Below are 71571 nucleotides of genomic sequence, written 5' to 3' on the forward strand. Positions count from 1 at the left end.
GGTGGCTGGGGCGGCGGTGGGGAGACGAGAGGAGGAGAGAGGAGAGAGAAAATGAGAGAGAGAGAGAGAGAGAGAGAGAGAGAGAGAGAGAGAGAGGGTGTCAGGGGTGCGCGAAAAAGAAGAAGGAAAAAGAAAATGGGCCTGTCTGATTTGACCGGTCTGATTCGATTCGGTCGGTTCGATTCAAGATACCCGAAATTAAATTTTTACTCTGCCCTGAGACTAAAAACGAGGCTCAAAAATTTCGAAAAAAATTCTAGAAAACTCAGAAAATTTATAGAATCCAAATATATCTTTAGTTTTGCCACGTCGTCTTTAAATTAATTTTTAAAAATCATCAAAGTTTTATATTTTCGGAAAATCAAACCCAATTTTTAAAATCTAAAAAATTTCAAATAATTTTTCAAAATTTTAATATAACAAAATATTAATATTTATCCATAAAATAATATATTTAAAAATTAGGAGTGTTACATTCTTCCCTCCTTACAAAAAATTTATTCTCGAATTTTTACACAAGGTAGAATAAAAAGAACAAAATTACACATTGAATAAATAAGAGTACTTACTACGCATGTCCCGCTCTGACTCCTAGGTGTACTCTTCCACTGACTAGCTTTTCCACAAAATCTTAACCATAGGGATCTATTTTGATCTTAGCTACATCACTTGGTAGTTCACTATGGCTACAGGTTGCTCCTTAAATGTCAAGTCTTCTTTCAGCTCTACTATATCCAGCTGTAACACATGAGAATGATCATTTATGTATTTCCTGAGCATGGAAATGTGAAATGCATAATGAACATGAGAAAGGTTGGATGGTAACTCCAACCGATAGGTAACTGCTCCAACTCTATCTGTAACTTCAAAAGGTCTAATATACCGAGGTGCCAACTTGCCCTTCTTTTCAAATCTCATGACTCCCTTTATCAAAGAAACCTTCAGGAATACGTAATCGCCTACTATAAACTCTACATCCCTTCGTCTAGGATCTATATAACTCTTCTGCCTACTGAAAGCTGTTTTCAATCGTTCCCTGATTAAAGGAACTATCTCTGAAGTATACTGCACTAAGTCTACATCATGCACCTTTGCTTCTCCCATTTCCATCTAACACAGAGGAGACCTACACTTTCTACCATATAGCACCTCATAGGGTGCCATCCTGATGCTGGAATGATAATTGTTATTGTAAGTAAACTCCACCAAGGGTAGCTGATCATCCCATTGACCTCCAAAATCCAAAACACACATGTGAAGCATGTCTTCCAGTGTTTGGATTGTCTTTTCGGACTGCCTGTCTATCTGAGGGTGGAAGGCAGTACTAAAGCTTAATTGCATGCCTAGTGCCACTTGCAACTTTTTATAAAACCTAGAAGTGAATTGGGGCCCTCTGTCAGATATTATGAAAGCAGGAACTCCATGCAATCTGACTATTTCTTGAACATAGAGCCGGGCGTACTGTGCAACAGAATATGTGATTTTTACAGGCAAAAAATGAGCTGATTTAGTCAGACGATCTACAATTATCCATATCAAATCATATCCCCGTGTGGTACAAGGCAACCAGTCACAAAATCCATAGTGATCATTTCCCACTTCCATTCTAGGATAGGGAGCTCTTGCAACTTTCCTGACAGCCTCTGGTGTTTAAACTTCACCTTTTGACAAGTCAAGCACTTGGACACAAAGTCTACTATGTCTCTTTTCATGCCATTCCACCAATAGCTATCTCTCACATTATGGTACATCTTGATGGAGCTTAGGTGGACATTGTATAGTGTATAGTGTGCCTCTCACATGATTTCATTTCTGAGATTATCTACACCAGGCACACATATCCTGAAACCTTGCATAAGGGTGCCATCATTGCCAAATCCAAGCTCAGCACCTTCACCCTACTGTACTCTTTCGATAATCTTCATCAATTGCAGGTCTCTGTGTTGGAAAACTCTGATTCTGTCTCGCAAGTCTGGTCTCACATAAAAATGGGCCAATAATAGCCCCTCATCTGAAATATCTAAGATCAGACCTTGATCCATCAACTCATGTATTTCCTGAATCAATGGTCTCTTCTCCACTGATATGTGCATCAAGCTGCCAAATGATTTTCTGCTCAAAGCATCTGCTACTACATTGGCCTTCCCAAGGTGGTACTGGATGGTATAATCATAGTCCTTCAGAAGCTCCATCCATCTCCTCTGTCTCAAATTTAAATCCCTTTGTTGGAAGATGTACTTCAAACTCTTGTGGTCAGTGTATATCTCGCATACTACACCATACAGGTAGTGTCTCCAGATCTTTAGTGCAAAGACTATAGCCGACATTTCCAAATCATGGGTGGGGTAGTTCTGCTCATGTCTCTTTAGCTGCCTTGAAGCATAAGCCACTACTTTTTCATTCTACATCAAAACACACCCTAAGCCAACTTTGGAGGCATCACAGTACATGGTATATCCTTCACCACTCATCGGTAATGTCAACACAGGGGCGGTAGTTAGACATTCCTTAAGCTTCTGGAAGCTCTCCTCAAAATCATCTGTCCAAATGAATGGAACATTCTTCCGTGTTAACTTAGTTAGGCGAGCTACTATCCTGAAGAAATTCTGCACAAAATGCCTATAGTAGCCAGCTAGGCCCAGAAAACTTCGTACCTCAGTGACTGTTGCAGGCCTAAGCCAATCAGTTACCGCCTCAATTTTCTTGGGATCCACTTGAATGCCTTCACTGGAAACTATGTGTCCCAAGAATGAGATGCTTTCTAGCCAAAATTCATATTTTGAAAATTTGGCATATAGTTGGTGCTCCCTCAAAGTTTGCAACACCATCCTCAAATGCCACACATGTTCTTCCTCGGTCTGAGAGTATATCAAAATGTCATCTATGAATACAATGACAAAACGGTCCAGGAATGGCCTGAACACCCTTTTCATCAAGTCCATGAAGGCCGCTGGTGCATTAGTGAGTCCAAAAAATATCACCAAGAACTCATAATGACCATATCTTGTCCTGAATGCTGTCTTGGACACATCCTCATTCCTAATTCTCGACTGATGGCAGCCTGATCGTAGGTCTATTTTGGAAAAGAATCTAGCCCATTGGAGCTGATCAAACAGATTATCGATTCGAGGAAGTGGATATTTGTTCTTCACAGTCACCTTATTTAGCTGTCTATAATCAATACACAACCTCAAGGACCCATCTTTCTTTCTCACAAATAAAACAGGAGTGCCCGAAGATGAAGTGTTCGGACGTATGAAACCCTTGTCTAAAAGCTTCTATAGTTGCTCTTTTAGCTCTATCAATTTTACTGGTGCCATCCTGTAAGGTGGCATTGATAGGGGGTTTATACCCGGCACAACATCATTGCAGAACTCTATTTTCCTTTCGGGTGGCAACCCTAGAAGCTCCTCAAGGAAGACATCCATGAATTCTCTAACAACAGGAACATTTTTCATGTTAGCACCTTCTACAAATATATCTCTCACCAATGCCAAATACCCTTGACATCCACGTCTCAATATTTTTCTAGCACTAATTGCTGACACCAAGTTATATGGAGCCACGCTCCTATCACCATCAAAGCTAAACTCTTCCACACCAGGTATGTGGAAATACACATTTTTATTCTTGCAGTCTAAAGTGGCATAATGAGTTGCCAACCAATCCATTTCCAAAATCACATCAAAATCCATTATCGGTAAAGGAACCAAGTCTGCTGGGAGGATTCTTCCATTCACTACCACTGGGCTAACCAGAAAAACCATATCCATATCTATGTTGTCACTAAGTGGGATGGGCATTCTAAAGTTGTAGGGTTCCTACTCAATCTCATGGCAAAAACAGGGGAGACAAATGAGTGTATAGCACCTGGATCTATCAAAACACAAGCCTCATAGGAATAGACTAGAAGAATACCTACCACAACTGCGTTGGAAGCCTGAGCATCCTGGTGGGTCAAGGTGAAAACCCGAACTTGAACCCTACCTTGCATTGCAGAACCCTGAAAATGACTTCTACCTCCTTACCTGTCTCCAAGTCCACATCCTCCTTGTCTTCGGCCCTGTTGGCCACTGAACTGACTACTTGCCATGCTGGAAGCACCAGGATACAATTGACGAGGAACATTTGTAACAGAACCCTATGAACCCATCTGTGGCTCGTTGAACACTGGACATTCTCTAGCAAAATGACCTTGCTGGCCACATAGGAAACATACTCCTGAACCCTTCATACAAGGTCCTGAATGTCCTCTTCCACACTGCATGCGAGGTGCCAAGGAGGATCTTGAACTAGACCCAAAACTGTTGTAACCCGAACTGTGACCACTGCTGGATCCATACCCTGGCCTGAATCCTAGAGATTTGTGTTTAAAACTACCCTTCTTATTGTTTCTCCCCTTTTCTCTGTAGTGACTTTAGCCTTCGCTATCTGTGGTACCCATGTAGGGAACACCTGAAGAACCTTCTACTCTATTCTTTTTTGTCCTTCCACTATCAACTCCTGTATAGCTAATCTTAATCTGTCGAGTTCGATCAACTACCATATCAAAAGACTGATCAGACATCATGGCCAGGTTTGCATACCCTCTGTCCAGGCCCTTTAGAAACCTCTTTACCTTCATACTTTCTGTAACCATTGCTGTGGGGGCATATCTACTTAGTTTCAAAAATTCTGTAGCATATTTATCTACGGATCTGCCATTCTGCCTTAAAGCCTCAAAGGCCCACTGCTTTTGATCTCTGAAGCTTTCTAGCACAAACCTGTTGATAAATAGTTTCACAAACTGGGTTCATGATAATCCCTCAATACGAGGTAGTACATAGTCTGTCATGCACTACCTTGGCACTAGCCCTAACACATGCTGTACACACTCTATCAATCTCCTATCAGTCAACTGCAACTCCATTCCTGCCTGTCTACACGAGTCTAAAAACCGATATGCATCATCTGACACATCATAAGTACCAGGCACTAACTTCTTGAAATTAATTATTTGTTTGTAAGGTTCCCCTCTTGGTGCGGTGGGCTGCTACTGTTATGGAGGGTGGACCATATATTGTGCCATCATATTGATGGTTCTCTACAATCCGGCTAAGGTAGCCGCCATTGGGTCCATGGGACCCTGGGCCATAAAAGACTGTTCCTGAACTGGTGGCGGCTGCTCTTCTACTTGAGCAGCTCTAGGTCTCCTGCCCCGCTTCCTTGTGGCAGGCGCTTCATCCTGTGCCGATACCTCGTCTGGCATATCTTGTTCTAGTGTAGTGGTAACTCTTCTGCTTCTATGCATTTTTCTAAAATTCAGCAGCATTAGCCCACAAAAATTCAAAACGGCATGTTACACAGCTCTATAAACTCATATTTACACACAATTATGTAAAGCAGAAACTAGAAACAAAGATGACAATGCAAGAATGAATGTTGACCTTATTCTCCGCATGTGACTCCTATTAGACTCTTTCCAACATTTTAAACATATATTTCCTATGAATCTTGAGCCTAAGCTCTGATACCACATTTGTCACGACCCAACTTATGGGCCGGACTGGCACTAGGACCTGGGCCAGCCTAAAGCCCCCGAAACCCATAGTAAGCCTAACTATTCCTCAACCCAATCCTAAGGCCCATTTGGGCCTAATTTTAAGAATTCAACCGGACAGAATCTGGCCATAAAATGGACCATTGAACGAGAAGTTTTTAACTCACCGGACCTGTAAACACAATATATAATAAATTGAGGAGCTCAGCTCACCCTCCACATAATCAAAATATCATAACTCAAAAGGGAGCTCAGCTTCCTCATTCGATACCATCATGCATACATTTAATAATTTTATAGGTGCAATATAACTTTTATAATACAAGCCCAAAATAAAAATAGGCACTTCTAATACATGTGAAGTCTAAAATTTAACTCAATTATACAAAATACATTAAATACTATTAATGGACCAGTGAAAAAGAAGAGCAGGTTAGCTACAATAAATAATCCTCCTGTAGCCTGAAAAAATAGATGAACAGGAGTGAGAGTTTGACTCAAAGGGAAAAATACTAATTTTAACCACAATTTCTATAACTAACTAAAGCTAATACACCCTAAGGAATGAAATGCAACATTATCATTATTTTCATACAAACCACATCATAGTAGTAAAAAGGCAATTTGAAGTACTCACACACCCAACACTGTTCAAACAGTACATATATGGGAGTTGATTCCCTATACAGCTCTCTTAATCCAACCTCTGCCAGCAAGTGTCTCTCAAGCCGGACTTTCGCTTAATAAACCAAGTGCGGGGTCTCAGCGAGTGTCTCTCAAGCCGTGTCTAGCCCGACTTATCCATAAAGGACCGGGTCCCAGCGAGTGTTTCTTAAGCCGTGTCTACCCATCCTATCCATATTTAATACCATACCACACGCACGCTAACGCACGCACATTGCTCCAAATTACCACAAACAACATCTATGGCACTTCATCAATTATGAATGCAATATAAAACGTGTCTAGTATTTAACTACATAGATACATATTTATAAGTGATGCATGGGCATATTTGGAAATATAATAATATCGAAATTATAATTAAAATTAATATTTTACTCACAGACTTAACTGCAGTCACTGCGGCCGCTGAACAGAGGAGGAAGGCTGTCTCGACTCACCTGACAAATTCAATTGCAATTATTTAATATATTTAACTTGATACAAGCTTGGAAAAGACCAATGACATCCTAAGTTGTGCTGAAAATCCGGTAGAGTCTCTCCTATACTTAGGACCTATCCAACCTGAAAAATGATTCAAAATGCACTTCTATATCCACAAACCACACATTCACAACTCAATCACATCACATGGCCCCTCCTGAGCTCATCCAAATAGTTAACAACCACAATTTGAAAAATTATAATTTAGTCCCTACATTTACATTTTTTGCAAAAATTACCCAAATAAGCTCTAAAAATTTTAAAACTTTGTCCCGCAGTCCTTAGCAATATTATAGAGCTAACACAAAATGAATTATATTTTTCTAACCTACCACGAATATTTTATAGATTTTTAATCGAAATCAAGCAATAGATAATTAAGAAAAAATGAGGGTTCGGGTTTGCTTATGCCAATTCCGACCCTGGAGACGCGTCCGAGACGTCTGAAAACGGTGGGATAGCCTATAATCTCGACCCAATTCGGAAACTTTTTTGGTAGCCTATCTGCCTGGCCCGAAATTGCAAACCTGAGCAATTATTGAATTTCTATGAATTGAAGGTACTTACACGAAGCCCACAACACGGGGGTTAGTATATAATTTTTATGGAATTTTCTAATCTTATTTAATGCTAGGAAAAACACTATGAAGTCTCGCAGGACCTACCGAAAAACGGTGTCGGAAAAATTTGAAATAGGTATTGCCGCGAAGCTCTTAACGAGTGGAGCACTCTGGTACTCTCGGATTTTTTGTGGTGTTTACGGTTTTCGATAAATCTAGCCTGAAAGTGAAAATGGGCTAAAATTTTCCAGACAAAAATTGGACAAACCGCTCGATGGATTTTGGTGTTCTTGGTGTCTATGGAAAGCTCTCGAGGTGTAGAAGTGTTTTGGGATAAGACCTGATCAGATTGGTGGCCGAATTGGCCGGAATCAGCTTGGGAAGGTAGAGCGGCGCGCTGCGCACGTAGGTGCCTTTGGGCGAGTTTTTTCGAAGCTACAGGCGGTAGCCGGTGAGGGGGAAGGGTTGAGGTGGTGCGCCGACAAGCAGGGGTGGCTAGGGCGGCGGTGGGACGGCGAGAGGAGGAGAGAGGAGAGAGCAAACAAGAGAGAGAGGGAGGGTGTCGAGGGTGCACGAAGAAGAAGATGGAAAAAGAAAATGGATCGGTCCGATTTGACCGGTCCGATTCGGTCTGATTTGATTTGCCGTTCGATTCAAGATACCCGAAATTGAATTTTTACGCTGCTCTGGGACTAAAAATGAGGCCCAAAAATTTTGAAAAAAATTCTAGAAAACTCAGAAAAATTAGTAGAGTCCAAATATATTTTTAGTTATGCCACGTGGTCTTTAAATTAATTTTTAAAAATTATCAAAGTTTTATAATTTTTAGAAAATCGAACCTGATTTCTAAAATCTGAAAAATTTTAAATAATTTTTTAAAATTTAAATATAACAAAATATTAATATTTATCTATAAAATAATATATTTAAAATTCAGGGGTGTTAAAATCACAATAAAATTTTTGCTAAAAAAGGGATTAGTTGCAGGCAACCCCCATGGACAAGTTGCTAATTTGGAAGAATGTGTTGTGCAAATTGAGCATACAAGTTCATTGTTTTAATTATCCTATCGTATCACCTGCAACTGGAAATGGCTGGTGGCCTTAGGGCAGAAAGAAGGGAACCCTACTTTCTCTTTCATTTTATCCTTGCATATTGGGAAGTGACATATCTGTTATTGGCTGTTGCATGTGTCAGCTGCACATTTGGACAGCAATTTCAACCAGGGGAACTCATTGGGGCCTTAGGCCTAATCCAATACCCACTTGAATGGTCAAGTCAGCATCAGAATATTAATGGGAAAACCAAATACTGTTTTCTATTTTAAGGTAAGCTGAAGAAAAAATAAACGAATAAGAAGATGTTTGTCATAGAAGCATTTTTCTGTCATATAAGCATTTTTCTCTTTCAAAGGCTTTCATAACGTTGGTATGAAAATTATTATCAAAGAGATTAATTAATAAGAGGTTTCCTCAAATCAAATTTTCCATATTAAGGCTCTGATTATTTTGCAGAAATATTTTTTTTCCAAATTTTTTAACATTTAAATACTTAGAAAAAATTAATAAAAATATTTTTTTAATTAAAGAAAAAATTAAATTATTTTTAAAAAATATATATAAATTATTTTTTAAATTTTAATAATTTTATTAAAATATGAAAATATAATATAAATACATACTATTAATTTGATATTGTGATCAAATAATAGGAAACATTTTTAAGAAATTTTTTTTTAAAACATATTTTTTATATACAAATTTTTCGTCAAATAAATACATTCTAAATTAAATTTCTTTCAAGATAAACTTACAATATTATTTATCATAATTAAAAAAATAATGATATTGGTATGTAAATCATTCACATTTTGAGGTTTTCTATAGATAAATCACATGTTTGCCAACTAAGAAAATCCCATGTTTTCCTTGACAATCTTGGAAAATAATTAATAAAAATAGAAGAGTCAAAAGTCCAGTTGGCAATATACAATACCCAATTTAATGCCAGCTCTGGCGTGACGATCTCAGGTGGCTTTAGGAAATAGTCAATTTTGCCCGCAAGATTCTTGCCAGCCAATAGTCCATTTCCTTGTTATGACTTTGCAGTTATGGCATGAACTTGTTAACTTTTTCTCTGCATGCATTTTCCTTTTACCACATTTATTATCTGTTCTGCTCTTTCAATATTTTTCTTTTGACTGCTTCCTCCTTTTCCAAAACCCATTTTAGCCTGTTGATTCAATCAAATCATGTGACCCAACACATTTATTAATGTTTGATCCAATGAATCATGTAATGGAATTTTGCTTCAAACTATAAGAATTAATTATTGTAGAAATTATCTAGTAATCATATAGAATAATCTACATGAAATTTACATTAGTTTCTTGAAGAAATGGGTTAATGGTAAATTTCTTTTATTTTTTTAATTGATTGATGTGGAAATAAATTTAAAAATATTTGATTTAACTTATAAGTTAATAAAATTTACTTATAAGTAAAAAATTATAAGTACATTACTATTTACTTTAATTTATAAATTAAATAAATTATTTAAAATAAATCAGAAGTTATCAGTAAGATATTTCTTATTAATAATTTTTTTATTTATTTTAAAATTATTTTTTAACAAAGCAAAAGATGATATATGCTAATAATTTTTAAAAATATTAACATTATTCTCATTTTAATCACTACAATACTCAATTATATATTTTTTTGTCATTATTATAAATTAAATTATTTTTAAGTATATTTTAATTAAACACTTAAATAATTTAAAATTAAACTTTAAATAATTTTATATAATAATTATTTATTTATTTTTAAATCCACTTATAAATTAAAAAATAAATTTTAAGTTAAAAATTAAAAGTGAATAGCTAAATCAAATACTATTTTAACTCAATAGAGTTTAGAGATAGCAACGAGTCAGGTTTTGCGGGTACCCGATCCCACCGAACCATAATATAACGAGTTTAAATATTATATAATCGAGTTTTGAATAGATTCGGGTTTGAAAAATAATACTTGTGACGGGTTCGGGTCGGGCTCGTATTTTAAAATATTGGGTATCTGTTACTCGAACTCGTTTACATAAATATTTAATTAAATATAAAATATATATTTTTATAATAATATTTATAAATTTTTATATATTTTATTTTATATAAAATAGAATTTAAATATTTTATGAACTTATTAAAATTTTAAAATATAAATTATTAATTAAAATAATTTTTTATATAAAATATTAATTAAAATATATAAAATTAAAAGAATTTAGATTTTTTTCGAATAATAGTAATCGGATTTGGGACGGATTTAGGTAATTGAGAATAAATTTTAAACGGATTTAGAACAGGTTCAAGTTTTAATAATATTAATCTGATTCGAGTTTTTGTAGGATGATTTTCGTGGATATCTTACCCCGTTGCCATCTCTAATAGAGTTCTATTAAAAAAGGAAAGGAGGTTGAGGGTTGAGTAAATTTGGATGTCGTTTTATATGCGGCAAATCTTATCCACTCCGCCGTTTCCATGCATCCAATTGTCTATTTTTCTACTTTTGGGCAGCTTGCTACATACTAGATTTGCTAGGGAGATGAACCTAATATACAGTCCGAATCTTCACTTCAATCCCAAAATGGAACTTCAATTATCCAAGTGGATAAGTTTTTCCTTAAAACAAAAATAAATAAAAATAAAAATTATTTTTTAAAAAATTAATTCCAATAACCAACAATCCTCACAAAAAAAAAAAAAAAGATAATTCTCCTTTTGTTTCCTTGTGAAATTATAATAATTTTCTCCTATACTTAGTATTATATTTAAATACTAAATAGGATAAATTAACGAATTCAGCGATATTCAAGTAATCTTAAGAATTTTGAGATATTAAATTTAAATTTAAATTTAATTAATTAAAAAAATAAAATAAAGGTTAATATTTGTTTAAATTATAAAAGGATGGTGACTCTCCAAACATGGCTTAGACAATTAAAAACGAAAATAAATGCCAAAAAGGTAAGGTCAATCCAAAAGCCAAATCACTTGCCTCTTCTTAGTAGTAAATGGCCATAATCCCTATTTAATAATCCGTCTGTTAATATATATATACGTGTGTGTGTTTTGGGGTGGGGGGGGGGGGGGTTGATTTCTTTGAAGCTAATTAAAAATATAAATTGGGTTACTTTTATATTTTGTATTAACGCATATAAAATAATTCAAATCTAAATATTTTTAAACTATATAATTTATTTTTAAAATTTTTTTTAATCTTTTAAATATTATATAAAAATTTGAGATATTTTATATTTAAATTCTATTAAGTAGCATAGATAAAAAGATTATTTTTTAATGTGTAATTATTATTTTCATAATTTAATTTATTAAAATAATTATAAAATTTGTTGATTTTTAAAAAGAAGTTAATGATCAATTTTTACCGAAAAATTAAAATAGTTAAACATGAATTTTTGACCTATTTTAAAGATTTTGTTTGAACTAAATGATGTGTAATAAAAAAATTAAATTAAATTTTCACATAATCAATTTATATTTATTTTAAAATAAATTTTTATTTAAATTAAAAAAATTAAAAATTTTCATCTCTTCTCTTGTTTAAAAATTAAAATTTTACAAGAATTAAATTAAATTAAATTTAATTTTTTAACTTAAATAATTTAAAAAATAATATAATTACATAATAATAGAATTAATTTTTTTAATTGTAAATGATTTTTTTAATGAAAAGATTATATTTTAAGACTTATTAGATAAATAAAGTTAAATAATTTTAATAATTGATAATTATACTTAAACGTTTTAATTGATAATTATTTTTAAAATTTTTATTATAATTACTTTTAATTTTAAAGATTTTAAAATTAATATATATAGAGTTTAAAATTAAAACGGCTGTATATATAATATTTTGACTTTTCTATTAAATTGGCCTATTTTTAAATATGAAAAAATAATTGAATTTTCCAAATTTTTAAATTTCAAACAGGCTGGGGGAGCAATTAAAAAAAAAAAAAAAAAGGTTTTTGAGCGATACAGTGTACAGTGTGTGCGCATTGGAGGGAGTGGATGGGTGAGCGGTTAATTTGAGCCTGTCAAGTGGCGGAAGCTTGACAAAAAAGAGTGCGCAGGTTAAGCGAATCTTCCTTCTACTAGGGGGCGCAGGTTAAGTCAGTAGATACAGAGAAAGGAAAGATACAAACCTAAGAAACTTGCATAGAAAGAAATAATATAGAAGAAGAAGAGAATACAAAAAGAGAACATAATTTTCAATTTCTTGTTAATGATCCATGTCGAAGATGAAGCATCTACTCAGAAAGCTCCATATCGGCGGTGCCATCAATGACCACCAGCGATTGCCTGATACCCAACCTGTGGGCAACCCCAGCGCCACCGCAAACCCTTTGTCTTCATCGTCTTCGTCTTCGTCTTCTAATGGTAGAATTGCAGCAGTTGAATCGCCGGGAGGGGATCGGATTGCAGCGGGAGATGCTAGTGGCATGGATTTTAATTTATTGGAGGAGGAGTTTCAGGTTCAATTGGCTCTGGCAATAAGCGCCTCGGATCCGGATACGCGTGAGGATCCGGAGTCGGCTCAGATCGATGCTGCTAAGCGGATTAGCCTCGGCTGCCCTGTAGCTCGAGTTACCGTCACCGATTCTCCCGTCGAGTCTCTCTCGCTTCGCTATTGGGTATGTGTTGACTGGCCATATGTATATACCTGTATCTGTATATAACCTTTTCTCATTTTAGGTTTTTTATTTCAGTGAATGGGAATTAATGAGATAGGTTTTTGGCTTCTGGATCTTACACCGACACGATTTTAATTTCCATTTCCTGTTCTGGATCAGTTTGATTTTGAACTTTAATTGGTTTGTCTTTTGAGGATCGCTTGGGATGTCAATTACATTGGTTTTTCAACACCAGATGATATCATTTTTTAGTGGGTTTTCTTATTCTCATTATAAGTTTTTAATCGTTTTCTAGTGCATTAGGTTATGTTCTCTTTTCTACTGTCTTCGTGTCCAATTATGAAGCTGTTTACACTTGGCTTGATTGTTAAAGTGATTCCAGAAGAACAATCTTCTTGATCTACTCCTTAAGTGTAACATGTTTTTGTGAGTCGAACTTATGTATGCGAGTAGATGGAGCTCTTTGTGAGGTCATTGTCTCATTGATGCTTGTTTTCCTGAAATGACTCCATGCCTCCATCTATGTGTGAAGGTTTCCCTTGCAATGTGTCTTAGTGTCTTACTTGAAAAACGTTTTCCTCAATGGTTTTCCTTTCAAAGAGGAATGGGAAATAATCAATTCCTAGTTTAGTCTTATTTGTTGTTGACTTCTTGTAGCCTAGAATTTAAAATCTTAGGGGTCCATTGAGATGATTAGTTATATCTGTAGTAAGCAGAGTTTGTTTACAGCTAAGTGGAATGGTTGTGTTATAGAGCTTATGGAAAGAAATTAATTACAAAGCAGTTGAGGGGGTAGCCTTTGCATCTCTTGTGAACATATATTCCTCACATTTTTGTATTGTTTACTGGTGGGCTCTGGTTGGACTTTGTTCAGAGTAGTTTTATGTGGTAATCGAGCACTTGACACAATGAGAGGGAATTCCATAGATGCATGTGGAAAAGTTTATGCAATCTCCTCACATCCTTCAATTGTAGCTGCTAAATTTATTTAGAGAAGTCTTTGAATTTTTTCCTAACAAAAGGCTTCAATCTTGTATTCCCTTACTCTGAAAGGGAATGGAATGCTGAGTTTTTTATTACATGGTGAGATAGAATTCTAATACAAGGGAAAGTATACATTTTCTATATATTTTGCTCTTATTTCTAAAGTCAGTTAGGAGGTGATGCACGTGTTATGCCATAAATTTTTATCCAACGACACACAAAAAAGAGTTGAATAGAGGTTTTTCATTTTTCCAGGAGATGAATTTTTAAAAAATCTGGGACCCCAACTTTGAGTTTCTTCATTGCCCTAGCAGTCCTTAGATTGTTAAATAGAGCGTAATTTGACATCTTTTCTTAAAAATTTTCCTGATCAATTATATTTTTTGTTGGGTGCAGATATCTTAAGTTATCTATTGAATTTCCTTCTTAATTTTTTGCACATGTTTCATGCAGAGCTATAATGTTGTAAATTATAATGATAAAGTGATGGATGGCTTTTATGATGTATATGGCATTACCTCAAATTCGGCCGTTCAAGTTCAAGGGAAGATGCCATTATTAACGGATCTGCAAGCAATATCAATTTTAGATAACGTTGATTATGAAGTGGTGTTGGTAAATCGCTTTGTTGACCCTGAACTTCGAGAACTTGAGAGAAAAGCTTATATGATGTCCCTGGAAAGCCGAGTCTCTGATGGCATGCTTTTAAGTGGCATGATTCAGAAACTTGCTGATCTTGTTGTTGATAGAATGGGTGGTCCAGTTGGTGATGCTGATGAGATATCAACAAGGTGGACCAGGAGAAGCTATGAGTTACGGAATGCTCTGAACTCTATCATTATTCCCCTTGGACGTCTTGATGTAGGACTTTCACGCCATAGGGCCTTGCTCTTTAAGGTTGTGAAATCTCTTTTTAACTCGTGGTAGTTAGTGAACTGGCTTATTAATAAAACATGCCTTCTCTTTGACTTAAAAAGGGAATCCTTTTTCCTTCAACTTTTCAATCATCTCTTAATGTGTTTTTTCAATTTGCAAGAAATATTTTTCATTTGATCTTGTATGGTTGCTTTGAGTCCTTTTGAAGAAGGTTCAACTCCCTCACATTAATTATCACAATATTCTGCTGTTAGGTGCTAGCAGATAGAATTAACCTTCCATGTATGCTGGTTAAGGGGAGCTACTACACTGGCACTGATGATGGAGCTATAAATTTGATTAAGATTAATAATGAAAGGTGACATTTTTACCTTTTTTCTTTTAATTAGGTATCATGCTGGCCCAGTGGCCTTGAAAATGAATATATATTTTGAATTGGTGTATATTATGTATGTTCTACATATGCACATAAATTTATATGGTGTCTTATTGATATATTGTGATGATAGCTAGATTCTATGTGGTAACTCTACCAATATTTCCATATTTTATGGCATGAACTTTCTCTGAAAGATTTGAAAAATAAAATTGGTAAATATTGGAAATTACTTTTGAGGACTTTTTGGTTGGTTCAAATTATGATACTAGTTACAAATGTCAATTCATCTATTATTGCGTGCTCATATATCATTTGCAGCAGTTAATTTGTTTTTCTTTGTCACAGTTCTTAAGTAATTGGATCTATGTTTCCCTTTCTGCACGAGTACACATAATTTTAAAGCTAGGGTTTACAATGCTAGTTATTTTTTTCTTTCTTTTTTCAAAAGGTTTTATTAGAATGTTCTTGTTCATATTGTGTTTGATGCATTGACATGATGCAGTGAATACATTATTGATCTTATGGGTGCTCCTGGAATTCTAATTCCTGCTGAGGTGCCCAGCAGTCTTCTTGCAAGCACTGGATTTGATGTAAGGGGCTTTGCTGATCTTACTGGGATCCCCAAAGGTTCATTGTTGGCTGGTGAAGAACTCAGGGATGTAGCAATTTCATCTAATCTAGATAGGGCTTCCCATGTTGGCAGCTCAAGGACAGAGGAGGCATTGTTTGTAGGCAATAAGTCAAATGAGCCTAACATAGGCTGGGTTGGAAAAAACCAAGCTGAGACATTTGGACATGAGTTTGGAAAGGGTTTTCCATCATCTTGCATATCACATGAAAACTCATCAGGGACTGGAAGGCCATCAGCAGCAGAAAACATTAAAGTAAAAAATGTCTCGAAGTATGTTATCACCGCAGCTAAAAATCCTGATTTTGCACAGAAATTACACACTGTTTTGTCAGAGAGTGGTGCAACACCTCCTCCAGATTTGTTTTCAGATATGAATCAGCAAGATTTGGGTGAGCAGAAGGTACTTGAACTAGTTCATCTAGAAAATGGAGTAAATCTAGATGTTCAACTTCAATGTTGTTCTGATAAGCTCTTGTCAAGGCATGCGCAGTCTCTTATATCGTTGACTACAGAGGATCCTTTGAACAATCTTAGGTATGATAGTAAGCAAGGATGGCCTGCTGAGGGGCCAGCTAAACAAAAAAGAGAAACAGAAATGGATTTCTTCAAGTCTGATGCTTCTTTTCCCTCTGATAATACAAGTGAGGGGTTTGTAGTTGTTAAAAATAGAACCAACGAAAAATTACAGATGGGTGCTACAGGTATAAATAATTTCCCTGATAATCCACCAGGAATGCTTGGAAGGACAATGCATGGAAATCAAATCCATGAATCATTCTTGTCCTCAGCAGTGAACTCTTGTCAACTACAACCTGAAGACGCCTTAGTCCGTGATGATAAACAGAGTGTGAAGTTGGTTGAAACATTCAATGGTGGTCTGCATATGTCTTGTAATGGTTACAGTGAGAGAATTCATCCAGTGCTGGGGGAGGTTGCTGAATGGGAAATCCCATGGGAGGATCTTCAAATTGGTGAACGTATTGGTATAGGTAAGAATTCAATTTTTTAATGAAGTTATTCAACTCTATAGTTAAAAAAAAAAAAATTGATGACAATTCATGCTAAAATATCGTTTTTGAGTTTGATGTTAAGGTTGGGAGTTCTTTTTGTCATCCAACTTTTTGTGTATCATGCTTTGGAGTATTGGTTACATTCATGTGTTTTGGGCTTGAAAGCTGACTGACATATAAAGTGTGAAGACTTTTACATTTTTATGAAAAGGATAATTAAGATAAATGCATGAAAGTTGCAATTGATGGCAATATTATCAAGCAGCAGGTGGGCTACCATTAACACCACCAATCTCATGGTCCATCTTGGCTAGTCTTAGAATTTTAGAAGAGAATCAAAATTTTGTATGAATCTTTGATTAAAAATTCAGTTCATTCCACTTGTCTTTATTTCTTAAGCACTATATCTGAAGGGTTTTAATTTTTCTACAGGGAAGGAAACTAAATAGTAGCTCTAATTTCATTTATATTAAAATTATTCATCTTAAATTGACTTTTACTTTTGGAGAGATTGTTGTGCCTTCCTGTTATGGTATTTGCACTAGCGAAACATTCGATGCTGGGTTGACAGTCCACTAAACGTGACTGGACAAAAAGAACTAAGATGAAGAAAGTCAAACCTGCTTCTCCATACATGGATTTCTCAATAGGGGACTGCACTTGTCCAAGCTTCTGTTTTGTCTCCTATATCACCTAGTAAGCTTAAGCTATTAAGTATTATGTCTTTGGATGGTCTTGAATACTTGGCTCAGAAGACTTGGCAATCTAGGCAACAGAGTAATTAAGGGCATGCCTCATTATTTCTTATTGGTTGGAGATTTGATTTGATTTTTGTAGGTGCATGTAGTGTTAGAAATATGATGCATGTCTTACCACCATATGCATGTTTAATAACTGTCTCATTTGATATCCTGTCGTGCAGGTTCATATGGTGAGGTGTACCATGCAGATTGGAATGGCACTGTAAGTTTTATCCTTTTACACAATAGTGGTTATTCAGTCATAGGTTATTATAGTGGATTGGGCACAATGAAGATATAATTATATGTACAGGAATTTTGGTGATATGGTCATGCTCTTTATATCAGAGGATAGATTGGTTTTGAAATTATCACCTTTGATATTTCATTCACTGATGCTATGATGGTGATCTGTTTATCCTTTATAAGTCTATAACACTTTAGGGGAAATCTTTTGCAATAAATTTCATATGGAATTATTGGTTTATTCATTAGTAACAGCAAGGGGCTTACTGCTAGAATTTTTAGGTTATGATATGACTCCTAATGGTTTAACTATTTTATTTGAAAAGCATGTTGGTTTATCTTGGTGGCATATAATTGGTTCTGCATCACAGGAAGTTGCTGTGAAGAAATTTTTGGACCAAGATTTATCTGGAGATGCATTGGTTCAGTTCAAATGTGAAGTGAGTACCAGTTATTAAGTTCTACATCATATACTTACTTTTTATGGCAGAAATTTTCTCATATAATTGAGTGTTTTTTTTCCCTTTGATAATATTTAAACTAACTTACACTGATTGCTTTATGCAGGCTGAAATCATGTTAAGATTAAGACATCCTAATGTTGTTTTGTTCATGGGGGCAGTTGCTTGCCCTCCACATCTGTCAATACTGACAGAATTCCTGCCCAGGTTTTCCCCCCTTCTCTCTCTCTTCTCTCTACATCCAGAGTTCCAGACTACCTTTTGATCTGTCATGTTTTCATGTTGTCTTCTTCCAGAAATCTTTAAATTAAAGCTACATCTGTCAAATATTTGAGTCCTTGTTCATAATGATCCATATTAAACTGAATTAACAATATGATGTAAATTAAATGTTCACTTGAATACCTGAATTTTTCTAAAGATTGCTCTCTCTCTCTCTCTCTACCTGCAGCCGTGCACTGCAAGGTTTTTGTTATTGGCATTGTAAATTTTAACTTCATTGTCCTCAGATGCTTGCATGTTTATTTGTAGCCTGATATTTTGTTTAATCAGTGTGAACAGTCAAATCTGAGTCATGATAATCCTAGCTTTGTGAATACAAGAGTGAAGTCTTATCTTTTAGACATTAGATTAAAAAAGATTGTTGTCAGGGAATTTTCACATTGTCATCATTGTCCTAGTTTTCTGCCAACTAGTTTTTCAACGAGAAATAGTTGCTACTGAGTCAGTTATTATTATTATTATTATTATTTTGGTCTTGTTCGCATCTTATTCTTCCTTATTGGTGTGCAGGGGGAGTTTGTATAGGCTACTACATCGTCCCAATCCTCAACTTGATGAAAAGAGGCGAATGCGAATGGCTCTTGATGTGGTATTAGTTGGATCATCTCTTTTTTTTTTTTCTTGGTTACTTTGGTTCTTTTTATTTTCTTTTCCCTACTTTTTGTTTAGTAAAGCTGTTTCTCACAGGCCAAGGGAATGAATTACTTGCACACAAGCCATCCTCCCATAGTGCATCGAGATTTAAAGTCTCCAAATCTCCTTGTTGACAAAAACTGGGTTGTTAAGGTTGATGAAACTAATTTCTGCCTCTTAAATCATGAGCTGTTTATGTGCTTACATTAAATGGAATCAGATTTGACTGCTTTTTCTTTGCTGGAAGAAATAATTAATATTTTTTAACAACGTGTTGTGTAATTCTATCTGCAGGTCTGTGATTTTGGATTGTCACGCATGAAGCACCATACTTTTCTGTCTTCAAAGTCTACTGCTGGAACGGTAAGATTTTGTCAAACGTATTGCATGGGTTTTCCCTCATAATTCTTTTCTTTTATTCTTCAACCAAATAACAAACTAGAAGTTTGATTTTGCACTGTAGCCTGAATGGATGGCACCTGAAGTCCTAAGGAATGAACCAGCAAACGAGAAGTAAGTGAACTTACACAGAATGTAGGAGGTGGCATTTGATTGGAAAGTTTTCTCTAAGCGTGTTTCTTATACAATTCGATGGGCTTCCTTTCAGATGTGATGTATACAGTTTTGGTGTGATATTATGGGAGTTGGCCACCTGTCAAATCCCTTGGAAAGGCTTGAATCCAATGCAGGTTGTGGGAGCTGTTGGATTCCAAAATAAGCGTCTTGAGATTCCAGAGGATGTTGATCCAGCCATTGCACAGACAATACATGATTGTTGGCAAAGGTGAGTTCTAGACTAGTCCAAAATTTCTATGGAGTTTCGGTTATGATAACCAACTTCTCATTGTGTTTGCAGGGAGCCACACTTGCGACCCTCTTTTTCACAACTTATATCCCGTCTGCGTCACATTCAAAATTTACATGTTGAAAGAACATAACATACATATCAAACAATAGAATGACCGGAACATTACTACTGTAGTTTAGGTTGTTTCTCGTCTCAAAGAGCCGGAGCAGCCTTTTTTTTTTTCCCGTTTCTTTTATTTGATGCCAAGAAAGATACTACTTGACAGGGAAGTGTTGGTTCATTCAAAGTGGGGACTCAGCGCAAGCCTGTTGATTCGACACAGAGTGGACATTCTCCCAATTAAACTGCATAAGTGCAGAGGAGAATGCCATCGGAAAGTTGCTTTTAGTAGCATAAATAGTTATTGTCATTAATCTTACATGTAAGAAAAAAAAAATCCTGAAATGGGAAAAAGAAAAAATAATCTTTCAATTTTTCTTTCTTTCTCTGTGGAGGTCTCGTTTGGGTAAGCAATCCCAACTCCAGAATTGTAAACATGGGATCTCTGCGGTCATTGTGGAAAAGAAAAAGAAAAGGAAAAACAATTGAAGAAGAATTTTCTTTATGAAGTGTTTATATTTATTTACAGTTCTTTCCTCTGTCAGAATTCTGGTTCCGATGTTTGTTCTGAAATTTGTAGTGATTTAACAGCGATTTTCAATGTGAATCTTTGAAGTTGTATATTTTTTTACCTTTAAATTTTATAGGCAAAAGGCTTTTTTAAGCCTGTGAAATAATCTAATAGTGACTTAATTCTTGGTTAATTCATTTGGGCCATTTAAACCTTGAAATTGAAAGAAGACATAAAAGGTCCAAATCCTGTGAAAAATATATCAAATAAGCCGAAAATTGATCACGTGTTTTTTACATGATCACGGACATTAAAATTGTGTCTATTTTTGTTAAATGCATATTCTACTCTCTTATTGTTTGCATTTTCTTTCATTTTTCCTTTTTAGAACATAATATTGCCTCTCCAATTGTTGCTGCCCCACTCATATTTCAATTTCCCTCATAATTTTAGGTAATTTCATTTAACTTCACTTTCTGATTTTTTGTTCGTAGAAATTTTCTTGAACTCAAGAATTACGGTATTCGTTTTTCGGTGACGAGGGTCATTTTCAAAAGCTTCACTTTTCTCTCTAATGAAACAGCATTTTGCAATTTATTTTCCTATGTTATTGTGTTTTGAAGTTGGCTTCATTGTTTTAGATGTTGAATAAAGGTAGTGTTGGACTTGGATTTGTGGTTCGAAGGACTAGTTCATTAGTAGAGGAGAAGACATTAGCGGTGGCTGAGTTTTGGGGTAGTTGGTGATGTTGATAGTGGAGGGAGGAGGAGATGGTAATGATAAAAGAGGAAGTGGCATGGAGGGCGATTGTAGAATTAATATTCCTACGGTGATTGTGGCAGTGGCAGAGACAAAGGTGGAGGTCTTGTACCCTTCCTGTGGACAGGACATCATGTCTTCACTATTGGGTCGCTAATCAGAGTATAAATTGATATTATTAGACGAATAAAGACCAATTTTCCAATTTAGAAGGCTCTCTAGCAATGAAGTTAATGGCAGCCCTTTGAGGACCTTTAAGAGAGTGAAATTCAGCTGGAAAATGACTGATTTTCAATGATTGCCAAGATTAGGAAAGCACAAAAGCAAGAATATCCTTGGCCTAAAAATCCCAACCCAAATGTGCCGAGTCCTCTGAGCCTTTAAAAGATCAGCCAATGTCACGACCCAACCTATGAGCCGGACCGGCACTAGGACCTGGGCCAGCCTAAAGCCCCCGAGGCCCGTAGTAAGCCTAACTATTCATTTAATCCAACTCTAAGGCCCATTTGGGCCCAATTTCAAGAAATCACCCGGACAGAGTCCGACCATAAAATGGACCTTTCAACGGGGAGTTTTTGACTCACCCGACCTATAAACACAATAAATACTCAATTGGGGAGCTCAGCTCACCCTCCACATACTCATCAGCATAAAAATAAATGGGAGCTCAGCTCCCTCATCCAATCCATCAAACATGCATATAGAATATTAAGTTTACAGGTCCAAAATAATAATTTAGTTTACAGACCCATATCAAATAAACATTTCTAACACATGCGGAAATTCTAAGATTTAACAAGTTTATACAAACGTTAATAATCGACCTGCGAGGAAGAAAGCAGGTTAATCTCAAAAATATCCTCCTGTGGCCTGAAAAAAATATTGAACAGGAGTGAGCGTTCGACTCAGAGAGTAAAATATCAATTTTAACCATAATCTCTATAACTATCTAGAACTAGTGCACCCTGTAGATTGAAATGCAGCATCAGCAATAAATTCACATCATAACATCAAAAAGGTAATTTGGAGCACTCACACAACCTGTAATATCAATCATAATATATGGGAGCTGATCCCCTATACAGCTCTCTTAAATCCAACCTGGTGCCAGCGAAGAACTCAAGCCGGACTTTCGCTTAATAAACCAAATCGGGGTCCCAGCGAAGAACTCAAGCCGTGACTACCCCGAAGGATCGGGTCCCAGCGAAGATCTCAAGCCGTGACTACTCGTCCTATCCATAGTCCACACCACATCACACGCACGCCAACGCACACACTTTGCTCCAAATTACCACAGCAACATACATGGCACTTTCACAGTTATGAATGCAACATAAATCGTGCCTAAAGTTTATCTACATAGATATATGCATATAAGTGATGCATGGGCATGCTTGAACATATAATAATAGTGAAATTACAATTAAAATTAATATTTTACTCACAGACTTGACAACGGTCACTGTGGCGGCTGGGCGGAGGAAGAAGGCTGTCCCGGCTCACCTGACAATTACATTACAATTATTTAATACAAATAATTTCCAGATTTTTAGTGCAAAGACTACAGCCACCATTTCCAAATCATGGGTGGGGTAGTTCTGCTCATGCCTCTTCAACTGCCTTGAAGCATAAGCCACTACTTTTCCATTCTGCATCAAAACACACCCTAGGCCAACTCTGGAGGCGTCACAGTACACTGTGTATCCTTCACCACTCATAGGTAGTGTCAACACAGGGGCGGTGGTTAGACACTCCTTAAGCTTCTGGAAGCTCTTCTCACAGTCATCTGTCCAAATGAATGGAACATTCTTCCAAGTTAACTTAGTTAGGGGAGCCGCTATCCTGGAAAAATCTTGCACAAAATGCCTATAGTAGCCAGCTAAACCCAGAAAACTTCGCACCTCAGTGACTGTTGTAAGCCTAAGCCAATCAGTTACAGCTTCAATTTTCTTGGGATCCACTTGAATGCCGTCACTAGAAACCACGTGTCCCAAGAATGAGATGCTTTCTAGCCAAAATTCACATTTCAAAAATTTGGCATATAGCTGGTTCTCCCTCAAAGTCTGCAACACCATTCTCAAGTGCCACACGTGTTCTTCCTTGGTCCGAAAGTATACCAAAATGTCATCTATGAATACGATGACAAAATGGTCCAAAAATGGCTTAAACACCCTGTTCATCAAGTCCATGAAGGCTGCTGGTGCATTAGTGAGTCCAAAAGACATCACCAAGAACTCATAATGACCATATCTTGTCCTGAATGTCATTTTGGACACGTCCTCATTCCTGATTCTCAACTGATGGTAGCCTGATCGTAGGTCTATCTTGGAAAAGAATCTAGCCCCTTGGAGCTGATCAAATAGATCGTCGATCCGAGGGAGTGGATACTTGTTCTTTACAGTCACCTTGTTCAGCTGTCTATAGTCAATGCACAACCTCAATGACCCATCCTTCTTTCTCACAAATAGAACAAGAGCACCCCAGGGTGAAGTGCTCGGACTTATGAAAACTTTGTCCAACAGCTCCTGTAGTTGCTCTTTTAACTCTTTCAATTCTGCTGGGGCCATCCTGTAAGGTGGCATTGATATGGGGTTTGTACCCGGAACAACATCAATGCAGAACTCTATTCCCCTTTCTGGTGGCAACCCTGGAAGCTCTTTAGGGAAGACATCCATGAATTCTCTGACAACAGGAATATTTTCCATGTTAACACCTTCACAGATGTATCACTTACCAATGCCAAATATCCTTGACATCCACGCCTCAACATTTTTCTAGCACTAATTGCTGACACCAAGTTATATGGAGCCACGCTCCTGTCACCATCAAAGCTAAACTCTTCCACACCGGGTATGTGGAAATACACCTTTTTGTTCCTGCAGTCTAAGGTGGCATAATGAGTTGCCAACCAGTCCATTCCCAAAATTACATCAAAATCAATCACTGGTAGAGGAACCAAGTCTGCTGGGAGGATCTTTCCATCCACCACTACTGGGCTACCCGGAAAAACCATATCTACATCTATGTTGTCACTAAGTGGGGTAGCTACCGACAAAGGACATTCTAAGGTTGTAGGGTTTCTACCCATCCTCATGGCAAACACAGGGGAGACAAATGAGTGCGTAGCACCCGGATCTATCAAAACACAAGCCTCATAGGAGCAGACCAGAAGAATACCTGCCACAACTGCATTTGAAGCTTGAGCATCCTGGTGGGTCAGGGTGAAAACCCGAGCTTGACCCCTACCCTGAGTGGCAGAACCCTGATACTGACTTCTACCTCCTGATCTGCCTCCAAATCCACGTCCCCGTTCTCCTCGGCCCTGTTGGCCACATAACTAACTGCCTGCCATGCTGGAAGCACCCGGATACAACTGACGAGGAACATTTGCAACAGAACCCTGTGACCCCATCTGTGGCTCGCTGAACACGAGGCATTCCCTAGCAAAGTGACCTCGTTGGCCACACCTAAAGCATACTCCTGAACCCATCATACAAGGTCCTAAATGTCCTCTTCCACACTATGCACAAGGTGCCAAGGAGGATCCTGAATCAAACCCAGAACTGCTGTACACTGAACTGTGACCACTGCTAGATCCGTACCCTGGTCTGAATCCTCGGGATTTGTGTCTAAAACCATTATTCTTGTTCCTACTTCTTCCTCTGAAATTACTCTGGCCACCACTATCTGGAGCACCCATATGGGGAGAACCTAAAGAACCATCTGCTCTGTTTTTCTTTGCTCTTCCGCTGTCATCCGCAGCATAGCTAATCTCTATCTGTCTGGCTCGATCAACTATCACATCAAACGACTGATCAGACATCATGGCCAGGTTTGCATACCTCCTGTCAAGCCCCTTTAGGAACCTCTTCACCTTCATAGTTTCTGTAGATACTACTGTAGGGGCATACCTGCTCAATTCCAGAAATTCTGTAGCATACTCATCTACAGACCTGCCATTCTGTCTTAAGGCCTCAAAGGCCCACTGCTTTTGATCCCTGAAGCTTTCTGGCACAAACCGATTGATGAACAGTTCCACAAACTGAGTCCACGACAAACCCTCCATCCGAGGTAATATGCAGTCATTCATCCATTGTCTAGGCATAGGTCCCATGACATGCTGCATACACTCTATTAGTCTTCTATCACCAATCGCACTTCTGCCTGCATGAATCCAAAAACCGATATGCATCGTCTGACACATCATAAGTACCAGGCACCAACTTCTTGAAATTGATGATCTGTTTGTAAGGTTCTCCTCTTGGTGCAGTGGACTGCTGCTGCTGTGGAGGGTGGACCATATACTGCGCCATCATATCGATGGTCCTCTGTAACCCAGCTAGAGTAGCTGCCATGGGGTCCATGGGACCCTGAGCCATAAACGACTGATCCTGAACTGGTGGCAGCTACTCTTCTACTTGAGCAGCTCTAGGCCTCCTACCCCACCTCCTCGGGGCAGGCGCCTCATCTCGTGCTGACACCTCGTCAGGCACATTTGGTTACAGTGCGATGGCGGCTCTCTCACCTTCTATGCATTTTCCTGAAATTCAGCAGCATTAGCCCACAAAATTCAAAATTACTCATTACACAGCTCTATAGACTCATATTTACACACAATATATGAAGCAGAAACTAGAAGCAAAGATGACAATGCAAGACAAATGTGGACCCTATTTTCCGCATGTGACTCCTATTAGACTCTTTCCAACATTTTAGACAAGCATTCCCTAAGAATCTAGAGCCTAAGCTCTGATACCACATTTGTCACGACCCAACCTATGGGCCGGACCGGCACTAGGACTTGGGCCAGCCTAAAGCCCCCGAGGCCCGTAGTAAGCCTAACTATTCACTTAACCTAACTCTAAGGCCCATTTGGGCCCAATTTCAAGAAATCACCCGGATAGAGTCCGGCCATAAAATGGACCTTTCAACGGGGAGTTTTTGACTCACCCGACCTGTAAACACAATAAATACTCAATTGGGGAGCTCAGCTCACCCTCCACATACTCATCAGCATAAAAATAAATGGGAGCTCAGCTCCCTCATCCAATCCATCAAACATGCATAGAATATTAAGTTTACAGGTCCAAAATAATAATTTAGTTTACAGACCCATATCAAATAAATATTTCTAACACATGCGAAAATTCTAAGATTTAACAAGTTTATACAAACGTTAATAATCGACCTGCAAGGAAGAAAGCATGTTAATCTCAAAAATATCCTCCTGTGGCCTGAAAAAAATATTGAACAGGAGTGAGCGTTTGACTCAGAGAGTAAAATATCAATTTTAACCATAATCTCTATAACTATCTAGAACTAGTGCACCCTGTAGAGTGAAATGCAGCATCAGCAATAAATTCACATCATAACATCAAAAAGGTAATTTGGAGCACTCACACACCCTGTAATATCAATCATAATATATGGGAGCTGATCCCCTATACAGCTCTCTTAAATCCAACCTGGTGCCAGTGAAGAACTCAAGTCAGACTTTCGCTTAATAAACCAAATCAGGGGTCCCAGCGAAGAACTCAAGCCGTGACTACCCCCCGAAGGATCGGGTCCCAGCGAAGATCTCAAGCCGTGACTACCCGTCCTATCCATAGTCCACACCACATCACACGCATGCCAACGCACGCACTCTGCTCCAAATTACCACAACAACATACATGGCACTTTCACAGTTATGAATGTAACATAAATCATGCCTAAAGTTTATCTACATAGATATATGCATATAAGTGATGCATGGGCATGCTTGAACATATAATAATAGTGAAATTACAATTAAAATTAATATTTTACTCACAGACTTGACAACGGTCACTGTGGCGGTTGGGCGGAGGAAGAAGGCTGTCCCGGCTCACCCGACAATTACATTACAATTATTTAATATAAATGACTCAATACAAATCAAGAAAAGACTAAATACGTCTTAAGTCGTGCCGAAAATCCGGTAGAGTCTCCTTTATACCTAGGACCTACCCAACTTGCAAAAGGGCTCAAAACACACTTCTATATTCGCAACTCATATATCCACAATTCAATCACATCACACAGCCCCTCCTGGGACCATCAAATCAGTCATCCATCACAATATGTAAAATTTCAATTTAGTCCTTATAATTGATCATTTTTGCAAAAACTACCCAAACAAGCTCTAAAAATTCTAAAACCTTGCCCCGCGGTCCTTAGCAATATTACTAGGCTATTGCAAAAAGAATCATAATTTTCTGAGATACCGAGAATATTTTATGGATTTTTAATCTTATTTAAGCACTAGAAAATTACGAAAAAGCAAGGTTCGGGTTTACCTTTGCCGATTCTGACTCTGGGGACGCGCTTGGGACGTCTGACAAGGGGGGTGTAGCCAAAACCTTGGTCCAATTCGGAGACTTTTCCTGTAACGGGTCTGTCTAGCCGGAAATTCACAGACCCGGTCAACTGTCGAATTTCTGCTAATTGATGATACCTACACGAAGCCCACAACACGGGGGTTAGTACATAAATTTTTCAGAATTTTCTAAGCTCATTTAATGCTCGGAAAGACACTGCGAAGTTCCGTGGGACCCACCGAAAAACGGTGTCGAAAAAATTCAAAATTTATGTCGCTGCGAAGCTCTCGACGAGTGGAGCACTCTGGTACTCTCGATTTTCTCGTGGGATTCACGGTTTGCGAGAAATCTAACCCGAAAGTCAAAATGAGCTAAAACTTCTCGGGCAAAAATTGGACAAACCGCTCAATGGATTTCGGCATTCTTGGTGTCTATGGAAAGCTCTCGACGAGTTGATGATTTTAGACACAAGACCCGGTTCGATTGGTGGCCGGATCGGCCGGATTTTGGTCGGGAAGACGAACGGTCGCGCGCGCTAGGGAGGGACGTTCGCGCGCGTTTTCCGGCCGTTTGGGGCGGTGGCCGGTGGGTTGGGATCGCTTGGGGCCTACACACGGCGAAATGGGAGGCAGGGGAGGTGGCGGCGCGGCAAGGGGAGGAGGGAGGAGAGAGAAAAGAGAGAGAGAAGGGGAGGAGGTCGGACGCGCGCGGGAGGAAGAAGGAAGAAAAAGAAAAGGCCGGTCCTATTCGACCGGTCCAATCCGGTCCGGTTCGATTCGGCCGGTTCGATTCAGGATACAAAATTTTTAAATTTTTATTCTATCTCGGGATCGAAAACGAGGTCCAAAAATTTCGAAAAAATTTCAGAAAATTCAGAAAAATTCGTAGACTCCAAATATATTTTTAGTTTTGCCACGTGGTCTTTAAATAAATTTTTAAAAATCATCAAAGTTTATATTTTCAGAAAATCGAACCCAATTTTTAAAATCCGAAAAATCTCAAATAATTTCTTAAAATTTAATTAAAATTAAAATTTCAATAATATTCATAAAATAATAAAATTTAAAATTTTGGGGTGTTACAGCCAAAATCTGTCACTTAGGATTTTAAGAAACTGCTTGCTGATTTATCTAAGAAGATGATTGATTTAATTCACTTTGTATTTGGAGAATTGAATACTGAGTTTTGAGATTTTGTCTCTGGTTGCTATTTTTGGTTTGCCTGTGAAAGATGGGGAGCGGATGGGAAGTGAAACTTATTTAAAGTTTTGATTGGGGAGCAATTGTGATTTTAACTAAAAATTATGACCCATTAATCAGAGAGTTTTTTTTATATTTTCTTTAAAGGTATATACACGCACCTAAATGATTCAGTGACAGAACACGCTCCTTATTAAAATCATAACAATTTTATTAAGACATTCTAACTCATATAAACTACCTTTACACGCTATTCACAATCGATATGAGATTTTGAAGGATCAGCTCTTAACGTAGTGGGCTACGTATACACGATTCATGTACAGGGAGTTAAGCGAATGCACACATCAGCTCACCCTCTTGAACACTTTGATTTTTTTTTTCTCTAAAGGTATATATACACCCAGATAATTAAATGATATGACACACTTTTTAATAAAATAATAATAATTTTATCAAAATATATTAACTTATATAAATTATCTATATATATGCTATTTATAATTAATGTGAAATCTCGAAAGGCCATTAATAAAGAGTTAATTCTATTAATTTTAAAATTTTTTATATTTTTTTAAAATTTCAATAATTTACAAGATAAAAACGAATTAATGGGAAATTTAAGTGACTATTAAATTATTTCACAGCAGCTTATAAACGCCTTTTGTCAATTTTATAACATTTATAATTCGATTTTCTTTTAAAAAAAAAATCCCTGAATCCTCTTGTCTTCAAGCCACTCATTCAAATTGTCCTATGATAGGCGTAGCTATCACCTTCATTGATCCTCGCCATTGATCACACTCCAAAATCAAGCATTGATATTCAGTCACTCCAAGATCAAGCATTGACATTCTGTGTAAAGTGAAGGAAAATACACCTGATCATAACCCCTTCCCCTCAAAAATCTTTCATTCCAGAATAAAATGAAATTTAGATGGAGCAGAGCAAAGCCATCAAGGCGAGGATGGCAATTCTGGACCTTCACTTAACAGCAAAACAACCTCCAGTCCTCTTCTCCCCTCCCACTCCCACTCCCACTCCCATCCCCACCTCCAAATTCCTCATCCCATTTGCCAAACCTAGATTACACCACCATAAAAACATAATTCCTAACATACCCTTTTCATCATTTAGAAATGGAAGCAACACTCCATCTGAAACAGAGTGCCCTGTTCCACTTGACCAACAGCCCATAAATGAGTACCAGAATCTTTCCACTTCCTTCCCCTTTTCCTGGGCTGCCGATGACTTTATTGAGTACAGCTCTCGATTGTTCGTTGTTGGCGCTGCTTTTGTTTTCTTTGTCGGGTTGCCCGTCGCTTGGTTTGGTTCGGTGAGACCAGAATTGGAACCGTTGAAGCCAATTCTTGCAGCTTTATCCAGTGGGATACTTGTGGTGAGTCTTGCTGTTGTGAGGATGTATCTAGGTTGGGCCTACGTGGGGAATCGTTTGCTCAGTGCCACTGTTGAATGTAATTCTATCTTATTCTTGTCTCGTCTTGTCTCGTTTTGCTTTTGTATGCTTCTTAATGATTTCAACGATGCATCTAAAGTACTTTTGTATCTTAAAAGTCTACGGGTGCAATAATTTTCATTTTCTGAGCAACCAAGCAGAGCTACATTGTTCTCGTAGCTTTCTTTGATTGGCGAGGCAGTTCTTTAATCTCTTATCTTTTGTTGCAGACGAAGAGACTGGGTGGTATGATGGTCAGGTACAGGAAATTTATTCTCCTTTGGTTTTTAACTGCGTCTTTGTCACTTTTATATCGCTCTGATTGGCTGATGCTTGCAGGGAGAGGTCTTAAATAGTTGTTATTATTTTCTTTTTTTCTTTGAGCTTTTCCTTAGCAATAGAACTTCCTAGGTTAATGTAGTGGATGATAACTTGTACATCTTTTTATTGCACAACAATACAATTCATTGCGACTGCTAAGCATTATACATAACTTCATTGAACCAGTGGTTTGGGTTAGCCATTTGATTCAATAAATAAAGTTCTGTGCTTATTTGAAACGTTGCAGCTTCTGTCATATTCTGAGAGAATTTAGCGCGCATATTATGGAAGGAATTTAAGAAATTGACATTACACCAACTATTACCTCATTTTTCTTTTGGTTGACCAGTGTAACATTCATCAATCTGTTGTGATTGTAGAGTAATATCACAAGAATTTGCTTGCAATTGTTCAAGAAACAGTTATGTATGAGTTGACACATTTCATGATAGTTTAAGAAAGATTCATGTATCTTGGCTGGCTAAGTTGTTGGGTTGAAAATGCAAGCTTGGTTCAAGCCTTTTGTATCAAGCAACTTCCCATGGAGGAACACTTTTCTGAGTTTCCTTTGTGCTCCTAAACATTAGAAAATAGAATATTCCAGTCAAGTTGAGCTTTTAGTGGCAATGTATATCTGTATTGTTGAGTCTAAAATTGAATTTCCTCAACAGATATGGGTGAAGACTTCTGAAGTTTTGGCACGAGATCGACTTCTTGGTTCATTTTCTGTAAGTAAATTGTTGTAGGCTGATTCGAAGTTTCATTGTCGTTGATGGGGTGTAATGTTTTTGTTTATACGTTCTTGTGAATTAATAGAAAAAATGTGTTATGCATGATCTAAGGTTGAAGTATATTTAACCTTTTTGTGAGACATCTTTTTGTTGTCCCCTCTGAAGAAATTTATTCAAGAATGAAAATCTTCAATCTGCACTTGTAAGCTTAAGCTTTTTACCAGATGGGTGTAATAGAAAAAATAATATACCAAAAAAATGGTCAAATTGAACTTAATTATCAAAGGGTGAAGTTGTGCTGGATTGAAAAGTTTGGAGGTGAGACACTAATTATAATAGATTTCAATAGCGTACAACTTTTTTTACTTAAAAATTATTAAATTAATTAATTAAAAAATTAAATGAAAGTTGGATGCTACTGTGTTCAATTTTATTTTTTTATTAATTATTTTATTTTATATTTTTAAATAAAAAATAAATATTATTTTAATAAATATTATTATAATAATTAATATTTTACACCATAACATTTTTATTATAAAGAAATTATTTTTAATATAATATTTAATTAAATTTTAAATTAAATAAAAATTAAAATATAAGACGTTATTAATTTTATTTTAATAATTACTTTCAAAAAATAATAAATAATATAAAATGCTATGGATAGGGATGTACAATGTGTCAGAAACTGAGGATATCTTATGTTAAGATTTTTGTAGAGCAGAACCTTGAATACGTTTACTCATTTATAGAGGTTAATATATGATTCAGCTTTTGCCATTTCTTCTATTCAGTGTCTCTGAGAGGCAGTGCAAAGAAGTGTTAAGAGCTTCTGCCATGCACGGAGTCACAAATGTAATTCATTTTCAAATTGCTAGCTTGTATATAATCAACAGCTTTTGGATATGATTGTCAAAATGGAACTGGTTCTCTTTCTGTCAAATTTAGGGAATTTATACATGAGACTAATTTATTTTATTTTAATTTCTCAAATAGGTTAAGCCTGTATTGAGCAGATTAAAGTACACTCTTCTAACACTTGCAACGTCATTATTTGTATGCATTCTTCTGTTCATCAATGTTGGTGAAGCCCAAAAGGGTCCATACCCATCTGAAGCAGCTAAGGATAGAGCCATTCCTGGGGTGTATAATGATGATTCAGCCAGATCATTCGAGCCAGATGCATTCTGCGGTGAGCCAAATCTTTCTTAGTTGCAAAAAAAAAAATTAAGCAGCTGTCTATATTTTGTACAGGCCAGTATAGATTCAGGAGCATATTTTTATATCTACATCCCCTTTCTGTACAGTTTTATAAGTCCCTGTATACTATACTGTAATTTATTTTCCTGTGGTTGAAAAATGTTGCGAACGAACAAGTGCAATGACATTAAAATATATTCACCTCTCAATTGTTTATCAGGATACCTTGGCTGCTTTTGGCATACCTTTTTAATTAGTCAGTTCCAGTGGGCTTACCTTAGCTTAGCTTGAGGTTTGTTGAATGACTTTTTATATTATATTTTTGATAAAGAATTCAATATCAATAAGATGAAAATGGAATTGGGAGCTCATAATACTGGCAATTTTTGCAGCCATAATTGGTTAGAGGTGTGTTAAATTATTAAGCATATTAGATTCAGATATGGGTTCAAAGTTCAAAAGAATCTGTTGATGGTCTGGCTGGTGGACCAGGTTGGATTGAAGTGTCTGGCATGAACCATTTTCCATGGTGGGATGCTAAATCCCTTAAATTATGTGTCTGGATCTATGTGCCCATCATCTAATAAAATCTTACCACAGTTTCCACAAAAGAAATCTTTGGATTTTGTGTTGCATTATTTGTCCACTTTATAAAAAAAATTCTTAAATGTGAGTTGTCTCAGCTTTTTGTTTATCTACTATTAGTATAGAATATGAATAAACAGTTCATAGATCCATTTGTTTGGATTTTTTTAATAAAATGGCTATATAAATAAATTAATCACACATCTACAGAAAATGTGTATTTTTCTTATTTATTATTATTAATTTTAGAATTTTTTTTATGATGGAAGATTTTGTATAGGTGGCAAATCTTGAATCTGGAGGGAATTTTGTTCTAGAAAATGGAAGAGGCCCAAGAGGGCTTGGAAAAAGAATTTAGACTTGTAATTTTTATATATTTTTTTTATTCTTAACATGAATATAAATTAAAATTTTCAGGATTAAAATTTAATTATTGTTATTGATATATTTTTATTAAAATTTAATATATATATATATATATATTTTAATTGATTATATGATATTATAATTCCATCTGTGTATAATATAATTGAATTGGATAATAATACCATTTAATTTGTTTAAAATTATATGATTTGATTTTGATGTTTTAATTAGTAGTTTATCTCTAAATTTTATTTCATGTTTTATTTTTGTCCCTTAATTTTAATTTTTTAAATACTCTTAAAATAATAATTTCTTAAATACTCTTAAAATAACAATTTTTTAAATGTATTATAATTTGAGAATATTAAAATTAAGTAAAAATTAAATTAATATGCTTTAATTATAAAAAAAAAATAAAATTGCATTTTAAATTATTTTTTAACAATATTTAAAATAATAATTTTTACTAAAGATTGCAGACTGATGGACAAAAAGTCACCATTTTGAATGGTTTTTGAAATATCTTTCAGCATTAATGAAATAAAATTTACTTTTTTAATACAATAAATTAAATTTTTTTTATTAATAAAGGAAAATCAATGCATACTACAAACGACAAAAGATACGGTGATATATTATTTTTCTAGCTCATGATCAATTTTTATTTTTTAATTTTTGATTAAAAAATATATTATTTAATTAAAAAATTTAAATTTAAGTTTTCATGCTCCTGCAATTGCAGGATGTAATTGAATAAATTTTTTATTATTTATTTAATGAATTAAAAAATGAGATTATTTTTATTTAAAAAATTTTTATTCAAATAAAAATATTTAATTTAATTTATAAATTAATTAAAATTACTTATAAATAATAAATTATTAATAAAAAATTACTTAAAATAAATTATAAATCATAAATTATATAATGTATATATTTATTGTTTTATATTGATTTTAATAATATAAAACTTAACTATATATTCTTTTAATTATTTTAATAAATTAAATTATTTTTAAATATATTTTAATAAAATATTTAAATTTAATTTTTTAAATAATTTAATTAAATAATTAATTATTTATTTTTAAATTAATTTATAAATTAAAAAATAAATTTTAAATTAAAAATTAAAGATAATATCTAAATTAAACATCCTCTTAATCTCTTAAAAAAAATAATAAGAAAAAAAAAAGACGGTGGCTTGCAGAGGGCCCCACGAGGAGGCGAAAATCAGGAAAGGTTCATGCATCTCTCCTTTTTCTATCATCTCCTTTTTTCCTTCCTTTTCCTCTTCCAAATACAATCTCACCAATTTTAATTTTTTATTATTTCCCATTTTTAGAATTTTTATTCTTTATTATTTTTTTCAATCTAACCTGTCATTAAATAGGTCTTTAGCCTCCTTCTGTGCTTCTCTATACACCATGAACACAGCAGCCTTCAGCAACAGTCTCAACAATTACCAGAAGAAAAGAAACGTTTCTTCTTCTTTTTCACACTTTCTTTTCTCTAAGGTTTCTTTGCTGATTTTATACAAGCCTGTTTAATTTATTTTGCCTCTTCGCCGCCTCTTTTTACCGGTTAGTATCATTTTTCATTTATTTTCATTTTCTTCTTCTTCTTCTTCTCCTGATGATGATGATTGTATATGCATTATAGGAGGATTCAGATTCTTTTCTCTTTTTTTGCTTGGTTTATTTCTCTTTTGAGGGTGGAGAACTCTTCTGGGTTCTGTTTGGTTGCATAGAAACTGGTCGAGTAAGTTTCACAATTTTAATTTGAAGACCCTTTTGTCTGTCTTTTCTGTTGTGGGTCGATATGTGGTCTTTCAGGCAAGAGCATTCGGTGGTTAATTTGAAAGTTTTGTAAATAAAAGTTGTCTGATTTGTTGGGTTTATCTTTAGGTACCTGAAAATCATCTATAAAATAGCATTAGAATCCCATCTTTAGAAGTTCTATTTTTGCATAGGTGTTTTTTTTTTTCATTAGTAACTGTTGCTCTGGGAAAATTTGAAACCTGGCAAGATTAAATTCTTTGTTTAAGCTATAATATTTCTCCTTTTGTAAACGATTATTTTTTAAAAGCTGGAAATTGGTCTTGCAATGAGTCAAATGGGGAACTTCTGTCAGTCAATTTATTCTCCAGCTAAAACAAATATAGCTAGCTATAAGATCGACAGTGTTTTATTGGGTTTCACAAAATGTGAAATCTTTGTTTGACCATGATTACAGATGGGGATTTTGCATTACTAATGTCTGTGGAGCCCCGTTTCCAGTTTTGTAAATGTTATAATGACTACAGGATTTTGCATTAGTATTACATATGGTGGCGTCATGTAAACAAGGTGGACTTTAAAAGATTTTCCTGATTGGACTAATGCGTCTGGATGCTAATGGGTACATAAAAATTAAAAGGAGTTGGTTGAACCAGAAAAATTTTGATTGGGCATGCAAAACTGAATGCTTCTGGCAATCACTGTTGATGTTTTGTATTTGTTCTTTTGTTTCTTTTCAGTGATAAGTTGCCAAGTTGGTTGCTTTCTGTTCGCTGATAATTCCAAAATCCTCAACTATTAGTAAATAGTCTTACCACTTATAACATCCCTGCCACTGAGTCATTAAGGTAGTTTGTTACTGCATCTCTGCTTAAATAGGAGGTCTTGAATTCAAATGCTTTGCCCTCTTTCTTCCTTCGCGAAACTTTTTGAAGAAGAAGAAGAAAAAGAAATGAGGGAAAATCCCTACTTACATGTAGGTCCAGTTGTTCAAGATATTCACATTGATTTTACCACAAAGGAGAGTTACCAAAATTGGAACGAAGAAAATCTTTTGAGAATTATATTATTACCAATTTAGTTTATGAAAACTTGGTCTATCAATAAATGAACCAACAATGTATATATTTTGAACTTAAAAGAAACTGATGCGATAAAGAGCAATGGTTGGTTTTTGAAATGTGTGCGAGCGATGGACTTGAAGATCAATATCAGAAAATGAGTTAAAATTCTGAACTTTACCAGTTATTTGCGTGACAATGTGCCGTGTTTATACAAGGGATCTTGATCTAATGTGTAGACTCTTTTACCATGTTTACCAATAGGAATGGAATTGATCATAGGACTGAAGATGAAATCAAAAGATATAATGTGCTTTATATTCTGTTTAATGATGCTTTATTAATAGTTATTCAAAAATCAGTAAGAATCTTCTGTGTATGCCTTTTTTTTTTCAAGTTTTGAGAAGAGCAGCTGCTGCTGTTTTTTCCTTTTTGAACATGGTTGTCATCTTGGTGACATGATAATTGATCCACTTGATTGTATTGTAACAGGTACATTATGTCTGAGGGTGTAGCTTGACATATTTTATGTTTCACCATAGAAAGGTGCTGAAATCCACATGCAACGCGGAAGATTTTCTGTTATGGATGTACAAGGAGCTTCTGATATTGAGCATATGAGTTCTACATCAGGATTTCAGCATGAGTTGTGGCCACTAGATGAAATTGATCCAAATAAAGCCAAGTTTCCGTGTTGTCTAGTTTGGACTCCACTTCCAGTTGTCTCATGGTTGGCACCTTTCATTGGACATGTTGGCATTTGCAGGGAGGATGGAACTATCTTAGACTTTGCAGGATCTAGTTTTGTGAATATTGATAATTTGGCTTTTGGTCCAGCGGCTAGATGTCTTCAACTTGATAGAAATCAGGTATAGATACATGAGTGCTTCCTAAGTCACCTAGTTGTGCTCTCTCTCTCTCTCTCTCTCTCTCTCTCTCCTTCTATTAGTATAAGAATCATTTATTAAGGGTGATTTCATGCAAATGATAAGACTCAATTTTCATGCTTATAAAATCACTACATTTGTGGAATAATACAAAAAGATGAATTAGATTTACTCAGTGTGGTGATTTTTGTTTTCTTCTTAGTCATATCTTGATGTTGGGAAAGCCACCGCATTTCCAAAACAAGATGGCAACTCATTTGGAATCATGAATTTATTTAGTATGTTACTGTCATCATTGTGAGAAATTATTAGGTGCTGCCAGTACACGTACCTTCACTCACAATTTCATAGCGCCTTCAAGGATAACTGATTTTTTGTGAGTGTACGGAGCATTGATTTTTAGTGCTTCAGGAGTATTTGATAATTTTCCCATCATTGCTTCATGAAAGAGATACTTCTGTTGTTCTATTGACAAATTTGTTCTGGTATTTGAGTTGTTAATCCAGTGTTGCTTTCCCCCAAACCTAGCTGGGCACACATGCAAGCATGGCTATATGCACACCGAGTATGGGGCTGCAATCACATGGGATGATGCTCTTCAGTCAAGCGTGTGTCACTTTGAGCATAAAACCTACAACCTTTTTACATGTAACTCTCATTCATTTGTTGCCAACTGCCTGAATCGACTCTGTTATCGTGGTTCAATGGGTTGGAACATGATAAATGTGGCGGCTCTTATACTGTTCAAGGGACATTGGATCAACTGGAAGTCAATAATCAGATCATTCTTTCCTTTCACAGTGGTTCTCTGCCTGGGTATTGTTTTTGTTGGCTGGCCCTTTCTAATTGGGCTATTTTCATTCTCCTTCCTTCTCATGGTGTGGTTTCTCACAGGTACTTACTGCATGAAAAACCTGTTAGAGTGCTAGAACTTTTGTAACTAATGTCAAAGGTTTGTTTTTGAGAAGAAAGCTGAATCGATAGTCTCGCTTGTTTTAGAAGTGTTCATAATACCTAAATACGAGTGAGAGTTATAGGATCATGAAATCTTTAATCTTTACCCAGCATCATGAAACTGAACTGATTATACAGTTGTTTTAAAATGAAACCGAGAAGTTTTTTTACTTGGCATTGTTACTGGATGGCGTGTGAATTCTGAAATTCTTGAATTTGATCGGTTTTGAATTTGTACCTATCTGTTTTTCCTTTGTGAACACGTAGTTGAGACACTCTGTTGTGTATTGCTTAATCTTGCTGCAAAAAGAATCAGGCCGGGCATAATTTAACAAGCATCACAGCAGTTGTTATCTCTAACCAAGAATATGCATATTGATTTGGACTCCATGAAAACAGCAGAACTCTGTTCGATTGTGAAGATAAGCATCATATTACAGAGCAGAGACTTTTGAGATGATAACTGCAAAATACCCACTAGCATTCGGATACTTGCGTTTGTGTTGAATGGATGTGCAACTGTTAATTGAGATTTGCTCAAGATAAAGAATAGCATTGTAAAGGATTACAGAAGCTCATAAAATTGAGGCAAGATCCCTCGTACAGGTTAACCTGTCCTGCTTTCATAAGGACTAAATTCAAATTACCCTAAAATATGTACAATTCAAATAAAAAATTTAGTGTTTAGCTTATGAATTGCTGGCATATTTATGAAAATTATAATAAGTAAATATAGCATTACTTAATTTCAATAAAATTAATGCTTAAATTTCAAAAGTCTTAAAGATGCCCTCATTATAATAAAAATAAAAACACATAGATGAAATATAACTCAAGATTTTTGAATAATTTATATTAATATTATAATAAAGAAATTTGAGATAAGATAAAGAAACTATTAAATCATTTATTTTTGGTAAATCGATTATTAAATAACTTCAATACATGTGAAAATTTTGGAATTACACGGGAAAATTCTTATAAAGAAACAATGTCACTTAGCAATCAGTTTTATAAATGACTAAGCTTCGAGGAAACCTTGCTTACGCTCCATATTTTGGGGCCTTCCAAAGCTTAAATGCAACCTCGTGCATAAATCTGTCAGCTGGTATTACGCCATTTCCACCATGCTGCAAAGAAAAAGAAAACATAAATGGGAACAAGCATCCACAGCCATTGGAACCCTGTAAGTAATATGTTGAGACATTTGATTGGGACTCAGAAGAGTTTGATTTAAATTTCAACTAGGACAAAAAAAAGTTAATAAATTGATTACAAGAGCTTCATATGAGATCTGAGTCAAAATTGTACCTTTTTAAAGTCTTTAAAAGAAAATGTCTCTGCCATATCCATGCGGGTCACAGCATACTGCCACTGAGCAATTAACATTGGACAGTGGTGCCTGTTGAACACAAGTTAGATGTATCCATATGAATTGGAAAGTAGTGTCACAATCTACCATATTTTTGTTGTCTTACCTAACATCAGTCCGTGGTTTTTCTCCTTTCATTGTGTAACTTTGACGAGGGAGAAGCATGGAAAGGTCAGAGTTCATTTCATCTTTAGAAGCCAGAATTGATAAATTGGTACCCATCTCTCCGTAATTTCCGTAGCTCATCACAAGAGACAAGTGCAGCCGGGAACCAATTTCTGAACCAGGTTGTGCTGTGTTCATTACACCACCAACCAGAGCATTTATATATTCTGTGTCACTTATAACATCGCTGCCTCTCTCACTATTCACTCTTTCACCAGCCCCTATGTGCACAAGTACAAAATCAAATTGGCTTGTTTCTATTGTCTGCCCCTCTTGAAATCCAAGCAACTTTAGTAACTCAGAGGTCACAAGATCAACTGATGTTCCAAAAAGTGAACCATCATTTCCATTTAAATCACTGAATTGCAACACATTGAAGCCGATCTTGCTGCCAAAGGATTTCAGGTAAGGACTATTTGTGACAACAGCAGCCTTCATTCCCATGAACCTGAAGTGAGATTATAAAGCATGCCAATTGAAGTTATCAGATGTATATTAAAATTTACATTTTCTATCTCTTACAGTAACTTAAAAATAAAAATGAGACGGCCAATACCTCTGAGAAATGGTTGGCATCAATGTACTCTTCTCAAAACTCTTAACAAAATCAAGAACAATAACTATCAGTAAAATTTATAAATAGAAGGCACTTTCTGATTCCCAAAAATATTTAGACATCCTACCATGTCTTGATAAGCTTCACATGCATCCAGCAGATTTGCAAACTCCCTTACTATCCTCTCATCCTCGCTTTCTGCAATCTAATTCCAAGTAAGTCCCAGTAACCATAAACATGAGAGACGGAACAACTTTAAAAATCCAGTGCAAGCATCAATTATATCAAATTATGATACTAGTTCATATTCAACAGAATAAATACAGCTTTTGAGTAATAAATATAGGATTGGATTACGTACATCAATGCACATGAGCATAATTGAATTCAAAAACAAAGCTGGAAAATTAGATATATATACACCAAAATTGTGATGGAAATTGAATAAACATTACTACATTTCACCAACGCAATTGCAAAATTACTAAGAACCCATAGAAGCTTAATTTTACGAATCAACAATGGACAAGCTACGAGAATCCCTAACATCACAATCAAGAGCAGAAGATTCTGAAACTACTATTAAACCATTCTATCTAGACGTGAGCAGTAATCATATTCTAAAATGGTGAAGCTAGTACCCAATACGACTACCATATTAAAAAAATTATTAAAAAAAAAAAAGAGCATAAGCTTGCGGAAATTTATTGGGTGCACTGCAGAAGGAATTAAAAGAATAAACAGAGATTAAATGAAACCTGAGGGAGGGGCATTGGGAAGGCTCAAGAAGCCGCAGGCAGCTTTAGATGCGAGGGAGTGGATATGGGTGTGGGATGGATCAACGAATTGGGCCAATCCATCGCCGTACAACACCAGAGCTCTGCTTGGCTTGTCCGCCATTGCTAATTCTGGGTTTTACACGCAAAGCGAAGGAGAGAGAGAGAGAAGCAAAATGTTTGTTAAAATTTTGTTAAATAGCAATTAAATATTTAAAGTGCATATATAATTAAATTTTTAATTAAAAAAAATAAATAAATTTTTTAAATTTTAAAAAAATTAGATCAAATAATTTTTTTTTTTAAAATAACGCCTTTAACTTTAAAATCAGATAAAAATAGATCTAATACACAAAAGTTTTTTTTGAACAATAAGATCTTCATACACTGAATTTATGGTAGATATAAATTATAATTTAATATTTTTTATTTAAAAATTAAAATATTTATTTATTTCAAAAATAACAAAAAATTTATTTATTTATTTTTAAAATTTTAAAACTTATTATTTTTTTTAAATTTAAAAGGCTCGTTTAAATTTTAAAATATTTTAAAATCTTAAATGACTATTGACTTATATTTTTAGCTTAAGTAGGCCCTTTACCTGTTAACAAATTTTATCTTACCTTTTATTATGTTACTTTTTATAAAAAGTTTATTTTAATACTTAAAATACGAGCTTTTTGCCTAATAGTCATACAAATTTTTAAAGTATTTTAAATTTCAATTAAATTCTTCAACTTTTTTTTTAAAAAATAAAATTTTCAAATTAAAAGAAAAAATAAGTGGTTAGAGACAAATAAACCTTTAATTTTTTAAAAATATATAAAAAGCTAAATTATAATTTGATTCTAATATAAATTTAAGTAAGGCTGTCCATGAATATCTCTTAATGAATAGGTCCTCATCAATAATTTTATGTATCTGATTTATAATATTCCGATGGATATTTGTTACATCCTAGAGCATATTAATAAGTATACAATAAATATTTGTCAAAATATTATAAATTAAATATACAAAATTATTAATGAAAATTAGTTACACTAAAAGATCTTCGTGCATAGTATTGGATTGGATTTATATTTACAGTAAATTATAGTTTAATTTTTTTTATCTATTTTTAAAAGTTAAAAAAATTATTTGTCTCTAAAATAATAAAAAATTTAATATTTTTTTATAATTTAAATGACTTATTTAGATTCTGAAATATTGTAAATACTTATATGACTATTGATCCTTATTTTAAAGGGCCAAACTAGGTTTTTGACTTTTTAATTTCATTTTATTTAGATGATTTATGGAAAATGATACTTTATTAAAATATAAATATTAAAAAAATAATTTTATTATGTAAAAAAGATGTATTTTAATATTAAAATTTAACATAATTATTTTTTTAAAAATCTTTATAAAAAATCTCAATTAAGTATATTAATTATAATTACAATTATAATTATTTTTACTATTTTTTTTTTCAATTCCTTTTGTTTTTATTCCTAATAAATCATGGACTTCTTGAAATTAAAAGGAGAAAAAAATAATTTCTGGTCGAAAGCTGAAATCAATACCATTGACTGCATGTGCATAAGGTATTTTATTCACCTTTTGAATATAACTGGTAATTAATAGATATTTAAATAGGTGAATTAAAATATTTAATAAATTTAAAAAATTGAGTTGATAATTGATAAAAAATTAATATAATAGCTATTAATTGCAGATTGTATCAGCGCTATTCTTCATTTGCTGGTAATTAATTTAATTTAATTTTTTTATTTAGACCATATTATTCTTTTTCATATAACTCAAAAATCAATATTATTAATGTTACTTGCTTCTTTTTTTTTAATTTACAATCTTAATACTTTAATTAACGCATTGTAACTTTATTAAAATATTTTTTATTAATAATATAAAATACTTATTTATTATAAAAAAAAATAAATTTTTTACATCTAAAAGCTTAAGATCATAAGATTTTTTCTTTATCAATAATAATAATTATTTTCTTATTTTATTACTATATATTTTAAATTATTTAATTTTTTAAAGAAATTTATTTATTTTCTTATTTTAATGTCACACCTTACCCCTCTGTAAGGCATAACATGATCCCGTAGAATACTTAATGAACTACCGAACTTCACCTACCGATAACTCATTAAGTACCCTACAAGGGATTTTAAAACAATTTTCTTCTTTTTGATAAGTGGTGAGCATTTCTAATAAATATTTAAAACATGTAATTAAGTTGAAAGCTAGTTGGAAATTTTAGCCCATTTTATTTTTCCGCAAATTTTATAAAAATTTTGACAGAGTTTCCTCTGTATTTTGAGAAAACCGTTTTTCAAATACATGTAAAAAGCACTTCTAAAAATTTTTCTCAACCACAACTTCAATTTCACAATCAAACTCTATCAATTTCAACAATTCCACAATCATTTCATTTGAGACAAAACAATTTATATACATCCTTACAAAATTCACATCAAAAGAAATACAAACTAAATTTTATTACAAACTTCATACAAATTTTGTACAAGCTACTCAAGACCCATTTACATGTCCATACCTTTATATGCAATACATACATCAAAATAAATATTTACAGGCAGGGTATAAATTATACCCGAAGACTTCAAGATGATAGCTCCTCACACCTCAAAGACTCATCACTGCTCTTCTAATCTCTGTATCTGCAATGATAGAAGCTATCGCTGAGTACTAGGACTCAGTGGTACACAACATACTAAAATAATCTTTATGCAAAAATAAAATCACATTTATTCAAAATTTTGACTAAACATGAGCATTAAACACAAAACATGAATTATGATATTTTAATGCAAACCAAGTTCATTTCAAAGTATCAAAACACATTTCATAAAACCCACAGTTAGATCATGCCATTCGAAACAAATAGAATCTCAATAGCCAGAGGCTAAAGAGAAATCATATCACAAGGCTAGCTAGCTCAAATATATGGATATCCATTCACATCCTCTTCTACTGGCACACCTCAACACTTCTCCAGAGAAGGAATCAAAATTCGAAACTAATTACCCCCACTAGTCGTGCTAGTGAGGTGTTCAAATATATGGTCATGACACTGTGGTTTCAAAACTTATCTTAACAATTTGCTAAACATTGCTATTTTAAATATACACAATAACTTTCACAGTTTAATCAAAACATCATAAATAATGTCACAAATAAACTTTTAACAATTCCAAATCACAAGTAAAATACATATTTCGTTCACTTTATCAATGAATTTTAAAGCATGAAGATGTTGTGCATAAACCTCAAATGAGTCTCATTTTGGTCTTAACTCGACTCCTCTGGTTCTGTCCCGGTATTCTTTTCCACTGAAACACATAATTTTATAGTGTTTCAGTACCATAATTTAACATAAATCCAAAAATAAATTTAACTTCACTTATACCTAGCTCTAACGTGCTAATTTCGACGTTCTTGAAATTTTGTGTTTCGGGTTACTATTCACTGCACTATTCAAGTCAAATAATTGACTTTCTAAGGCTTAATAGGTATGGGAACTCCAACTTCACCCACATACCACATTTTGGTCATTAAACTTGTTGGTTTTGGTCTTTTTCTCAAAGCTTAGGTCATTTTGGCAAAATTGCCAATTTTCGGTTTTGGAGTTCTAAGTTGCACTATTCCATTGGCCTTTTACTGTTGGAATTTGGCAAAACTTCCTTCATAGAAAATGTTTATTATTGTCTTAAGTGTATTCTCATTTTTGGATCACCCCAATTAGAGTTTTATAGCTCAAGTTATAGCCAAAATAAGATTACTATTCACGTGCGCTGTTCATACTGAGATTTTGGTTCTGGCAGATTTTTGGTCCAACTTTATTCAGTAATTTGATCAAGTTAAATTCATAATTTGGCCTAACTTTCTTCACATGAAATGTTCTACTATGTCTTAGGTTTCCATCGATTCAAGAATCGCCTAAATCCGAGTTTCCTAGAGAGAGTTATAGCCCTTCAAACATTACTGCTCAAATGGAATTCTGCAGAATCGCAGGTACAGTAACTCAACTTTGCTCAACAATTTGAATGGGTTAATGGTATAATTTGGGTTGGTGTTCTTCATGAAAATTTTAGATCTATATCTTATCTAATTTTTGGTAAAATTTCAGGTCATTTTGACCTTCCTAGCTCGAGTTATGACCAAATGAACAGTTACTGTTCATTTAGTCAGTTTGATGCAGTGGCAGCCTGCTCTTATTTCACTTTGTTCAATTGGTTCACCCAGTTTTGATCAGTTTTTGGGCATGGTTCCTTAATGAAAATTATGTCATTTTATGTCTATTTTCATCTCCAATTGGTGGCATATCAATTGGACTTGTAATATTTGAGTTTTGGTCCTTCAAAGTGGGTTTGGTCATGCTGCCAGCAGCATGACCATTGGACCTACGAATTTGGTTTTCATTCCAACAATTCCCACACATCTCTTTTGGTCATTATTGACCATTTTTCAGTTCACAATTGGTCAAAGATATCATTTATGCATTTCTCCAAAATTTACCTCAAACCCTAGGCCTCCAAACCCTAATTCACTTAATTATTGTAATTAATCATACTTAATGGTTTTAATGCTAATCATTCAACACCGATAAGCTCACATACACCTTTAAATTCACCAAGTTCATGCATACACATCCTCAAACCCTAGTTGACTAAAATTTAGGTTTGGTCCTTCAACAATTTATTTCATTTCATTTTTCCACAATTTCTAGTGTAATTCAACTACTTAATTATGAATTTAAACATAATATTAAAAACTAACCACTAACCTCTTTTGTTGAATTTCTCCCTCTTCAAATCTTCTTTCTTTCCTCCTCTTTTTGTTGTCAAGATGCTTGTCAAAGTCTAAGAACAAGACTTACTTAAAGGAGTTAGGGAGTTTATAAAATAAAATCAAGCTTTTGAAAGCTTGAGATGGGTGTTAATGGTGGAAAGGGAAATGAGAGAAATGAGGGAGAAGGAGTGACGGGAATGAAGTAATCAAATTTTTTTTTTCTTTTCTTTTATCTATTTTGCTTATGGAAGACCACAAAAACTTAATTTAATAAATATTTAATTAATTCCTTTTATGGCATCATGCATGATGTCATGCATGATGTCATCACCTTTTTGCTTTTTGATTTTCCTCTCTTTTTTTTTCTATTTTTCTATTAGTTCTTTAATTTAATTCTCGATTCCAAAATTTTCTTTTCTTTGATTTTATTTGACAGTTAGGTCAGGAGTCAGCTCTCGGGGTCAATTGACCAAATTGCCCCTCGCCGGTTCATCCCGGTTTGCAAATAATTCAATATTTCTTCTGGCTCCCTGACCTAATTATTTGACTGGCTTAACAGTTCTTTTTCATGATTTTCTCTTTTTCACTGTGTCCATAAGGGTCTTAAGGACAGCAGCGTCACTTTTTACGGTTCAAAATTTGAGTTTAAAATGACTTCGTAGTCGTTCCCGAGGAGGTCACTCATCGCTGTGACTCTCGGCTCGTTTAACTTCTTATGTTCTGTTTTTCTTATTTATAGTTAACTAATTAAACATTACTAATTATTTGTGTTTATGGCTTCTCAAGTTGTCTTAAGTGTGGCTCTAATCTCCTTAATTGTCCGGACCGACACCGGTCACCGGAACAGTGAAATCTACCAGGCTATGCAAACGGGGGTGTTACATTTAATAACAAAATAAATAATATATAATAAATTGATAATTATATATTTATTTTAATTATATAATAAATAGCATAATATAATACATTTATAATTTTATATTTATTTCAATGATTAAAATAACTTATATAATATATACTCTTATTAGTCATTTTAAATATCAACAGTCATATCAAACACTTAATATAAATCAGCTATCATCAGTTACTAGTCATTTATTATCAATTAACAGTAACAGTTATCAGTTATATCGAATAGCTAAACTAAATAGGCCCAACATCAGCCGCAAAGGTTGACTTGGAATAAGTATGACATTAAGCTTGGCTTATTTTAGTTATTGTCCTTCATTTTTAAGGTTATTTCATCATTATCTTCAATTTTATTTTATATCATAAAAATACTTAAATTTTAATTTAATATCACCCAACATCCCTCAATTGATTTAGACATACTTAAGTAGATTAAATACAATAAAAAAATATTTTTATCTCATAAAAAGATTAGTCTCTCTAATTGTGATTGAAACATTACTAATAACTTTATTATTTTATTTTTTTTATTTTTTGACCAATCAGATTTTAAATTATTTTTTATTACCTTCAATCCACTTAAATATATTCAAATCAGTTTGAGATTCAAGTGGTATTAAATTGAAGTTTGAGAATTTTTATGAAATGAATTAAAATTAAGAGACAATAATAAAATAACTCTCAAAATTGAGTGATAATAAATGAAATTAAGTCCAATGTCGTTAAATTATCCCAATAAAGAACACCTTAATAAGGAGTTTACCGTTAGTTCGGGACTTCTAAATTAGAGTGAAGGTTTATCATTAGCGATAAATAATATATAATATATCAAAACTTTTCCAACACTCTATTCGGTGGATTGAGAAAATAGAAGTTTTGAAGTTTTAAAAATCTAAATGTCACAACCCAACCTATGGGCCGGACCGACACTAGGACCTGAGCCAGCCTAAAGCCCCCGAGGCCCGTAGTAAGCCTAATTATTCATTAATCCAACTCTAAGGCCCATTTGGGCCCAATATCAAGAAATCAACCTGACGGAGTCCGGCCATAAGGTGGACCTTTCAACGGGAAGTTTTTGACTCACCGACATGTAAACAAAATATATCATCAATTGGGGAGCTCAGCTCACCCTCCACATACTCATATCAACATAAAGATAAATGGGGTCATCCAGTCCATCAAACATGCATATAGTAATTTTACAGGTCCACATAATAGTTTATATTATAGACCCAAATCAATTAATATTTCTAACACATGCGAAAATTCTAGGAGTAAATAAAATTACACAAATATTGATAAACAATCTGCGAAGGAGAAAAGCAGGTTAACCACAATAAAATCCTCCTGTAGTCTGAAAAAATATTGAACAGGAGTGAGCGTTCGACTCAGAGAGTAAAATATCAATTTTAACCATAATCTCTATAACTATCTAAAACTAATGCATTATGTAGAGTGAAATGCAACAACAGCAACAAATTCACATCATAACAGCAAAAAGGTAATTTGGAGCACTCACACACCCAGTAATATCAATCATAATATATGAGAGCTGATCCCCTATACAGCTCTCTTAAATCCAACCTGGTGCCAGCGAAGAACTCAAGCTGGACTTTCGCTTAATAAACCAAATCGGGGTCCCAGCGAAGAACTCAAGCCGTGTCTACCCGTCCTATCCATAGTCCACGCCACATCACACGCATGCCAACGCACGCACACTGCTCCAAATTACCACAACAATATCCATGGCACTTTAACAGTTATGAATGCAACATAAAACGTGCCTAGAGTTTATCTACATAGATACATACATATAAGTGATGCATGGACATGCTTGAACATATAATAATAGGGAAATTACAATTAAAATTAATATTTTACTCACAGACTTGACAACGATCACTGTGGCGGCTGGGCGGAGGAAGAAGGCTGTCCCGGCTCACCTGACAATTACATTACAATTATTTAACACAATTGACTCAATACAAATCATAAAAAGACCAAATACGTCCTAAGTCGTGCCGAAAATCCGACAGAGTCTCCCCTATACCTAGGACCTACCCAACCTGCAAAAGGGCTCAAAACACACTTCTATATTCACAACTCATATATCCACAATTCAATCACATCACACAACCCCTCCTGGGCCCATCCAAACAGTCATTCATCACAATATGTAAAATTTCAATTTAGTCCTTATAATTGATCATTTTTGCAAAAACTACCCAAATAAGCTCTAAAAATTCTAAAACTTTGCCCCACGGTCCTTAGCAATATTACTAGGCTATTGCAAAAAGAATCATAATTTTCTAAGCTACCACGAATATTTTATGGATTTTTAATCCTATTTAAGCACTAGAAAATTACGAAAAAGCAAGGTTCGGGTTTACCTTTGCCGATTCCGACTTCGGGGACGCCCTCGGGACGTCTGACAATGGGCGGGGTAGCCAAAACCTCGATTCAGTTCGGAGACTTTTCAGGTAGCGAGTCTGTCTGACCGGAAATTCACAGACCCGGACAACTGTCGAATCTCCGTGAATTGAGGATATCTACACGAAGCCCACAATACGGGGGTTAGTACATAAATTTTTCAGAATTTTCTAAGCTCATTTAATGCTCGAAAAAACACTGCGAAGTTCCGTGGGACCCACCAAAAAACGGTATCGAAAAATTTTGAAATTTATATCCCCGCGAAGCTCTCAACGAGTGGAGCGCTCTGGTACTCTCGGTTTTCTCGTGGGGTTTACGGTTTGTGATAAATTTAGCCCGAAAGTCGAAATGGGCTAAGACTTCCCGGGCAAAAATTGGACAAACCGCTCGATGGATTTCGGTGTTCTTGGTGTCTATGGAAAGCTCTCGACGAGTAAATGAGTTTAGATACAATACCCGGTCCGATTGGTGGCCGGATTTCGGCCGGGAAGATGAAAAGTCGCGCACGAGTAAAGGGGGCGTCGGCTGGCCGTGGGGGAGGGATGGGGCGGCGCGCCGGCGAGCTGGGGTGGCGGCGGCGTGGCAAGGGGAGGAGGGAGGAGAGAGAAAAAGGGAGAGAAGGGGAGGGAGGTCGGACGCGAGTGGGGAGAAGGAAGATAAAGAAGAAGATCGGTTCGATTCGATCGGTCCGATCCGGTCAAGTTCGATTCAGCCGGTTAGATTTAGGATACAAAATTTTAAATTTTTACTCTACCTTGGGACAAAAAATGAGATCCAAAAATTCTGAAAAAATTCTAGAAAACTCAAAAAAATTTATAGACTCCAAATATATTTTTAGTTTTACCACGTGGTCTTTAAATAAATTTTTAAAAATCATCAAAGTTTGTATTTTCGGAAAATCGAATCCGATTTTTAAAATCCGAAAAAATCTCAAATAATTTCTGAAAATTTAAATAAAATTAAAATATCAATAATACTCATAAAATAATAAAATTAAAAATTTTGGGGTGTTACACTAAAAAAAACTATCAAGAAAACATATTAGTTTGAAAAATATTTTCAAGAAAAATATTTTTTAGAAAATATTTTCTATATATAAAAAAAGATTTTATTTGTTTTATAAAAAATAATTTATATATAAAAAATATGTTTTTGAAAAAATATTTTTTTATAAAAATATATTTATAGTTTGATTACAATATAAAATTAATAGTATATATTTATATTATACATGTACAAATATTTTTACATTTTAAAAAAATTATTTTTAAAAAAAATTATTTATTTTTTTAATTATTTTTTATTAAAAAATATTTTTTATCAACTTATTTTTTTAAAATATTCTAAATACTTAAAAATACGAGAAAAATATTTTCTAAAAAGATAATTTTTATAAAACGACGAACCTAAATCACAAGAAATGCATGTCATTCATATTTGGATAAAATGCAAGAAAGAAAAGGAATAGATAAGAAAGCAAATTTTATATATAAAAAAGTTATTTACTATAGATAGTAATTGATATGAATAAATCTTATTAAAGTTTATGAAAATTATTTATAAATTTAAAATTTTATTTCAACGAAAATTGATTTAAAATTTTTAATAATTTATTTTATAAAATTTATTATAATTAAATAAAATTTTATTAAAATTTGATAGAATTTATAAGTAAATTTAAAATTATATATATTTTTATTTTTTTATAAAAATTAATTAATATATACATATCAGACAGAAATAAGATATATTCTTAATTAAAATTATGATAATTTTTATAAAATATTTTAATTTATATTTAATATAAAATATATTAAATATAAATTTATTTATAAATAAATTTATTACAAAATTAAACCAAATAGAATAATAATTTCACTTTTTATTCACAATCATTCACATGCTTCATAGGGGTGTGTCTCACACATGACTAAGTTTTGGATTAAAATGAGAAATTCTAATAAATTTTGGATACAATAAATTAAAAAAAAAAAAAATATATATATATATATATATATATATATTGTATTTAATTGACCCTAAAATTGAGACTCAAATATGCGTGACATTTTTCTATTCAGATGCGTAGTTGCGTACAATGGTGATTCAGGTCACATCAACGTTTTAAAATCTGTTAAAAAAAAAAAAAAGAAAAACACGCGTCGGTTGCTATTTCAAGTTAATAGTTGATAAGAAAATTTGAATGGCCTAGCAGTTGGCGAAGAAAGCCCTTCCATTCCAAGAAGAGAAAATTGAATAGAGAATAGAACTAAGACCAAGGGCAGCAAAGACAAGTTTTCCTATGAGATTTGAAGAATATTTTCCTCCTTGTCTTGCTAATTGGTAGCTTTTCTCCTAATTTTTATGAGTTCATAATAGGAGATAGTTCTCTCTTAAATCAAACTTTCTGAAATCATATATAATATTGGGGATAATTTATACTTTTAGTTTATGTGTACTCTCATTAATAAATTGTAATTCACATATTTTTAAATTTAAAAAATAATTATTTTTTAAAAATATTAAATATATTATTTTTTAATATAACAAATATACTACGTAATTTATCACTATTAAGAGATAATTACACGTGCAATTATTCCTAATAAGTAATTACTTCTCACAATGTTAGACATTAAAAAAAAAAAAGGACAGTTACAGGCCATTCATTTCCAGCCTAATGATTCAATGAGTGATGACTCAGCGTTAAGTATTAGATAATGATGGTCTGTGTGTGTTCATGTTTGATTTGTCTTTCTTAATTAATTACCAACCTCCAATATTCACATGAATGCTGCCAAAATTTCATGTAATACTAAATAATCAACGCCATTAATTAAGACCAGTTTAATCCGAAGGGGCCCAATATATCTCTGTTTTTCAATGACAAAAGACAACCGACTGCTATTCTGAATAATTATCGAATTTGATGCTTTGAACTGGTGCTCGGTGCTCCACACGAGTCACCTTTTTCAAGACGGAAAGAGGCTCTGACCCAGCCAACAGTCTTAAAAATTGTAATTAATATCAAATTTAGAAATTCATATATCCAAATGAACATTGAAATTATTTATTTACCCTTGAAGGATGCAGTCATTTACCAATGCACAATTCGAGGCAATAATAGCAAAACCATAACAAAATCTGTGCAATATAGGTGCCATATTGTTCCATAAAAAAATGAAATGCCATGGCGCTATAATTGGCAAGAATGATCTTGTGATGCCACCACTCTAGTCTTGCTTGTGCAAACAATGCCTTCTGTCTCCGCAGAACTCCATAATTTACGGCACAAATCAGTTAGCTGTGTAACTGAATCCTGTAATAACTTGCTTGGAAAATGCCAGGGAAAGCTTCAGATTCAGTCTTCAACCTCCGTGTTAAAAATAAAACTTGGAAATACAGTGGTTATGTCCCTGGAGGATAATCATGTTAATGATAGATTTTTAAGTTCCAATAGACAAATAGGGTACAGAGAGTGAAGACAGCGAATTCATGTAGTCGACCTCAAAATTTTGGGATAAAAGCTGAGTTGAGTTAAATTGTAGACAAATAGGGTGTAGGTTAATTTAGAGGTGAAATTGGCAGCATAGATGCGATTGGATAAAATTAAGAATTTACAAAGCCACTTACTTCAAATAAGGAAGAGTCATATTCTTCAATAGAGATGGATTTTTTAACACAAATACTTTCCAATCATCTTTACCGATTTTACCATCCTTGTCAGCATCAACTTCAGCAAATGTCTGAATGAAGATTGGAGGTACTGAGTTTCAAGTGCCCCAGAAGATGGGTGACGTACTATTAAGGGAAAAAAAAAGGTCCGACTGATACTTGCCTTGTCTATGATATCATCGAGAAGTTCATCATCCAAATTAACATTGGATTCCATCAAAATGGCAACCACCATTTGCCTAACCTGAAATCAATAGAAGGCCAGATAGCATTTTTCCTTTTTTTTTTTTTTTAATAGAAGAACGCCAGATAGCTAAACGCCTTAGCATGAACTATCTGTAAACTCTGAGAACATAAAATTGCTTTTCTTACTAGTCAATAGTGTACTCACTTCTTCTCGGTCTATATATCCAGTTTGTTTCAAATCATACAGCCTAAATGCAACTGCAGAGAATAAAAAACACAGAGATGAAATATGACTATAACCGAATTTTAGCAGAATAAAACAAAAGCTTGTCAGCAAACTCTTACAATCTATTTTTTCTTCCAAAGGGGCACAGGGATGGAAAACACTAAGTGCATGGACAAATTCCTCAAACTCAATTACGCCATTTCGCTTTTCATCAAAAAGATCAAAAACCTTTAAAACGAAGAAAAACAACAGACCAGTTAGATATATAAAAGACAACAATAATAGGAAAAAAGCAGTGATCTAATGTTTGGAATCCACCACATTTTTTCTAATGATCTAAAATTTATTTAATGATGATACACTTGAACCACTATGATCCAGTAATACCTAAGCAACAAAGACTGTTTCCAATAATGGGCTCACTCTTTGAATTTCTGTTTAAAGGATCTTTTCCCATTTCAATTAAATTTCATCACAGGATTTGGCCAGTTATACATCCTACAGCTCTAACAAAATCAATTGCACACTTCATTTTTCTCACTAAGTTGAAACCAAGCTTCAATTTACCATAGACGATCATAATTTAGCAAATGCTACTACAATTTTCTGTACCACTTCTACCATATAGCGATCCCAACAAGCAATCAATTGAAGCAATGCAATGTTTACAATCTTTGAAAGTGAACATGAAACAAGTTCCATTTCATTACCCGGTCTAGGAAGAGATTCTCGCCATGAGGCGTTTGGAAGATTGCTAACTGAAGTTCTTCCTGCAAGGTTACGAACAAAACTAAATTAGTTAAACAGATCACGGGACAAACCAAGAATCCTTTCAAGTACGCAACAAAAACCACGGTTGCATACAAAATCAATTAAGATAGTCTTGTTTTTGAATTTTTTTGGATCATTAGCCGAATCCAGATCAAAATCGCCATTAATTCCCAGATCAACACCAGAAAAACAAATTAAAAAAAAAAAATGCAGCAACCAGTTAAAATCATGGCTATCCAAGAAATTGAAATTACCTACAATTTTTTTTTCCAAAAAAAGAAAAAAAATAAAAAAAATACCTTATGAATCAATCCATCGTCGATTATGGAACTACTCAACTTCTTATAGAGCTCATACAACGCCTCCACTTCGTTGACGGTAACTGCAACGTCGCCAATAAAACCGACACAAAAAGGGCCATTTCAATACCAAAGGCACAGAGAAGTGAAAGGCAAGGAGAGAAAGAAGTTTGAGAGAGACAGAGATTTACACCGAGATTCACGGGCAAGGCCAACTAGATCAGTGAAGCGGTAACGGATTCTCTTAATCCGTGGCCTTAACTCGAAGCAATTAGACACAGCGAAAATCAAAACCTCGATTAAAGCCGCAAATGGCAAAAGCGCAGCGCAAATTCGCTCTCCAATAGTCAAGGAGCTGGATCTCTGCCCATTCCAAAAATACAAGGCTTAAGAGCTGAATAGCAAAAACACATACACAAAAAGAAAAAAAAAAGCAGCGAATATACAGAAGAATTGCTGGAGAAATTCATGGCGGCCTGCAATGACCAATCATGAGAGGCAATTGGTGCGAGTTTCTTTTAGGAATGCCACATGGATCAAAGATTCATATTAAATCGGAGTCCAGATAGTATATAAAAAGAAAAAAGTCTATTTTTCTAATGGATTTATGTATATATATATATATATATATATATTATATTGGAGTTTATTTAATGCACGAAAACTATAATTTATAATTTTATTAAGGGAACATATTTTCACATATAAAATTATAAGTCACAATCAATCTAATTAATAAAATTTATACAGACTAATTTATTCCTTCCATAATTTATAATTAAATAATTTATAATAAAAAGTGATAGGCTACAAACATAGTATGTTAATTAAATTAACAAAAATAATAATTATGGGAAGAATAAATTGGTCCATATAGATTTTATTAATTAAATTGATTGTAACCTTATCAAGTATAGTTATGGAAATAGAGATTCTCTTTATTAAATATAACTTATATTTATTTAGCATAATTTTTTTTTATAAAATTTATTATTAAAATTATAAGGCTTGTTGATAAAAGAAACCTATTTGTGTACTTACAATGTTATTCAATGCTTTTAATTTTGATAAAATTAGTTAAAATATTAAAAATATATAAAAAATTTTATTCAAAAATTAAATTGAATTTGAGAGAATTGTGCCATTGCACTATGTTAACATTATAATGTAAGACGCAGAAGACAAATAAATAAAAAGAAAATGGAAAGTTTTATTTCGTAACCAGCATCTGATCATATTCTTTTTTCTCAGCTTTTATCTAATCCTTCATTATTAGCACATTTTCTTTCGGTTGAAGGTGACATTCGCGGCATTAGTATTATTAATGCAGTAACTACTTGGTTTACTCTTACACAATCATAACTGAGGAAGAGAGGTATATTTGAAAACAAGAAGCTAGGCTTAATTTGCATAGCAAAAAATAGTTTATATATGAAAATATATTTTATAAAATATTTTTTATTATTTATTTATAATATTAAATTAATATTATATATTTATCTCATCTATATATAAATATTTATATTTTAATTAAATTATTGCAATTTAAAAAATAACTTTCTTTTTTTAAAAAAAAAATTTTTACTTGAAAATAATTAATTGTGTCCTGCTCTACATGAAAATCTAGTTCTTCATGGCTAGAACATGAATCTATTTGGGTTTGACTCATTATGGCACTATCTACTGTACTTTTTTCGAGTCTTAATGGTGTCTTCCTCTAATACCATATGAAATTCTTTAACCCGAATAGTGCTAAAAACTACTGATATGATAATTCAATTATTGAGTTTAGAGTTACATCTACTAAAATGACTTAAGCCAATTTGATTTGATTCCATCTTACAATACATTCTCTTTTGTAACTAATGTGAGACTTAACCTATATAAGTGCAAACAATGCTTGCATCTTTGTATCTTTGTAGTAGTAGTAGTAAGGAGTGATTTAATGGAGAGCCTTTGAGAGTTTAGCACATGAGTGCATTTGGATTCAAGGTTTTGAGTGTTATTCTCTTGTTTTTTTTTTTTTTTTTTTTTTTTTTTTTTAACGTACATTACAAATGCTCATTAATGAATAAAAAATTGTGAATGAATTAAAAATGATTCCATTAATATGAAGAAGAATAAACAATGGTAAGAAAGGGAAGTAGAGAAATCCTCTTTTTTTAGAAATCCCTAATTCTCTCTCCTTTCCTTTCCTCAAAATGGATGAATCGTCTTCAAACTCATGCCGTTCAGTGAATTTGGTGTGTTCTCAAGTTCCACTGAAACCAAATGGGCTAGAATTTGATTATGAGTCATTAGTATTCTGCCCTTACAGTGTAATAAAATGCAGCAAAAGTGCAAGATTTTTCCAATGGCATGATGCAGAATTCATTGAATGCACAAAACAATTAGTGTTGGAGTTGAAGTACCAAATCAAGCAAAAGCAAATTATGTTGACAGTTAGAGATGATTGTATGCAGCTAAGAAATCGGGTAATTATAATATAGTAATTGAAGTTTGGTGAAACCTATAATTTAATTTTTCACTTTTTATTATATATATATATATATTGGCTCATCTATTCAATTTTTCCCTCAAATTAATTTGCAAAATGCTTTTTACTATATTTTTAATGTGAAACAATCAAATCTTTAGGGTTTTATTTTATTAATAAAATATTCTTACAATTTAAATTTTAGATTCAAATCGTAATATATTTTATATTTGTTATATATAATGAATATAGTATAATAAATATGTTTTATATAATAAAATTTCAATATATTGTTATAGCTTTTATTACTTATCTTACGTATAAAATATTGTTTATAATTTTAATAGTGTTCATATATTTTTTTAACGATATTTTAAAAAATTTTAAATGAAATTTTGAGGTTGAAATTTGGTATTAAGTTAACGAGGAAAGAAATAAAAATCTGATTTTCTTTTAATTTTGGGGAAGAAAGGAAATTTTTATACATTTTTTTAAAAAAATTTAAATATTTATAATTTTTAAATAATATTTTTATTTTATAGTGTTGACCCGTGTAGTTCAAAATGAGTATTGATTTTGATAATAACAAAACTCAAATAGAATCTATCTAACTCAATTTTAAGTGATTTGTAAATTCTTTCTCTTATTAATGAAGAATATTCGAGATTGCATTTAAGGAGGAAGAGCACTCAAAGGCATCTCAAGATGAATCAAAGTTGAGAAAGAACAAGATTATGAAAGCTAAAACTCAAAGTAAATGTATGAAAGTCATAGAGTTAGGAATTGAGTCTTAGGACTTGTGTAAAAATAATAGATGAAAGTTTTAGTCAAATGGAGCTCAAAATTAATTTTTATTTTAATTACTTTATAAAATTTTCTCTCATCATGACCTTGGATATTGCTATTGAAATATATATTTTTCTTAAGGTCTAAATTAGATTTTTAAAGATTACAATTTGAAACAGGTATCTGTTAAATTAGTTTGCTAACTTGTTTGCTAAAATATTAGTTTGCTAATGTGTTTGCTAAAATTATAGTTTGCTAACTAATTTACTACTGTCGCCAAAAATTTCATTAATTTGCTAAATAATTAGAGCTGCTATACTTCGTACAAAAAGATAAAATAACGGCTATTTTGCCTAGAACAAAGTGTATAACGTTTCAAAAAGGTTTCAAACAGTTTAAAATGATTTGGGACTATAAATACACATTCTTTATTTCATTTTACACTTGATAAAAGCTTACAATTGCACTCCAATCTTGATTTTTCATTTATTGCTTTCATTCAAGAGGTTTAAAGTATTTGAGCTACCATTGGCAAATCAACTCATCTTTTTTTTATAGTTTGATTTGTATTGAGTGAGGGTGAGTATTAAAACATTAAGTTGCATTTAAGAAAGGTTATACAAGCACCTATTGAAGCTTGAGAGTATGAGTGCTTGAAATAGCACTTGTCTAAGGACCTTGGTAAAAGCTTAGTGTTGAAAAAGTTGTAAAGGGCTTTTGGTCTATTGCCTTTAAAAGAGCAAATAGTGGAGAGAAGACTCAAAGAGGGTTCTTTGAGAGAGTGGATGTAAGCTAGTTGAGCCGAACCACTATAAAAAATCATTGTGTTTGATTTCTCTAACCTTAATCTCTTTACTTTTGTGTAATTTAAATTCTATGCATGCTGTGTTAAAAATTGCTATAAATATTGATTAAGGCTCGAATTGCAATTTAGAGACACATTCTTGAAACACATATCACTTTCACTATATGTATATAGGAGCACTTAGTTGAACAAAGCTACAAGTTTTCATTAGGCTACAAGCAAGGGCCGAAAAATTGGTTAAGTCCAATTCACCCCCCTCTTGGACTATTTTGGGACAACAAATTGGTATCAGAGCTTGTCTCTTTTACTTAAGGTGTCACAACCTTAGAGTGATCCCCAATGGTTGGTTCATCTAGCAACACTGTCGATATACCCGCACCACTAGCTGAAGGCTACTCAATTACTAGACCACCACTCTTTAATAGCACTAATTACTCATTTTGGAAAGTTAGAATGAGAAATTTCATACAATCAGTAGATATTGATGCATGGAGAATTATTAAAAATGGTCCATATGTTCCTCAAAATAATGGTCAAGAAAATACTAAAGTTCCTAAAAATGAAGATGAATATGATGACAATGATTAGAAGAAAATTTCTATAAATGTTGAAGCTATTAATATTTTGCATTGCTCACTTGACCTTAATGAATACAATTGTGTTTCAGGATGTCAAATTGCTAAGGAAATTTGGGATAAGCTTGAGGTCACTTATGAAGGAATGGATGTCATCAAGGAATCCAAAGCAAACCTCCTTATCCGAGATTATGGGCTATTTGAAATGAAGCCAGGAGAATCAATTGCGGATATGAGTATAAGGTTTATCGATCTAGTCAATCTTCTCAAAGCACTTGGTAAAAGATTTGAGGAAGCCGAACTTGTAAAGAAAATTCTTAGATCACTTCCAAAATCTTAGGAAGCAAAGACTACAATTATCCAGGATACCAAGGATTTTAAAACATTCACCTATGATGAACTCATTGGATCTCCCATTGCACATGAGATGGTATACAAGAAAGATGAAGTTGAAAATGAGCAAAAGAAGAAGAAAAGCATTGCTCTCAAGTCAAATAAGAATGAAGATAAGAAGAAAGGAGTTGTACTTAAAGTTGACTCAAGTGACAACTCAAGTGCTTCAAGTGATGATGATGATGAAATGGCTATGCTTGCAAGGAAATTCAAAAGAGCTTTCAAGAAGGGAGGAAGTAAATACAAGAAATTCTTGAAAAAGTATACTCCCAAGGATAAACATTTCAAGGATTCAAAAGAAGAAATTGTATGTTATGAGTGTCACAAACTAGGACATATCAAGCCCAAATGTCCATTGCTCAAAAAGAAGAAAGGAAAAGAAGACAGGAGCAAGAAAGCTATGAAAGTAGTATGGAGCAATAGTGAAGAGTCTTCAAATGATGAATCAAGTGACAAGGAGACTGCCATCTTTGTATGATGGCATTTGAAGAGAAAGTCGAAAGTTCACAAAAGGAAGAAGAAAGTGATAATGAGGTAAACTCTCTTGAACCTCCTAATGTAGAGGAACTTGAACTTGCATTTACTAAAGTATATGATGAGTATAGAAACTATAAGAGAAAGTGCACTAAAATAAATTTAGAAATTGAATCATTGAGATCACAAAATATTGCCATGTCCAATGTGTATAAAGAAAATGAATTTTACAAATGACAAATTGCTTTGTTTAAAGAGCTAGATTTGGAGTTGAAAAACTCAAAAGAAACTTGTGAAAAGCTCATTGAGAAAAATAAGGTTCTTGAAGCTAAAATAGAATCTTTGACAAATGATTTGGAAAAATTTATAAAAGGAAAAGAAACTCTAGATATACTTCTTGGAAACCAAAGAATTTCAAATGAAAAATATGGAATTGGTTTTAACGGTCTCATGAACTATGGTAAATACAAGGATCATTTCATTAAAGCATCTACATCCTCCTTGCCTAATGTCATATGTTATTATTGCAATCAAAGAGGTCATATGATTAGTTCTTATGCACTTAGGAAGGGTTTCCTTAAGGTAAAGAAGGTATGGGTACCAAAGGGAACCTTACCTAAAGTCACTAACCCCCAAGGATCCAAAGTTGCTTGGGTACCTAAAGCTAAGTGATTAAGTTTCAGGTTTGTTTCAAAGGAATGAAGGAAAGTGAAAAATGGTATATAGATAGTGGTTGTTCAAAATACATGACCTGTGAAAAGGATAAGTTTTCAAAAATCACAATAGTAGATGGAGGACATGTGAAATTTGGAGATAAAGGAAAAGGAAAAATAATTGGAAATGGCACAATTGGAACCAAACCTTACATTGAAGATGTGTCACTTGTTGAAGGGTTGAAATACAACTTGCTAAGTGTAAGCTAACTTTGTGATAAAGGTTTTGAGGTAAAGTTCACTTCTTCTCATTGTACAATCAATAACTTAGATAATGACACATTGTTCATTGCCAATAGATCTAATAATGTTTACTTACTTGACATGAATAACTTTGAACATGGTACATGTCTAGTATCTTTTGATAATTTTAGTTATTTATGGCATAGAAGATTAGGACATGCAAGCATGCATACACTCTTAAAATTGTCTAAGAAAGAACTTGTTAAAGGTCTTCTTAAGATTAACTATGAAAATGAATTTCAATGTAGGGCATGTGCACTAAGAAAGCATACTAGAGCATCTTTTAATTTTAAAAATATTGTTTCTACTACTAGGCCATTAGAATTACTTCATCTTGATTTGTTTGGACCCATGTCTCCTGCTAGTCTTGGTGGGAAGACATGCTTTAGTTATTATTGATGACTATTCAAGATATACATGGACATTCTTCCTTGCCCACAAAGATGAAACTTTTGAGAAATCAACCTCTTTTAGTGAAATGGTTCAAAATGAAAAAGGTTTTTGTATCACATCTATAAGGAGTGATCGTGAAACTGAATTTAAAAATCATTTATTTGAGAAATATTGTGATAAACATGGAATCAACCATAACTTTTCAGCTCCTAGAACTCCACAACAAAATGGGATTGTAGAAAGGAAAAATAGGACCTTGCAAGAAATGACTGGAACCATGTTAAATGAAAATAATTTTCCAAAATATCTTTGGGCTGAAGCTATTAATACTTCTTGCTATGTGTTGAATAGAATTTTGATTAGACCAATTTTGAAAAAGACCCCCTATGAGCTTTGGAAAGGAAGAAAATCAAATATTTCATATTTCAGAGCATTTGGATGTAAGTGCTATATCTTAAATAACAAGAAGGATAACTTGAAGAAATTTGATGCTAAATCCGATAAAGGAATCTTTCTTGGGTATTCAACAAAGAGTAAAGCATATAGGGTATTTAATAAAAGAACATTAGTTATTGAGGAAACTATTCATATTTTGTTTAATGAGGCTAACCCTTCTATTAGAAGGAAAGATGTTTTTTATGACAATAATGAGCAGGTGTTTGGAAAAGAAAATGTAAAATCGAGTCAAGAAATGGAACAAATTGATGACAAAGATGAAGAAACTTAAGGAGATACCACAATATATGTCCATAATGCCAACAATGATCAAATCAATGAAGAAATGCCAAATTTGAAAGAATTACAAGTGAATGAACCCCAACATAAAGATTTACCTAAAGAATGGAGATTCCATAGAAATCATCCCCAAGAAGACATCATTGATGATCCATCTCAAAGGATGATGAGTAGAGCACAATTGAGAAAATATTTTGGTAATGTTGCATTTGTTTCACAAATTGAACCTAAATGTTTTGAAGAAGCTCAAAATAATGAAAGTTGGATTCTTGCCATGCAAGAAGAAATCAATCAATTTGAGAGAAACAAAATTTGGAATTTGGTGCCTAAATCCAAAAATCATTCAATTATTGGTACTAAATGGGTTTTCAGAAATAAAATAGATGAAAAAGGCAATGTTGTTAGAAACAAAGCTAAACCAGTGGCTCAAGGCTACAACCAAGAGGAAGGTATTAATTTTGATGAAACTTTTGCTTCGGTTGCTAAAATTGAAGCTATTAGAATATTGTGTGCCTTTGCATGTTACAAGGATTTTATGCTTTATCAAATGGATATTAAGAGTGCATTTTTAAATGGTTATTTTGATGAAGAAGTGTATGTTGTACAACCTCTGGGCTTTGAAAATCATGAGCATCCAAATAATGTTTATAAACTTACTAAAGCTTTATATGGTTTAAAACAAGCTCCTAGAGCATGGTACGAGAGACTTAGTAAATTCCTTTTACAAAATGATTTCTAAAGAGGCAAAGTGGACACAATACTTTTTGTCAAAAAGCATCATCATGATATGCTTATTGTACAAATATATGTTGATGATATAATTTTCAGGGCTACTAAAGAATCTCTTTGCAAGAAATTTTCTAAGATTATGCAGAATGAATTTGAGATGAGTATGATAGGGGAGCTCACATTCTTCCTTGGACTTCAAATTAAGCAAATGAAAGATGACATTTTCATATATCAATCAAAGTACATTAAGGATATGTTGAAGAAATTTAAAATGGAAGATTTGAAGAGCATGGGCACTCCTATGAGTTCAATAATTAAAATGGACAATGATGAAAAAGGTAAAGAAGTAGATACAAAGCTTTATAGAGGTATGATTAGCTCTCTTTTGTATCTTACTGCTTCTAGACTAGACATACATTTTAGTGTTTGTTTGTGTGCAAGATTTCAATCATGTCCAAAAGAATCCCATCTAAGTTCAGTTAAAAAGAATCTTCAAATACCTCATTAGCACACACTCAATTGGTTTATGGTATCCAAAATGTGAATCATTCGATCTTGTTGGTTATAATGATTCAGATTTTGCTAGAAGTAGATTGGATAGAAAAAGTACTTCAGGTACTTGTCAATTTCTTGGTTTTGCACTAGTTTCTTAACACAGTAAGAAACAAACTTCAGTGGCTCTGTCTACAGCTGAGGCTGAATATATAGCTGCTGGTAGTTGTGTTGCTCAAATTTTATAGATGCAACAGCAATTGGAAGATTTTGGTTTAAAATAAAATCTTGTTCCAATTAGGTGTGACAATACAAGTGCCATAAACTTAATCAAAAATCCAGTCCAACATTCAAGAACAAAACATATTGAGATCAGACATCATTTTATTAGAGATTATATTCAAAATGGAGATATCAAAATTGAATTTGTTACTACTGAAAATTAACTTGCAGATATTTTTACAAAACTACTCAATGAGGAAACTTTTTGCAAAATTAGAAGGGAAATTGACTTGAGTGAACCACTTGCTTAAAATTCAATTCATTTAGATTCAATATATTTGCATATTATCTAATGTGTGAGTAATTTGCTGTGATATTAATTTGCTAAGAAATCTCTATATAACAGTAGCTAACTTATTTTTGTATTCGTAAAAATTAGTTTGCTAAGTTGTATACTACTGTTGCTTGCCTAAAATTAGTTTGCTATATCGTGTACTGTTCAAATTTTAAGTCAAAAAGTGTCTGTGCTTTGAACTTTCTACATGTCAATCAGTGTACTTACTCATTTACATTTTTTTTGCTATGTGTATATATATATATATATATATATTTATATACACATTAAAATAAAAATAAAATTCAAATAAAGTACACTAGAAGAGGGAAAGCACGAGACTCAAGAAAAAATCAAATTTTCATCCACTGCTACACGAAACCTCAGCCCTTCAGCTTCTTTTTTTTTTTTTCTCTCTAGCCATACCCGACTCCTCTCTTACCTTCTTATCGGTTCTCGGTACCAATCTTACCCATTTTTTTATCAAATTTTTCTTCATTATATCGACCCATCTACTTCGAGCGCCTCTCTCACTCTCTAATTACTCACTCATTTCTCATTGCGTCGGAACCCATCTTTGCTGATACCTCATTGCTTCAAATTCGCCATTCATGGCTCGCACCTAAGGTGGCCACGGTTCAGGAACCGCGAGTTACGGTTCTTGAACCGCCGGTTTAGGTTTAGAGAAATTTTGATCCTGAATTGAACCGCTAAGAGACGATTTGAAGGGCAGTTTGTGAACCGCCGGCTTCGGTTTGAGCCCCGGTTTAATAGGCGGTTTAGAGTTGGACAGTTTGAAGCGGTTCAAGAGGCGGTTTAGGGCGGTTCGGGGGATGGTTTAAGACGGCTTGATCAAAAAATGGGAGAAAAAAATTTGGTAAAATAAATATTTCAAAAAAAAAAAAGAAAAGAAGAAAATCATATTATTTGTATTTGTAATAAAAATGAATAAGAAATGTGTAGAGTTAATTTAAAAAAATTATAGAAATGAAAAGAGATTAAATTAATTTTAGTTAAAAAAAAAAGGAAGAAGGGCTTGAACTTAATTTTGTAGAAATTAAGTTGCCTACGTATCCTCTTGGGGTTTTGTCGACACCATATTTTGGCCGATCCCCAGAATTAAACTTTGAAACCGATCCCCAGTACTAAGTCTCCCTTTGACAGCTAACCACATTTCCGATCTCTCTTTGCTAGATAACCACATTTCCGATCTCTCCTCACAAGGAATTGAATCAATACTAAGTCCTCACATCAGTCAAAGCCTTACCGGTCTATTAAATCACTCACCGATCTCTCAAACCCATTGTCGAATCTCCTGACCAGTCAAGTATATTCCTGATCTCTGTTGACAAACGAAATTGAACTGACACTAGATCTTTGTTACCATTTTTGTTGCCGATCTCCCTTTCAAAAGTCTAAGAATAATCAAAGGTTCCGTTCCGGTTTAATGATGATCCCGATCTTAAATGTTCAAGCCAAATTTCTAATTTTAATCAAGTCCCGTTTAGCGTTGATTCCCTACCGATCTCATGCTCATTGTGTTTTCCGATCTCTCACACTTAGGTTAATAATCACTTTCAGTTATTTCAACATACTCAGACAATCAAATGTTTAAATAATTTAGAAATTTTTCGTTCACAACCATTCATCGAACAAAAGAGGCATTCCATTTCATTTCATTTCAAGAATTTGTATAAATTATTCAGCTGGAGGATCACCTCCAGCCTGATCTACATTTTGTCCGTCTCCCCTCTCACCCTCAGCCTCCTCCTCACTCTCCTCCCCTTCATCCTCGGGAACCAGATCGGACAAACACTTCAGAGATCAGAAGCAACAATAATAAAATGATAACTGTCAAAATAAAATTTTATTTCTAAAAGCCAGATTACATCATTTGGCGATCCCAAGAGATCGGATTACATTTCCAAAAGTCAGATTACATCATTTGAGCGATCTCAAGAGATCGGATTACATTTAAGGACCTGACTACATCAAAAAGCCGATCTCTAGTGATTAGCGGAACATTCCATCTAAAGGGCCTATGCCAAAGCCAGTGTGGATCGATCCAAAGGATGTGTTCGACCAGAAGACCGGCCGACGACATCAGATAGAGGTGCAGCTTAGATGGCGGTGACAACGACTCTCATGAGAATGAGAGAGATCGTCACCGAGATACCGCTTCGAATCGAGCCGCCGAACACCCAGTGTGGAGGAAAATCGCTGTCGGAACACCCAACGCGGTGAGAAGCCGAATAACCTTGGAAGGGCAACTGCCAAGGGTCAGCGGAACATTAGCAGTTTTCTCGGCCAAAATCGGTTCGCCGATTATACCGATCGAACATCTCGAGATTGGCACGATCAAAGTCCTCGACCCGGATCGGTTAGTTAGTCCAGTTCTCTCACCATCATCAGATAAGGTCATCATAATTCCTCGATCACCGGGATCGTAAATTTTCAGTCGGGGAATAAAGAGGTCCATCGGAAAAGGATCAAAAGCCACAATCGTGGTTTAACTTCACGAGCGCTAGAATCGGAAAGTAAGAAGGAAGAGAGGAAAATCGAATGAGGAAAGTCTCTTCCGTCAGGGGTATATAAAGGGGAAAATCAGGTATTTATTGCTAAGCAGAAAACAAAGCGGACGCTTCGGGAATCGAGGGGAATTAATGCTTTGACCGGACCGGGCCTGATTAAGGGAAATATTGGAATAATAGAGATCGGAAGAGGGGAGACCAGTATGAAAGATCGGAGAAGGATCATGTTAAGAAGATCTAAAAGGAAGAGAGAGCAGAAAACAAAGAGAATAAGGCACCTACTGCTATCATCATAATCAGAGCCAAGGTAGTTAAAGCGCTGCAGGAGAAATCTCAACCGCACGCCCCAGAATCGCCCGCATTTCTGACATGCGTACGTCAGGACAGCGCTGTACATCCTAATCTCCACCGTTAATCTTACTTGTAAGGACGAGCTCGGAGCCCTCGGATCGAAGAAGAAAACGACAAGATCAGCGCCCTTCACTCCCAGCCCTCGGATCAACCCGAATAAGAGAATTTAGAACCGTCAGATTAGAAGAAGAAAATGACAAATGTTCTGAAGGGGATCTCAGCCGTCCGTTCTGATCCTCTTTAATTCCTGAGCCTCAGATCATGTCCTTCGAAATCCTGACCCTCCATCTCCCTCAAAATAGATCCTGACTCTTCATGGGGAGCACCCGGTTCCTATAAATACCTACATGAAAACTGTTCAAGGGACGGACAAAAAAAGAGAGGAAGTTACTATAGCGGAAGAACTCTGAAATTTAATTCAGATCGTTACTCTGCTTTCATAAGAAGAACTTTTGGAACCAGTTTCCTGAAGTGTTTTCTTAAAAGATTTTGAACGCTGAAACTCTCCATTTTCAGCTCGTTCATTATCCCGTAGCGTTCACATTTTTCAGTTCCTTGTTATCTTTATTTTCACTTCCATTGCCCATACTCAATCTCATTTAAACTCGGGTATAATTCTGACTCGATTGCATTTAGTGAAGTACTCTTTGTTCCAAGGCGAACCTTAGTCTCCTGGCTATCAACTTGCAATCTTATTGCGTTTTGTGATTCTCGGTTAGTTCACTAGAATCGACTTTACAGTCAAGATTCATGTTGCCATTTTATTAAGTTTAGTTCTTGTTTTACGCATTTCCATTCTTCTTTCTTTATGTATGTTATTTTCTTTAAGTTCATATCACGCTAGAAAGATACAGAGAAAGGTTGTGCCCTAGTTTATTTTCGTGTCGATACCTTTGTTAATCTTTATTATTTCTGAGCGTAAGTCATCTAGTTCCAAGCGATACATAAGTAATTGGATGAGATGTGGGTAACGGCAACTTAAGAGTCCTTTTGAAATAATGAAAGGTCTGAATAATAAGCCTGGAAAATGGTAAAGCTGAGTCACTAGAATAACTCAATAGATCATAGGGCAAGACGTCATAAGACAAGAAACCAAACCGGATAACTAAATGGAATAGATCGGCTACCAAAAATGCCGTGAGGCGACCATATAGGAAGGTCGAGGATTGGTTTGGCATCCCCGCTTGATCCTAAGGTACCAATAAGTTAAAGAAGTCTTGCTCAGGCCCCCTAACACCTTTGAACGTCAGAACCCTTAGCCTTAGGTCCTCTCGATAGGTAAAATTTAGAGAGATCGAAAAGACCCTTATCTGACTACCGTTTAAACAGAAGAGAGCGAAAAGGAGTCTTTATCCGATCCTCAATCAGAATTTCAGTAAATAATATTAAAAGAGATCGGAGGAGGGTTTCTTATCCGATTCTCACCTAAAACTTTAACAAACTACTTAAAAGAGGTCGGAGGAGAGTTCTTATCCGATCCTCAAGCTTAAAAATTTTAACAAATATTTTAAAAGAGATCGGAGGAGAGTTCTTATCCGGTTCTCAACCTAAAATTTTAATAAATATTAAAAGAGATCGGAGGAGAGTTCTTATCCGGTTCTCAATCTAAAATTTAAATAAATATTAAAAGAGATCGGAGGAGAGTTCTTATCCGGTTCTCAATCTAAAATTTAAATAAATATTAAAAGAGATCGGAGGAGAGTTCTTATTCGGTTCTCAATCTAAAATTTAAATAAATATTCAAAAGAAATCGGAGGAGAGTTCTCATCCAATTTCAAAAATTGGATTCTAATAAAATAGCCCTTCAAACAAAACTAACATACAACAGTAACTCATTAAGGTTGTCTCATTTACTTATGTATTTGGGTAATCCGAATTTAGTGAAAAATTAAATATTCCTTTTGTCAAAAGGATTAACATTTCCATTCAAGTCCTCCTAACTAATTTACAAAGAATGCGAAGTTAAATCTACTTACCCTTATTAAGGGACGAGGTGGGGTGCCTAACACCTTCCCCACCCGTTTACGGACCCCGAACTTAGAATCTCTGTTTTGAAGTGGTTTTATTTCAATTTATCTTCACAAATGGTTTTCTTTAGTTTCCCTCAAAACTAAAGTGGCGACTCCTCATTCTTTCCACCTCGGTGAGGTTCGTTCAGGCGACCGCAAAATCCCTTGCGACAGCTTGGCGACTCCACTGGGAAGTATCCAAACTAAATCCCGCTCTAGAGGTCCAAAAGTAGATTTAATTTTGTGTATAAATCATAGTTAGACGGGCTCACTCCGCAAAATTTTATACGTTAATTATTGTTATTCCTGCTAACCATTTTATTTGTCTTGCTTGTCTTATTTTCTACAGTACTCTACATTTAAAAAAAAAAAAGAAGGAAAAGTAAAATCCCCCTGAATTGGGAAGAGGTAAAGGTGTCCCTTCACACACTGAACACTCACGCGATACCTCACACACTTCAGCCCTATACCCGGGCTTTCTTACCCTTTTAGGAAAGTAGGAGGGAGTCATGTAGCGGTACCTGTGGGTTTTACCCCGTTAGTATCCGTGAAGGCTTCTGCTCAAATTAAAACTCATTCTATTCACTATGATACCCGTGGAATTTTCCTGACAATATCATGGGGGATAGAATGGGGCTCTACTGTTTATAGTAGGGGCAATTTGGGAACCTGTGGCTTTTAGAAAATTAGACCCTGAGCTAAACTATCACGATAGTTGGAAGCCGTAGCGAGCTACCTTGTAAGATAGAACTGTCCAACTAGATAGCACCCAGCCGGTATTAGGACTTTCCTTTACTTTAAGACAAAGGGGGCATACTTACTCTTACCCTATTCTGTTTATTTTATTTTGTTCTTATTTTAAAGAGTAATCTCGAATCATACTGTTAAGAAAACCTACACATTTTCCTACTTTGATAAATGTGTAGGCGTCACTCTGCCAACAATATAATTCAAGATTACCTGAATTTATCCCGCAAACTAGTTTTTCCTGCAGGCATCACTAAAATAAGGTCTGTAAAAGGATAAGCATCATTTTTAACATGGCATCCTCGAGTCAGTCGGCAGAAGAAGTTCTTAGACCAGAACAGAATGCTAAACCATTGTTGAACCTATGAGGCGGTTCGGGCCATGGTTTAGCAAAATTGTGAATGAATAGTATAATTCCCGTAGGAACCCCCTCGCTAGGGTTATGCGAAAAATTGGATGTGCCATATGGACAGGTATCATAAGACGCGCATTCAATCCTGTCATTCACAGTCAAACTATCGAATGATGCCATGATAAAATTAATGCAATCATCCTTCAGCAGATTTCATTTTGGCTCCCAGATGCCACTGTATCCTTTGTTTGAACCAGGACCTTTAATTTTTTTTTACGAAATTCAAAATTCACTAAAAGCTTTTATTTATTTCCTTACAGAAAATCGAACATCGCTTCAAACAAGGCAAGAATGACCAAGCACACGGTTCAACCCAAGCGAGTGTACTTAACAAGATCCCGAATAAAGAAGATAATGGAAGATCAGGAACAAGTACAGAACCTACAAGGACAGGTTTCCGAATTGAAGGATCAGGTCTCAGAACTTATGAGACTAATGGGGGAAATGTCCCAAAATAAACCCACTTCAGAACCTAACCTATCATTACCTCCCCCACCCCCTACAACAATGGATCCTCACCAAGCTTCAACCTCTTTCACCTTTCAGTCACCTATCCCGGATCCGACAGTTACTGTCAACCCAGCTGCCATAAATAATGACCTACCTTTCTCCCATTACCCAGCCGTCTTGAATGCCGACCCATACCCTTCAATACTGATCCCGCCGGTTCACTCCACCCCTCATTTCCCAGCTGGGGGAGTGTCTTTTGCAGTAGGATGAGAAAGTAAGGCTAGGGAAAACGAGAAGCTGTCTGCTCTAGAGGAAAGATTGAGAGCAATAGAGGGGCTGAACATGTACGGCTCGGTTGATGTGGCGTCACTTAGGTTGGTCCCAGACGTGGTGGTGCCACCCAAATTCAAAGTCCCGGACTTCGACAAGTACACCGGGAACTCAGATCCCCGCATTCACCTGGCAACCTACATTGCCAAAATGTCTGCCTTGATAGAAGATGACAGACTTCTAATTCACTTCTTCCACGAGAGCCTCTCCAGAGTAGCCCTGAGATGGTGCATTCAGTTGGATAGAAGCAAACTCAGCTCCTGGAAGGATTTAGCTGATGCTTTCCTGAAGCAATATAAGTTCAACTGCGATGTGGCCCCCACGAGGAGAGATCTCCAAAACTTGGTGCAGAGGGATAGGGAAAGCTTCAAAGAGTATGCCCAAAGATGGAGAGAGAAAGCAGCGGAGATATACCCTCCAGTTATTGATAATGAGCTTTGCTCTCTCTTCATTGAGACCTTGAAAGCTCCTTATTTCTATTTGATGATCGGGAACACCTCCAACAACTTTGCTAACATTATACAGACTGGGGAGAGAATTGAGGCAAATTTGAGACTAGGGGAGGTTACAGGAAGTGGTAAGAGAAAGTTCAGTGAAAAGTACGATAAATTCTAAGGAGAAAATGGAAGGGGAGGTGCACAATGTGATGTAACAAGCCTATCAACCATGCTCCCCCACAAAACACCTTCCGTTCTCGATTTCCTTCCCACCTATATCGCCAAGATGTCTGCTCTGACAGAGGATGACAGACTGCTGGTCCACTTCTTTCATGAGAGCCTCTCCGGGGCAGCTTTGAGGTGGTGTATTCAGTTGGACAAGAGCAAACTGCGCTCCTGGAAGGATTTAGCTGATGCCTTCTTAAAGCAGTACAAATTTAACTGCGATGTGGCCCCC

General features: G+C 34.4%; 5 protein-coding genes across 12 annotated transcripts; 3 read left to right on the plus strand and 2 right to left on the minus strand.

The window, feature by feature from the left end:
- The first annotated feature begins 12370 nt into the window (after positions 1–12370).
- LOC110645321 (probable serine/threonine-protein kinase SIS8) lies at positions 12371–20661 on the plus strand. The gene is made up of 13 exons (XM_021798433.2): positions 12371–12984; positions 14422–14865; positions 15099–15202; positions 15726–16843; positions 17787–17827; positions 18222–18290; positions 18418–18518; positions 19104–19182; positions 19281–19379; positions 19521–19589; positions 19690–19739; positions 19834–20010; positions 20083–20661. Exons 1-13 carry the CDS (start codon positions 12583–12585, stop codon positions 20162–20164), a joined length of 2835 nt encoding a protein of 944 aa, XP_021654125.2. The 5' UTR covers positions 12371–12582; the 3' UTR covers positions 20165–20661.
- A 9102-nt stretch (positions 20662–29763) lies between these two features.
- On the plus strand, positions 29764–32860 carry LOC110645322 (uncharacterized protein ycf36). Of its 4 annotated transcripts, XR_002492971.2 has the most exons (5): positions 29764–30415; positions 30627–30655; positions 31389–31445; positions 32246–32306; positions 32448–32588. XR_002492971.2 is itself a non-coding variant. In XM_021798434.2 (4 exons), the coding sequence occupies exons 1-4, from the start codon at positions 29878–29880 to the stop codon at positions 32680–32682; spliced, it is 765 nt and encodes a 254-aa protein (XP_021654126.2). In that variant the 5' UTR covers positions 29768–29877; the 3' UTR covers positions 32683–32860. The 4 variants fall into 4 exon arrangements, 3 of the variants coding, with proteins under 3 accessions (XP_021654126.2, XP_021654129.2, XP_021654127.2); XM_021798434.2 differs by lacking the exon at positions 32246–32306 and having other exon boundaries at positions 29768–30415; positions 32542–32860; XM_021798435.2 differs by lacking the exon at positions 32246–32306 and having other exon boundaries at positions 29797–30415; positions 32448–32860.
- Positions 32861–34919: 2059 nt separating this feature from the next.
- On the plus strand, positions 34920–38329 carry LOC110645331 (protein REVERSION-TO-ETHYLENE SENSITIVITY1). 3 transcript variants are annotated; one of them, XM_058129852.1, is made up of 4 exons: positions 34924–35185; positions 36934–37310; positions 37823–38144; positions 38223–38329. In XM_058129852.1, the coding sequence occupies exons 2-4, from the start codon at positions 37002–37004 to the stop codon at positions 38255–38257; spliced, it is 666 nt and encodes a 221-aa protein (XP_057985835.1). In that variant the 5' UTR covers positions 34924–35185; positions 36934–37001; the 3' UTR covers positions 38258–38329. The 3 variants fall into 3 exon arrangements, with proteins under 3 accessions (XP_021654143.1, XP_021654144.1, XP_057985835.1); XM_021798451.2 differs by having other exon boundaries at positions 34920–35185; positions 37823–38329; XM_021798452.2 differs by having other exon boundaries at positions 34923–35185; positions 37835–38329.
- Positions 38330–39157: 828 nt separating this feature from the next.
- LOC110645330 (uncharacterized) lies at positions 39158–41315 on the minus strand. Its single transcript, XM_021798450.2, has 6 exons — positions 41134–41315; positions 40503–40573; positions 40376–40416; positions 39761–40267; positions 39594–39684; positions 39158–39412 (listed from the first exon to the last, which is right to left on the minus strand). Exons 1-6 carry the CDS (start codon positions 41273–41275, stop codon positions 39326–39328), a joined length of 939 nt encoding a protein of 312 aa, XP_021654142.2. The 5' UTR covers positions 41276–41315; the 3' UTR covers positions 39158–39325.
- Positions 41316–52311: 10996 nt separating this feature from the next.
- LOC110635309 (calcineurin B-like protein 10) lies at positions 52312–55081 on the minus strand. 3 transcript variants are annotated; one of them, XM_021784594.2, is made up of 9 exons: positions 54924–55080; positions 54669–54840; positions 54478–54560; positions 54118–54177; positions 53527–53635; positions 53387–53439; positions 53159–53239; positions 52954–53066; positions 52312–52736 (listed from the first exon to the last, which is right to left on the minus strand). In XM_021784594.2, the coding sequence occupies exons 1-9, from the start codon at positions 54945–54947 to the stop codon at positions 52682–52684; spliced, it is 750 nt and encodes a 249-aa protein (XP_021640286.1). In that variant the 5' UTR covers positions 54948–55080; the 3' UTR covers positions 52312–52681. The 3 variants fall into 3 exon arrangements, 2 of the variants coding, with proteins under 2 accessions (XP_021640286.1, XP_021640285.1); XM_021784593.2 differs by having other exon boundaries at positions 53387–53635; positions 54924–55081; XR_002491138.2 differs by lacking the exon at positions 52312–52736 and having other exon boundaries at positions 52999–53066; positions 53368–53439; positions 54924–55081.
- Positions 55082–71571: the final 16490 nt, after the last annotated feature.

Source organism: Hevea brasiliensis, chromosome 11 (assembly GCF_030052815.1).
Source record: "Hevea brasiliensis isolate MT/VB/25A 57/8 chromosome 11, ASM3005281v1, whole genome shotgun sequence".
Classification (NCBI taxonomy): domain Eukaryota; kingdom Viridiplantae; phylum Streptophyta; class Magnoliopsida; order Malpighiales; family Euphorbiaceae; genus Hevea; species Hevea brasiliensis.

Coding starts and splice junctions, on each gene's coding strand:
- LOC110645321 (XM_021798433.2), top strand. CDS start 12,583: ATGTCGAAGATGAAGCATCTACTCAGAAAGCTCCATATCGGCGGTGCC. Junction 17,828..18,221: donor ATGCAGATTGGAATGGCACT/GTAAGTTTTATC, acceptor TCTGCATCACAG/GAAGTTGCTGTGAAGAAATT. Junction 18,291..18,417: donor TGGTTCAGTTCAAATGTGAA/GTGAGTACCAGT, acceptor TGCTTTATGCAG/GCTGAAATCATGTTAAGATT.
- LOC110645322 (XM_021798435.2), top strand. CDS start 29,878: ATGGAGCAGAGCAAAGCCATCAAGGCGAGGATGGCAATTCTGGACCTT. Junction 30,656..31,388: donor CTGGGTGGTATGATGGTCAG/GTACAGGAAATT, acceptor TTTCCTCAACAG/ATATGGGTGAAGACTTCTGA. Junction 31,446..32,447: donor GACTTCTTGGTTCATTTTCT/GTAAGTAAATTG, acceptor TTTCTCAAATAG/GTTAAGCCTGTATTGAGCAG.
- LOC110645331 (XM_021798451.2), top strand. CDS start 37,002: ATGCAACGCGGAAGATTTTCTGTTATGGATGTACAAGGAGCTTCTGAT. Junction 37,311..37,822: donor TTCAACTTGATAGAAATCAG/GTATAGATACAT, acceptor CTGGTATTTGAG/TTGTTAATCCAGTGTTGCTT.
- LOC110645330 (XM_021798450.2), bottom strand. CDS start 41,275: ATGGCGGACAAGCCAAGCAGAGCTCTGGTGTTGTACGGCGATGGATTG. Junction 40,268..40,375: donor ATGCCAACCATTTCTCAGAG/GTATTGGCCGTC, acceptor ATCTCACTTCAG/GTTCATGGGAATGAAGGCTG. Junction 39,685..39,760: donor AAACCACGGACTGATGTTAG/GTAAGACAACAA, acceptor TGTGTTCAACAG/GCACCACTGTCCAATGTTAA.
- LOC110635309 (XM_021784593.2), bottom strand. CDS start 54,947: ATGAATTTCTCCAGCAATTCTTCT. Junction 54,561..54,668: donor CCTTGCCCGTGAATCTCGGT/GTAAATCTCTGT, acceptor GCGACGTTGCAG/TTACCGTCAACGAAGTGGAG. Junction 53,240..53,386: donor GATATATAGACCGAGAAGAA/GTGAGTACACTA, acceptor TATTGATTTCAG/GTTAGGCAAATGGTGGTTGC.